The sequence below is a fragment of the Phaseolus vulgaris genome, chromosome 2 (genome assembly GCF_051622355.1).
Source record: "Phaseolus vulgaris cultivar YP4 chromosome 2, ASM5162235v1, whole genome shotgun sequence".
In the NCBI taxonomy this organism is placed as follows: domain Eukaryota; kingdom Viridiplantae; phylum Streptophyta; class Magnoliopsida; order Fabales; family Fabaceae; genus Phaseolus; species Phaseolus vulgaris.
The window spans coordinates 43,885,099-43,946,046 of NC_143499.1; the positions used below are offsets into that span (position 1 = coordinate 43,885,099).

General features: G+C 32.0%; 8 protein-coding genes across 12 annotated transcripts; 3 read left to right on the forward strand and 5 right to left on the reverse strand.

The window, feature by feature from the left end:
* Positions 1–6,332: 6,332 nt before the first annotated feature.
* LOC137809794 (UPSTREAM OF FLC protein (DUF966)) lies at positions 6,333–8,155 on the forward strand. The gene is made up of 5 exons (XM_068610871.1): positions 6,333–6,669; positions 6,749–6,818; positions 6,912–7,024; positions 7,132–7,819; positions 7,906–8,155. The coding sequence occupies exons 1-5, from the start codon at positions 6,471–6,473 to the stop codon at positions 8,048–8,050; spliced, it is 1,215 nt and encodes a 404-aa protein (XP_068466972.1). The 5' UTR covers positions 6,333–6,470; the 3' UTR covers positions 8,051–8,155.
* A 6,219-nt stretch (positions 8,156–14,374) lies between these two features.
* On the reverse strand, positions 14,375–15,993 carry LOC137809795 (Polynucleotidyl transferase, ribonuclease H-like superfamily protein). Its single transcript, XM_068610872.2, has 5 exons — positions 15,497–15,993; positions 15,359–15,405; positions 15,165–15,228; positions 14,882–15,055; positions 14,375–14,759 (listed from the first exon to the last, which is right to left on the reverse strand). Exons 1-5 carry the CDS (start codon positions 15,944–15,946, stop codon positions 14,667–14,669), a joined length of 828 nt encoding a protein of 275 aa, XP_068466973.1. The 5' UTR covers positions 15,947–15,993; the 3' UTR covers positions 14,375–14,666.
* Positions 15,994–17,593: 1,600 nt separating this feature from the next.
* On the reverse strand, positions 17,594–21,299 carry LOC137812385 (bifunctional aspartate aminotransferase and glutamate/aspartate-prephenate aminotransferase). Its single transcript, XM_068614335.2, has 10 exons — positions 20,976–21,299; positions 20,680–20,896; positions 20,514–20,607; positions 20,312–20,415; positions 19,159–19,407; positions 18,956–19,069; positions 18,710–18,793; positions 18,326–18,496; positions 18,102–18,215; positions 17,594–17,881 (listed from the first exon to the last, which is right to left on the reverse strand). The coding sequence occupies exons 1-10, from the start codon at positions 21,077–21,079 to the stop codon at positions 17,741–17,743; spliced, it is 1,392 nt and encodes a 463-aa protein (XP_068470436.2). The 5' UTR covers positions 21,080–21,299; the 3' UTR covers positions 17,594–17,740.
* Positions 21,300–24,077: 2,778 nt separating this feature from the next.
* On the forward strand, positions 24,078–26,626 carry LOC137812386 (Cupredoxin superfamily protein). The gene is made up of 5 exons (XM_068614336.2): positions 24,078–24,446; positions 24,577–24,669; positions 24,817–25,023; positions 25,130–25,306; positions 25,468–26,626. The coding sequence occupies exons 1-5, from the start codon at positions 24,159–24,161 to the stop codon at positions 26,422–26,424; spliced, it is 1,722 nt and encodes a 573-aa protein (XP_068470437.2). The 5' UTR covers positions 24,078–24,158; the 3' UTR covers positions 26,425–26,626.
* Positions 26,627–33,411: 6,785 nt separating this feature from the next.
* Positions 33,412–35,142, reverse strand: LOC137809796 (fasciclin-like arabinogalactan protein 21). The gene is made up of 2 exons (XM_068610873.2): positions 34,585–35,142; positions 33,412–34,482 (listed from the first exon to the last, which is right to left on the reverse strand). The coding sequence occupies exons 1-2, from the start codon at positions 35,098–35,100 to the stop codon at positions 33,673–33,675; spliced, it is 1,326 nt and encodes a 441-aa protein (XP_068466974.1). The 5' UTR covers positions 35,101–35,142; the 3' UTR covers positions 33,412–33,672.
* Positions 35,143–35,458: 316 nt separating this feature from the next.
* Positions 35,459–37,800, forward strand: PNSL4 (FK506-binding protein 16-2). Of its 5 annotated transcripts, none has more exons than XM_090298936.1 (7): positions 35,471–35,894; positions 35,990–36,082; positions 36,164–36,224; positions 36,307–36,375; positions 36,717–36,859; positions 37,340–37,446; positions 37,518–37,800. In XM_090298936.1, exons 1-5 carry the CDS (start codon positions 35,562–35,564, stop codon positions 36,797–36,799), a joined length of 639 nt encoding a protein of 212 aa, XP_090155062.1. In that variant the 5' UTR covers positions 35,471–35,561; the 3' UTR covers positions 36,800–36,859; positions 37,340–37,446; positions 37,518–37,800. The 5 variants fall into 5 exon arrangements, with proteins under 5 accessions (XP_068470438.1, XP_090155062.1, XP_068470441.1 ...); XM_068614340.2 differs by having other exon boundaries at positions 37,340–37,356; XM_068614337.2 differs by having other exon boundaries at positions 35,459–35,894; positions 37,340–37,800.
* Positions 37,801–40,753: 2,953 nt separating this feature from the next.
* LOC137812388 (Heavy metal transport/detoxification superfamily protein) lies at positions 40,754–41,781 on the reverse strand. Its single transcript, XM_068614342.2, has 3 exons — positions 41,700–41,781; positions 41,201–41,365; positions 40,754–41,120 (listed from the first exon to the last, which is right to left on the reverse strand). The coding sequence occupies exons 2-3, from the start codon at positions 41,361–41,363 to the stop codon at positions 40,822–40,824; spliced, it is 462 nt and encodes a 153-aa protein (XP_068470443.1). The 5' UTR covers positions 41,364–41,365; positions 41,700–41,781; the 3' UTR covers positions 40,754–40,821.
* Positions 41,782–47,684: 5,903 nt separating this feature from the next.
* LOC137812390 (protein CELLULOSE SYNTHASE INTERACTIVE 1) lies at positions 47,685–58,913 on the reverse strand. Its single transcript, XM_068614344.1, has 8 exons — positions 58,768–58,913; positions 58,411–58,493; positions 57,350–57,423; positions 54,031–57,088; positions 50,817–53,361; positions 49,518–49,972; positions 48,687–48,803; positions 47,685–48,480 (listed from the first exon to the last, which is right to left on the reverse strand). The coding sequence occupies exons 2-8, from the start codon at positions 58,459–58,461 to the stop codon at positions 48,340–48,342; spliced, it is 6,441 nt and encodes a 2,146-aa protein (XP_068470445.1). The 5' UTR covers positions 58,462–58,493; positions 58,768–58,913; the 3' UTR covers positions 47,685–48,339.
* Between the last annotated feature and the right edge of the window lie 2,035 nt (positions 58,914–60,948).

Below are 60,948 nucleotides of genomic sequence, written 5' to 3' on the forward strand. Positions count from 1 at the left end.
GGGTGACCTGATAAACCCAACAAATACTCACTAGGATAAGCTCGAAATGACTCTGATACCATATTACGAAGTGGACTTTAAGCCTAACTCAACCTCATAAAATCGGCTCAATGAGGTAAGGTTTGTACCCACTTATATACATCTGTCAATTTTCCTACATCCTTCTACCACCTAATAAAAGATAATATTTTAATTTTTCAGTTCATTCATCGGAAATTATTTTATATTTTAAGATAAAAAATTATTTTGTTGGTGTTGAATAGGTGTTGAGTAGAAAATGGGGTGTTTTGTCGGTATTTCTTTTCTTTAGATTGTTCCGTTCTTGTTTTACTAAATGCTAGTTATTGTTTGGGCCTTGGCGTATTCAAACTCCCGTCAAACAATACTACGTTGTCATACATTTGAGGCTAATACTTCCTGCACCTAATGAATTGTCACTTGCACTCTATACACTTTTAAATCTCTAAAATTATTTTTTGATCTAGAATTGAAAATTTAAAATATCAAAAAAATTTAGAATATATTTTTGTATTTTAAAAATGAAATTTTGAAATAGAATTGAAAAATCAAATTCTCATTCTGAAAAAGTTATATTCTGAAATATATTTTGAAAAAGAAATTATGAAAAACAAAATCTGAAAATATATTCTAGAAAAAAAATTCTAAAATTCAGAAAAGTGATTTTAAAATTCAAATCTAGAAACGTATTAAAGAAAAATATTCCGGAATGTATTTTGATCCGCACTCCCTTCTTGTTTAAGGAATTTTTTGTCAATTTATGTAATTAGTATCGGGTGCAGTTTACAACTCTTTGGGTGCAGAAAGTAATTGACCACATTTGGTGTTGCGGTGAATGGGCCAACCAGAAAAAAGAAACCCAAAAATGAAAAACACAAGGCCGACCATAGAGCATCACAAAACCTAACCAAAGCTAAGCCTAAGTAACAAAACACACCATTTGTTTGGAACTGCGTTTCAAAACCATTGACCTGCTTAAAGTATTACAAGCTTCTTAGTATTAGATGCCAAAATCGGTTTAAATGTGTGAACCAATAGACTTACTATATAAATTTAAGTTGAAAAAAATAATTTTTAATATATTAAATGATTTGACTGGTTCTCTATTTGAGTTGATTAAATCCATTTTCATAATTTTGAATCTTTAATTTTCAACTTAACAATATTTTTAAATGACAATAAATACGTGTTCGAACTCATGATAAATGAATTTTTATTGTACTGAAATAAGTAAACGGGTCAAAAAAATCTAACTAATAAAGCATGTTTAACTTAGTCAATTCACTCGTTAAGTTATGAGTTAAAGTGGATTAAAAACTGAGTAAAGTTACTTTGACACCTCACTTTTTCCCTTCCATTCACTTAACTACTTATATAATAATAAAATATTAAATTAAGTTATTTAATTAAAATATAAATTGAATTATTGAATAGAAGTACAAACTTACCCTGCATTGAATTGAAATATTTAAATGAATGACTCATTAGTTGAGTTAGTTGAATTTGACAATCCTAATTGATATCAGCAATAAGATGAATTTTGTTTTAGAAAATGTGGGTGATAGAAGCATATGTTATTTGAGTGAAGGAAATATATATAGTGATAGATGTAGAAATGTAGTTAGAATTTGAAAGTGGTGGGGGCAAGATCTACAGAGTAGACGAAGCAAAGAGGCAGAAAAGGGTTTTTTTCTTCTGACGAGAACTGTTTCACGTGCTGTAGCGGAAGCTGTGTATACATCATGCATGCATGGATCCAATGCAATCCAACAGAGTCACAGGAACAGCCATAGGAGCTTCCAAGATCCAACATGCAATACATATCAACTATCTCTTTCTACCTGACCCAACCTCTCTGAAACTCTCTGCATTATGTTTCACTTTTCATCGTCATCATCCATTTATTAATGCAACCAGACCATCCCAACCTCTCCACTGTACCACGCACGTAACACAAAACAATCATGCTATTAGTTCCTTGTCCTTTTCACCTTTTTTCTTTTTAGATCGGTCAACTCAAACATAACCTCATACACTACCTTATAAATTACTGTCTAATTCACATTTTATTAGGGTTTTCCATTTGAAAAAAATACGAAACATAGTTGTTTTTGGTTCTTTTTCCTTATCAATGTCACGAGATGCAAGGATGATTTTGGCAGTTGCTTCGTCTGCTTCGCCGTATTTTGGCTAAACTGTTTGCAACTGCGAAGCTGCAACTAGTCTCGAGGAACGAGAAGAATCTATGCAATAAGTAATCCCAATGTGTTGTAGATGTTAGTAGTGAATGTTGTAGGTCGATTCAATTTGTGTTTTTGCATTGTGTCCGTTTCATTTACAATCAAATAAGAATTTCCATTTTAAACTAACATGTTTTAAGATTTTTTTAACATTTTTCTAATTGTAGAACGTGTAATAAATATGTTCAACAATGTTGCAATGGAACACAAATGCCCATTTCACTAATTTGAAGTACCTCAAGTTAAACTTATTTTTATTAGTTATTCAATTAAAAAATCATCAAGATATTAAAGACTCCAATTTTTTTTTTCACTTTAAAAATCAAAATAATTAGTTGTTATTTGACTAAATTAAATACCATTTTATAAATTAAAAAATAGTTGATATCTATATTGGATTCATGGTGACATCATCATTAAATAAACTATATTAAGAAAGAAATATCTATATTATATGTACTCAAAAAGTAATGATATTAATTATCATTTCAAATAATAAATAATCCGTATCAGTATCATCATTGAAAAACCTAAAATAATAATAAAATATGAATTATGTCAATCTTATATAATATTGCACAATTTGTTTACTTTGGATTAGATTTATTTGTTGTCTTCAAGCTTTTTTAGTCAATTATATATTTAGTTTTGAAAATTAAATATATTTAATATTTACAAAATTTTCAAGTTAATAAATTAGTGAGCGTTTAAAAGAATTTGCTGAAAACATGTAATTAGGGTTTGAGAGAATTTAAGATTTTTTTTTAAAACAAAATATGTTTCCATTTGTAAGTTTTAAGTAAAAGAAATTTACAATAATTTAAATGATTCCATTAATGAAAATATATTTATTGGTTTTGAATTTGTGAAAATCTCTAATAACTGTTTATGTTGAATTTTTGAAAATTTTGAATAAAAATTTAGGGAAAGACTGACAATGAAACTAAATGTCAGGTACAAGACATTAAAATCCCATATATTTGCTTTATTTAAAAAGGAAAGTACGATCAAAGAAAAGAGAAGGAGAGAAAAATGGAAATATTTTGGATTATTTGGTTGGTAAGAAAATTAAAGAAAAATATTTGAAATGGGTAAAATATATACTTAAATGGTATAAACATCCTTAAAAAATAATTCAGATAGAAAGAGAGTGTCATTTTACTCATCATTTTATAATGATGTTGTTTACTTTTTTTTTCTAATTTGAAAGGAACCAAATTTATGATGGGTGCCACCAAAATGTTTCTTTCAACTGATTTACATGTGAACCAAACAAAAGGAAGGAATATAATATTAAATTATTTATCTTCTCTCCTTTTAGTTTAACTCAACTAAACAAAGTGTAAGTTTCAAACAAATAAACCATTAGAATATTTTTGTTGCATGAAGTGTTTAAATAAATGGTTATTTATTGCTTAATTTGAATTGACAAAGACACTTTTTTAAGCATGGTTTCCTCAAGCTTCTGACTTTATGTTGCATTAACATGAGACAATGAACTCCAAGAACACCAAAGAATTGAAACAAGCTAAGTCAAATAACTTACACCATTGAAGAACCTTCCTCTTATCAAAAGAGATTAACGTAAGAAAATAGTTGACACGTAAGAAAAATAATGGATAAGACATTTCTTTAGAGAAGGAAATACACAAGTAGAAAAAATTGAAGCTATGTATCATGCAATAATGGAGCAGAAAGAGAGAGAGAAAAAATAGGCATTCCCTATTCTAGTCATACACAATAAAAGATAAGATATTCATATTACATTTGCAGAAGTGTAGAAAACTTTTCACAATGAGTGGTCATCTATGAAAACTTTGAAGCTCAACGAGTTCAAAAAGTTGACAAGTCAAATCTATTGTTGTTATTTACTTTTAATCGATCATTTTAAAACATTCTTCGCAACAATATAAGTAATGCTCCAAATGTGCAAGACTGTCTCATTTAAGAAAGATATTATCAAATGTTGTCACAGAGATAAAAAAGTATTTTAATAATATCATCATAATCATTACTATAATAATGATAATTCAGCAAATTACGTACACCCTTTTATTTTTTACACTTCCTACAATATCTGTATCTTTAAAATTTTCACCTTAGTTCAGAATTGTTTTGAAATATTATTGTTTTGTGGTACTTAATTACTAAACACATTATACAGTATAGATTTAAACCTTTCTTTAATTCCTTAACTTCACGAAATTGTCATTTTCAGCCTTTAAAAAAATATTTATCTATTCTTTGTTTTAAAAGGTTTCAGAAATTAATTCTAAAAATTACGGCGTGAACCTTTTCTTTATCAACTTTATTATATTATTGTTTATGTGACACATAGAAGATATGTTCTCTATTGTCATGCTATATTATTGAATTCATGATAAAAACAACCATTTATTGATAGAGATGTTAGCTTTTTATATAATTTTTTATTAAATCACAAATATTGATGAAAAAAATACGATTTCTTTAAACAGTAAAATTGATTAGTGAGTATGCGAAAACTATATTATGAAATTCTCTTTGTCTAAAGGATCGTGGATTTTATTAATAGACTGACAATGGTGTTCTTAAAATAATTTTTTTATTTTTCTTCCAAAATCAAACAAAAAATTATTTTCTTTATTTTATTAGTTAAATAACTGATTTTTTTTAATATTTGAGTTTTGAATATCGATTGAAAATTTATTAAAATATTTTTTAACATTTAAATAAATATTTGAATGTAATTAATATTACGATAATTTAATTATTCTGAATACATGTTTTAATTAATATGTTTAAATTTAATTCTTTTGGACATGATTTGTGATCATTGGACCCCTAATAATAATAATAATAAAATGGGTATACTAATATAATTAAGTCTAATGATTATAGTATAAAGTTGTATTAGTTAAAAATCATTTCACGTACTCATCAGTTCCATGATTCCTTACTTTTTAATAATCATGAACCCAAAAATTGGAAAAGCGTCGAGACCATCATTCCCTAGCAAAAAGCTTTCTCCCAAAAATCGCATGTAAAGCTGTGCAAAGAGTTTATACGACTGGAAGCGTTGAAAGTACACAGGCAAGTCGAGCAGTTTTTCTTTTGTTTCGTTTTCGAAATCATGTTTTTATACACATTTTAACAAGAAGTGCAGAAAGTTTAGAGAATGGGACTTGTTAGGGATATTTTACTAGTATCAATTTAAAACTATACAATTATTTATAAAATAAAATTTATAGTGATTTATATATTATGAAACATATATGAGATATCTGTGAATGGTTATCCTAAAAAAGCAATGGTGTAAGAAAGTGATAGAATAAGAGAATTCATAATTTGTATAAGAATTGTGTTATGTGGATGTTTTGTTAGGTTAATGAGAAAGTAAAAAAGAGAGAAGATATTTAATTGTTAGAAATTGTGGTATTTTTGTTGTCTTACCTGTCCTGTCCCCTCCCTAGAGGAGGGTGAGGAATGGAAAGTGATAAAAGTAAAAATGCGTCAACGATGTGAAGTGAAAATGGGAAAAAGTTGTCCTTACTAAGCCATGTCTGGCAAAGGTGACTGTTGTCTCAAATCAGGAACAGAGAGAGAGAGAGAGAGGGTAAAGTCAAAATTAAATTCATTTATTATGGGAAGCTGATTGAGACCATCACCTTGTCCTTCACCTTTTCCCTTCTCTTCTCTTTTGCTTTCTTTTCACCCACTCCTCCTTCTCCCATTGTGTCTTTCTTTCTTTCCATTTAACGCTCCTTTTTTAAGGGAATCTTTCCCTGCAACCACATGTACCATCCTGATTTCACGCTTTTTTTAAGCTCTATGCACTATATACACTGCCTCATCCCTCATGCTTTCATATACATCTAAACTAATATTAAATAAATCCCATCCCTACCCTACCACTCCCATCCTAATATCATTTTTCTCTCTCATTTACAAACTACTTTTTCTTAAATGGTAATTCAAAATTTTGAGTGAATAAAAGAAATTGGAGGTGGCATTATAATTGTGGTATTATTAAAAAATGGTACGAACTTTGTAAACGGGTTTCTTATCCATGCAATGCAACATTAATTACGCACTCCGACTCACTCTCTTTCCCTGGTCCTTTTCTGGTGGAGTTTCGTTGTGGTGCGAGCATAAATACCATTCTGGGGCCTGCTCATTCCTCCGCTAGCCACCGTTATCAGAAGCAAGAAAAGAGGTTTATTTGGTTGGAGCATGGATGTGAATAGTGTTCGTTCACAAAGAGGAAACAGGGAGACGAGCCCAGACCGCGCCAAAATATGCAGGTTGAAGCATAAAGTGAAACCCTCTAGAAAAGTTCAAGTAGTGTACTATCTCTCCCGAAACGGCCTTTTGGAGCACCCTCATTTCATGGAGCTCACCCTTTTGCCCAATCAACCTCTCCGTTTAAAAGGTACGAGCATATATCAACACAAAAAAGGAAAGCTTCCTCCTTCACCTTTCTTTTTCTTATATGGTTTCATTTTCTAAAGATGTCTTCGACCGGCTCATGGCTCTCCGTGGGACTGGCATGCCTCTGCAATATTCATGGTCTAGTAAAAGGTAGTTAGCCCTGTGTATTAAATCGATTTCATTCATGTTCTACAAACACACGTTCCAATTTAACAAGGTTGTTTTTTAATTTGGCAAACTCAGAAACTACAAGAGCGGTTATGTGTGGTACGACTTGGGTCTGAAGGATGTAATACATCCCGCAGAAGGAGGCGAATACGTGCTCAAAGGATCTGAACTGGTGGAAGGATGCTCTGGTAGTTAATACTCTCTTTTTTTATTTTTCATTTTTTTTACTTTCGTTGTTTGGGTTGAAGATTAATTAATTATAACACTTTTGATTTTGGATTGATTCACGGTTCAGAGAGGTTTAATGTGAGCAACAAACAGGGAATCCATCAGCAGGGAGAGGGGAATTACAACTACAATTACGATTCAAGGAGCAAGGCGTTGGGTGTGTGCAACAAGCCGCCGCAGAAGGAGCGTGAGGAGTACGAGGATTACGAGGAGGGGGAGAAAACAAGCTACACGAGTTCCACCACTACCCCACACTCGCGTTGCTCCAGAGGCGTGTCCACGGAAGAACTGGTTTATGAAGAGGAGAATAACAACGGCAACGCGACGAAGGTAGCTGGTGCGACAACGGCGAGCGATAATAATGATAAGAATTTGGCAGGCGGTGAGGGTGACGCGCGGAGTGAGAAGGTGAAGCGGAGGGTGGAGGGGGATGGGTCGGTGTCGAGCCGTTACTCCGTTCTGCTGCAACTGATAGCGTGTGGGAGCGCGGGGACGGAGTTGAAGGGGAAGCAGGGGCCTCGGCTGAGCGATGTGGGGACCAAAGAGAGGGAGAGGGAGAAGAAGAGTTTGTTTTGGGAAGAGGGTGATAGCGAGATGGTGAATTGCGTGTCGGAGAATCCGAGGATGTTGGGGAATTTGCAGGCAGAAGAGAAGGAGTACTTCAGTGGGAGCTTGGTAGAGTCAATGAAAGCGAACAGGGTGGCGTTCCAGGGGGAGCCTGTGCTGAAGAAGTCCAATTCCTACAACGAAGAAAGGTTTGGTTTGGTTTGATTTTGAGTTTGGTTTGGTTTTGTTTAATTTTGATAAATTGATTAATTAGTTTGGTTGTTGTTATGTGCAGGAGGAGTAGGCTGGGGATGGAGGAGGTGAAGGAGGCGAAGGTGGTGGTGGAAGAGGAGAAGAGGGTGGTGAAGGGAGGAGGAGGAGTGAAAGAGAAATGCATCCCTCTGATGAAATCTCCGAAACAGAGTAGTGGTAGGAAGTGATGTGGTCACGTGAATGCCCAGGAATTTATGGGATTTTTAAGTACAGCATTTAATTAGGGGTTCAGGGCTCATTGCCTGCATCATTAATTTCTTTTCACTTTTTAATTCCCTCTAATAACTGCTTCTCTGCTACCGAATCTTGCTGCATATTTAAAATAATAATGTCGTAGAAAGTAGCAACCATAAATCTCTTTCACCTCGTATCACCCTGACATCAACTTTTATGCTTTCCTTCGATAAGGAAAGGGAAAGAAATAGGATTTTAAAAATGGAGGTTTGAAACACAAATTGCAAACTAAATAAATACAACTGCAGCCTCACATTAACTTAATAACTTGTAATTAATAAAAAGTATATTTATTATTATAATTAATGTTTATAATTTATTATATATAATATGATTAATTATGTTATTTTATAAGAATTAGTTTTTTATAATCTTTAATTATATTTTTTATATTTAAATTATAATTCTATTTTAAATAAAAATAAAAAGTAAAAGAATAAATTTTAATTAATTAATTAAATTTTTTATATATGTGTATATATATATATATATATATATATATATATATTCAACTTCACAACTCTTAAATAAAGTTTAGAGTGCAAAATTTTGTTGAGTTTCCGTATTTTAATGTTTTGATTTTCACACTTTAGTAAAATTGTTTTTTCTTGCCCAACAGTCTTAACTGTTATTGTTCATCTATTAAAGTGAGATAGAAATGTGTAATTTTTATGATTATGCATCTTTCATTACTTTACATGTAAATTTGAAATACACATAATCAAATTTAATCATGAGGATTTTTTTTTTTATAAATAATTTATTTCACGTCATATATGTAATAATGATTAAGAAATATATAAGATACCATTATAAAATGAAAATATAAATTTGTCTAATTACTTTGATTAATCGGTCTCATTTATTTATCCAATATTATTTGTGATATAATGATGATCTTATCATATTAATATTAATAATGATAGAAAAGTGTGGAGACTTTCCAAAATATTGTTATACGACACACATCATTTATGCATTTGACGACAAATTTAGATTAGTTTGTCAATTAAAACTTATGCATGCAATGGTAGATAAATGGAACCTATTGAATGACATACTACACTTGATCCAAGTTTTATGAAGTTAGAATATATTTACACATGTATGGAACTAGTTACCTCACCAAGAAATTTAATGTTATTAATACATATGGACTAAAAATAATATTTTTTATATTTATAAACTAAAAAAATATTTAATTTAGAGGAGTAAAAGTAGGAACAACATTGGGATGGGGCATGCGTACTTTGCATCCCACAACAATCAATTCTTGATAGAACTATATTTTTTTATAAAATAGTCAGGGAAACCCAACAAGAAAGAAGTGAAAATATATAAAAGATAATAATAAGGAGTATTGAAAAAAAAATGAGGAATATACCTATCTATCTAAGGAGTTAATAAAGAAGAAACAAGTTAATAATGTCTGTTGCAAAATAATAGTATTAGAGAGATCAGTTAGGATGATTGAGAATGGTTATCTAAAGGTATGAAAACTTAAAAGAGAAATAAAAAATTTGAAATAAATTACGAGGGATTGAAAAAGTGAAAAACATAAGAAAGGAAGAGAGAAGAAAATGATTTTTTTTTTAATAATATTTATTTTTATGTGATGACAAATGATTGTTGTTATCAGAGGAGGTGTGAACATAAAAATAACTAACATGAAAATATTTTCTAAAAAAAAATATTTGTAGTAAAAACTAAAGAGGGCAAGGAGATAAACAAAACAATATTTTAAGATTTAATACTAAATGACGAGTCAAAGTAATTACTATTTAATTTTAATGTTAAAAAATTATAAAAAAAATTGAATATGAAATTAATTTCTATCATACATGATTAATTGTTATCTATAATTAAAAAGAATATTGAAATTTTAAATTTTAAAAATATATTTAGGTCATTGAACTAAAAATTACAATACTTTTGAAAACTAATTAAAAAATATAATTATAAAAATAATATTATCTTTATTCATTTTTTATTTATTAAATATTTTAAAAAGGGTTCGTATTCAGTTATCAAGAACCGAATTTTGACCTGCTTTACAAACCGTTTCTGTAATTAAATTTTAAAAAGTTTTGTGTTTGTATGTTTTTAGCACAGTTTTTTAAGAAAAGTTTCCATTTTTCAGCTATAATTTATTTATCGATATATTAATTAAATAGTTGAATAGATTTATAATATTTTAATTCTTTTGACGAACAATCATTTTAACATAATAATTTTTTTTTATTACTCGCGTTATTTAAAGAATATAGTACTTCAGATGACAAATAATAATAAATTACATGTACGCTTTGGATTGGGTTTTTAATGTTGCTCGGTTGAGTGGCTGGGAATTTTGATGTATGTGGAGATGAGAGGAAAGTAAATAAATTAAAGTATATTTATTAATTTATTTTTTCAATAAATGTGTGTATTTTAAGTCATAGGTGAACGGAAAAAAAATTACCCAAAGACACATTGGCAATTTTTAATATAACATAATTTTTATATTTTTTTCAATTATTCCAATTTAATCTGTTACAATTTTTTATGATATTTTCTATTCAAATTTATTCACATGTTTTCTATTTAAATAATCTCACTTTAAATTATTTTTTCCTTTTATTTACATTGTCATCCCAATTCAAACATAATATTGAGCAAGAAAACATACGGAGCACTCAAATATGTTACATGATGGGTTTATCCTCTTACATAGAGTTTAGAAAGTATTTTTAAATTCAAAAAATTCATTATCAACTTTAAAATTTGAAATTAAAAATTGTATCTCAAATTTTACAATTTAAAAGGTATTTTCTGAATTCAAAAAGTATATTGTGAACCCTAAAATTCAAAATACACTAAAAAATAAATTTCAAACTCTAAAATTTGAAATGCAATTTTTAATTTCAAATTCTAAAGTTCAAAATGTATTTTTGAATCCAAAAAATAATTTTTAAATCTATAATTCATAATACAAAGTTGTATTCTGAATTTTAGAATTTTAAATTTTAGAATAAAAAAAGGAATAAAAATATCAATAAAAAAGATAAAATTATCATTTAACGTGTGTTTGAAGAAATTCAAACCAATTATTTTCTGCCTAAGTAAAGAAAATCCAACTTGCCCATTATCCGGGATAATCTACTATATTAAGAATGTTTCTTCTTGGACCTCCATGTGTTTTTCTACCATCCCTATACACAACATGAAAAATATTTTTTTATCTTTTTCGTGCCATCCTCATAGAGTAGTTTTTGGATTATGTAATTCAAAAACTAAAAAAGACTTTTGAATTACATAATCTAGAAACTAATCATGCATATGAAAAAAAACTTTTAAATTATGTAATTCGAAAACTAATTACAAATTTGAAAAAAAACTTTTAGGTTACATAATCTGAAATATTATAAAAAGGTATCTTTGGATATATGAAAATTTATGGAGGTGATAGAAGAATATATGGAAGTGGACGAAGAAACATTCCTCTATTAAGGAGGATATTGGGTACTAACGTTATATTTTTATGGCCCAATACAGTTGAGAAGCTCACAAGTATAATTTTAACCTATTCAGACTATAACAATCTCTCCAAGGTGAAAATAAAAAATGCTCTATTATTATTGATTATCCATAAAATGACCTAAATTTATAGTTTCTATATTTTTAAATGAAAATGGTTCCCTGCTCAAACCACGCTTCTTCATTAAATTTCATATAATCCAACAACCTAACCAACATTGACGTTGGAATATATATATATATATATATATATATATATATATATATATATATATATATATTCTCTATCACTCTTTATCCAGTTAAGAATTATTTATCCAATGAGGATAGAAGTAGAAAGGAAAAAAAAAAGGGAACTATTGTGTTTATTGTTTAGATGTAGGAAAATGGAGAGTCAACACATTTAAGTGAAAAGATTGTAAATGATATAATTGATGTGATTGAAAGGTAAAAAATTAATTGTTATTTTTTAATTTACCAATATACCATTGTCTTGAAATTTGGAAGGATTTTAAATAAAATAAAGATAATTATTAATTGATTGTTGAAAATATTTCGGACATAAAATTTTGAAAGATTTAAATTGAAATAAAAAATAATGTTTATAATTAAAAGTATTTATATTTATTTTATTATTATTGTCTGAAATTTGTTAATTCTCATCAAATTAAGAACACTGTGACCATTGATTATTGTAATTACAATATGATTTGATACAAAATAGAACTCTTGATCGAATCGATTATCTTCAAGCACAATTCATTAAGATCCACATGCTAATCAATTATAAGAAAACACATAACCAGTTATATTATGGGGTATCATGAAGTCAAATGTAAACAATTATACCCCTTAGTTTCATACCAACATTGTCTGGAGTGCTTCAAATCCATGCACCATGCAACACAAATACAACATTCAGTAACAAATATTAAACGTATTGTTTCAATGGAGTGAATACATTTTCAATTGTAAACTTAAAATATACATTTCTTATATCACGTACAATGGTAACATATGCTCTATTTTTATTCTTGGTAACCATAACCAATTATGATAATTGATTATGAAGAGGTCCATAATCGATTATGAAAGAAATATTAATTATGAATGAATGGTCTAATCATTCTCATGTTAGTGAAGATTTAGAGACATATTAGTAATTGATCTATTCATAACAAAGTTTTTATAAATTTTTTCAGGATTTAGGAGAGTCCATCTTTCACTCTCCTCTCATTTTCCCCCCTCCAAAACTAGTGTCAATCCATCAAACTAAGCATGAACAATACCATAAGGTTTTCGATCCTCAAATGCATACCAACATTAAATACACTTATTCAAACAAAGCATTAGTAACAATATCAACTTAAAATACTTCTAGAAAATTCAACGAGTGTGATCATATTGTTTACTTAAAAAAAGTCCAAAAGAAAAGAAAAGAAGTGCACTGCAAAAAAAATATACGTTTATGAAAAAAAAATATAAAAAAAAATATAAACATTTTATATAAATTGAAAAGACACAATTTAAAAGCTTCCTATTAGATTTCATAAATAAACTTGAAAACACTATTTAAATTTATAAAGCCTCCTCAATATTTATATCTGCAAAATATTTATAAATTTATTTTATTATTTTTTAAAAATAAATTACGAAAACGTATGCACTACACATATTTACAATATTTTTTATTAAATTTTAAAACTAAATATTTCGTCCTACGCGACATTTTTTTACTAAGCTTTAAAAGTAAATTTATGTGGATTTGTGACAAATTTCTAAAAATTTGCTTCGACGACACATCCCCCATCAATCACTGCAACATAAGCACATCAGCTACTGCGACACAAGCACACATCAACAACTGCTCGCGATTTCAACTATTCATTAACTTAGTTTTTTCTATAATCTTTTATTATTTTTTTATTATGATTGGGTTGTACTTTATGGAGATGACAAACACATGAATTAGCTCCACAGTGGGACAACCGCATTACATTCTGATTCTGCATCATTCAGCTACGACTCTGCTGTCAATCTTCTGTCACTTCGTCTTTAATCTTTCGCCACTCTGCTGCATTCTACAAGCTAATTCTCCACTGTAAACAATTGGTTTGATTATTATTTCTTATTCTAATTTCACTCTTTTCATTGCAGGTCTTAATAGGTGATGCTTTAACCTGTGATAATGCTAATGTGTGCACTGCAACTTGTATCTATTTAAAAAGTGGACTCGCGGATAACCAAAGTGCATAACTTGTGACTATTAACACTTTGTCTTTCATGTTATATAGAGCATAGATCTTATAAAATTCCATTCAAATTTAAGTGCAAGTTTTGAGGTACTTTTCTTTTATAACAATGGATCAAAAGACCACAAAGAATTCTGATGGAACTAAGTCATCAAATGGATAAATGTTTATCATGACACAAACTTAGGAACAATGAAACAGAATTTTTGTAAGATAGTCTTATTCATTGTTTCATTTTTTATAATAGTTTTGTTTGAATCATAAGTATAATTTTTATTTGTTTTTACTTTTAGTCAAAAGCTTGATAATGTCATTACTTCTCAAATTCAAAAAAAATAAAAAAAATCCAACTCTCCATTATGTATTTTACAAAAATTTGGAGACAATCGAACATATGACTATGGTTTACTTTCCTCCCAATAACAAACTTTTAATCAACGTGTACTTGCGATTCAATGGACCGGTTAAGCTTGAATCCGAAACTCATTGTTGGAAAATATTGATGTCAATATTCATTTTGATTTCATTTACAGATATTGTGTTGTTAATTATCATCTTTGAATTAAGAAATATGCTTTACATATGAATCAGAATAACTGAATTATACACAAATCAAACAATTAATTGAACTCTACACAAATGAATTAGTGATGCCACTTGGTTTGTTCAGAATCCTGAAAAACACTCTGGCATCTTGTTCATGCACAGCTTCCTTTCAATATATGCCAACTCAACTAAACCAAAACGTGAGGCCTTTTTGTCTTCCATGATGCCACTTTCTTCACCTTAGTAATGAATGAGAATGCTTGAGAAGTTGTTGAAGTGGTGGTTGCCCTTGTGCTTTATACAACAAGCCCTTCACTCTTTCGGTCACCTACGTTTAAAGAAATTCCACTGTCATTGTTAAAGGGTACAAATATCTGAGGTTATATATATACTAAAAACATGCACTTGAAAATCAAATAAGCACTATGCCAAGAATGTATAAAATAAAACCTTTCCCAAACTTCCCCTAGCATAGGGGACAGTCCTCTGATACCCTAATGTAGTAGGGGGAGACTTTCTACTAGTCTCTTCCTTGCAGGGTGATTTCCCATTGCTTCTGCTTCGCGTCATAATGCTGGGAGATTCATACCATTTGCTTTCAAATATGTTTGGTAGACTAGATTCCTAGCATCACCCATAAGCCATAACAAACGTGTGAGAATCATGCTAATAGCTCGAATATTTGCTTTCAAAGGTAACCAAGTAGAATTGAAAATGGAGATTAATTGCACACCAGAAACAACACCGTTGCACAGTGCTTAACCACCTCCAAGTTCATGCGAACATCATCTAGGCTCCTGCATACAAAAATTGTTAGCTTTGATAGTGATTCATCTAATTAGTTAATGTATTAAAATTGAAGTCTTGTATATGATGCTGAAGTTGGTACAAATAACCATTATCAGTACTAGAGTTAAAAATGTGTACCTGTGCTTTTGTTGGCCCAGACCAAAATAAGAAGCTAGTGATGCCATCTGCTCATAAATAATAGTGAATAAGAACTTGAAATAATTACGAGGATTGTGTTTGTTGTGTGAAGAATTAATCACTAGCTGCTATATATACCTTCATATTACCGGCTCTTCTTCCAAACTTCTCAGTTAGGACCCCCAAAGAATCAATGATTCCAACAGGTAAAGGTGCTGGCCTATTGATACCATCAAAGGCCTCTTTGATTCGGACACAGTCAAATCTCTGGATGTTATGCCCGGCCCACACCCTTCCATTTAAGATACTGAATATTCTGTCTGCAACATCCTCGAAAGATGGTGCATTTTCAACAGCTTTACGAGTTATTCCATCACTTCTGCTAGATTTCACTGAGACCACAGACAGATCTTTGGGTTTTATGAGGGTGGTGTAGCTCTCAACCTCGTTGAGTTTGTGAGGAGTAACTACAATAGCACCAAACTCCAGCACCCAGAAACGTTCTCCACCTCTTTTGGGCACTGTAGTTTCCAAATCAAAGAAAACAATCTCGGGGGCGTGCTCGTTGCATGAATAAGAGAAATCCATGATGAGAAGGCTTTTGTGTTATTTTTCCCTTTCCTATAGATTCTTTCATGTGTTTTACTATATATAGATGAAGCTAAGGTTTGAAAGGTGGTATTTTGGGACAGAAAAGTGCATGTAAAGGAAACCCAATTGTTGTGTGTGAAGGTTGATTGTCTCCAGGTTGAAGTCACTATGCAAGATTGCAGGAAGAGGAAGGAGCTCCTTAGCTTCTTGAGAATGTTTAACTTTGGTGTTGATGAGAATATTGAAGAGGTAGAGTTAAGATTGCCCTTTCTTCTAACCTTCCTTCTATTTTTGAATGTGTTGCATTGCCTTTCCAACAGGAAACTTCTAATCAGACCTTAACCTTACATATTACAAAACTTGTGGTTCTGGGGCAGGTCAAGCCGTTTCTTGGACTTCATTACCACCTTTGCTTTTCCAAATATATTATATGCTTGGGATCCTAAGTGTGGTCCCTCAGTACCCTTAAACAAAATTCAGTTTCTATTTCATCCAATATTCCTGGGCTTTAATATACGAGGCCCAACTCAAGGCTCTATTGCATTGTACAATTGCTTCCTACACCTAATCATTTTAAACTTGCACCCAATAACTTTCTAAAATTCTAGGACTGTCCTTGATTCCAAAACTGAAATTCCATAACTAAAAAATACATTTCGAAAAGGAAATTTGGAATAGATTTTTTGCGTTCTAAAAATGAAATCAAAAAACAAATTCTCATTTTAACAAGATAAATCTGAAATACAAATAATACATTTTAGGAGGTTGTCCAGTTTCATAATCACTAAGAAATGGGTTTAAATATTTTATTATTAGCTAATATATAAACATTTCCGTAAGTATTTTTGAAACATTGTATTTTCACTACTTTAATTATTTTCTTAGACTCATTTTACCTAAATTTTTTACTCAACCACGAAAAAATATGAAACATAACTTCATTTCTTTCTAAATTATCAAATTTCGATTAATGAGAATAATTCTTATATTATTCATTCACACGGTTTGACAATTCAATGCTAAAATTTAATGGGTCTCTTTAACTATTTTTATTGGGTGTCTATATATTATATTTTAAAAAATTTGTAAAAGAACTGATTTTGCATGTCAAGTTATCCTTTCCCCTGCAATAATTAACTAACGATTTTACTCAAAAAACTCAATGAAAAGGCCTGCTGTTAATATGCTAACCTTCCAGTATAACGTCAATGAAGAAAAGAAGTGGTAGCTTAAAATTTCCAACCAAATGAGCAATGCTTAATAAAATTATATATTTATCCAGAGTCTAAAAACTAGTTTATAACAGCACTGTTCATTTGGATCCTCTTCCCTGCTTTTAAGGTTATTGTTTATAGATTATCACAATAATCGATTATAATTTATTATTATTATAAAACAACTTATATATCATTATTATTATTATTATTATTATTATTATTATTATTATTATTATATATTTCATCTATTATCAAATAGATAACTGAAATTACAAACAATTTATTTATCTCAAAAACCAACTAAAATTTCTACATTAATTTCTACAATAATATATTGACAGTGCTGATACGAAGCCCATTTTTAATTCTGATCCGATTGATAAATTGAGAGATTCCTTTTATGTAACACAAATAAAAGGGCCAAAAATTTAGTGGTTATAACTTTAAACCATTAATAAGACAGTTGCTTATTTTATTAGTGGAAAACTAGCCAGAGCCGATTATTTTCAGACAGATTAGACATTGCCAGCATTAAAATAAAAATAAAATACAGCAGTTACACGAAACATCGATATTAAACAAGTGCAGCAGAGCTTAGAGGGATGAGTGCTTTCTTAATTCTTTCTACAGCTGCCTGTAGGGTAGTAAGGGATTCTGCATAAGAGATGCGGATGCAAGTATCATCTCCAAATGCACTCCCTGGAACCAAGGCTACCTGTAAGCCAAAATGCCAAAACACAAAGTTATTATACTTTTCACTCTCAGCACTTTTGTAATAATTAGAACAACAATTTCTGCCCTTTTGCTAAGAACACTTATTCTTTATTTCTTTCTCGACTATTTTACAGGTTATACAGTAAAATAAAATATTATTTGAAAATTTCCTACATATAAAATATCATTAAATCTTTAAAGCAGTTACATCATGAGAATACCTGGCCCACATCCAGTAGGTATCGACAGAGGGACTCAGAATCCTCAATTTTACCGAATCCTTCAGCTTCTCTTCCATAATAGAAGCTGAAATCAATGAATAGATAAAATGCTCCCTGCGAGTGAAAAAGAGAAGAATCTTGTTTAAGTAGAAAAGCAGACAAGGGTGATACAAAACAAAAAGAGGTGGATTATTAACAAAAAAATAAAATAGAAGAATTTGCACCTGAGGTTCGGATATCTTCACACCATCTATTTCTCTAAAACTTTTTACCAGGAAATCCCTTCGCTCTCTAAATGCTTTAACCATGGTAGAAACTGCCTCTCCACCAGCATAACCTAGTCCTAATGCAGCAACTGCAGCTTTCTGGGCAATACTACTGGCCCCTGAAGTGAACTAAATTCAATATGATGCATCAGTGCATGCCGCATATAATATGGTATAGAAACAATAGTCTAACAAATTCCAAATGAATTCTAAAATCTTAATCAAATGCTAAATCTCATTAAACCTAATGTATCGTAGGCTGTAGCAAAGGGAAATTCAAGACAGGTAGAAGTATAGAATTGGATGAGGCTGATGAAAATGACCAAAAATAATCAAGCATACCTGACTTTGGATCTTTCCACATGCAGCAACAAAATGTTTTGGACCAGCAATATATCCAAGCCGCCAACCCGTCATTGCAAAGGCCTATACGAAAACAGCTCAAAAACATCATAATCAAGCTTAAAGGCCTCCATGGCATATCATTAACTACAACCACACTGTGAAATAGACCATAAGCATTTGAATATAAAATAAGAATGAATGATTAACACACCATTCAACTCTAACAAAAAATTACATACTAACCTTAGAAAATCCATTTACAGTTAGAGTTCTGTCCCACATTCCCGGTAAAGATGCAAAGCTTGTGTGGGTTGTTGGGGCATAAATTATGTGTTCATAAATTTCATCCGAGAGGACCTGCATAAAACAACCATTAAGATCTTGAAAGAAAATATCATCTAGGTTGCACATTAAAGCACTAGTGATCTTCTCGTGGATGACAATACCAGAAGCCTTGGGTGCTTCGCAACAATCTGGGCTATCTTTTCAAGTAATTCCTTAGGGTAGACAGATCCTGTTGGGTTAGATGGCGAGCAAAGAATAAGAAGTCTCGATCTTTCAGTTATTTTGGATTCAAGAAGTTTGGGATCTAAGAGGAAATTATCAGATATTGATGTTGGAAGAATCACTGGTGTTGCATCAGCCAACCTTGCCATTTCAGGGTAACTAACCCAGAATGGAGCTGGAATAATGACCTGAAATATTTACAACACAGATGAAAGCCACCAAAGTGAGCAAAAGGAAAAATTACATATGAAGTATGTGATAAGCTGTCTAAAAACAAATCAGACATAAATATGCATATGAAATACGTTGTACATAGTGTAGTGCCTTTTTTATTTGTTTGATCCAAGAGCAAACATATTACTTGATTAGGGAAGCATTGCCCATTTATGTAAAACAGGGAAATTCTGATCTCTTTCTGTTAGTTGTATGAGTAGATTGATCCTAACTCTTGATTTTAATCCCTAAATTTATGGGATTGATTCCCTCAGTCTTGTATATAACAGACTACACAGCCAGAGACAATAAAACAAACACAGAGGAAAAAGGTGCAGAAGCTGAAAGGCCGTAGGATCTATTGGATAAGCAAATGCAAGTCAATAATTTCAGACTGGAGACAAATTGCAGTTATAGTACCCCCTTTATACTCGAATATAAGCAAAAAAATGGGTCATGTTCAGTGGACTTAAATATAACAAAAATTCAACTACTTTAGCTCTATTTAATGCTATTATTTAAAAACTATCCTTATCTTTTAAACCTAGGCCTCATATCCAATATATATGAATACGGATAATCTGGAAAACATACCTATGGAATGAAAAACCTTAAATTAACTTAACTATCATTCTTAATCAATATGAAATTAGTTAATTTTGCTTATATTTAAGTCCAAAGCCAGTAAAAGTGTGGCACCACCAATGTTATACATAGAAATTTCAAGCTTCTGCAACGAGCTGAATAGACAAAAAGGAATCATTCTAACAACAAAGTTCAAATCAACCATCCATTTTCAGACATAAACAAATGACTAGGCGGCATAAGTAGTTAGGTTCTCTAATGCTTACTGAGCATAAACCAAACCCCTTTACTTACCTCATCTCCAGGGGAGCAAACTGCCAGCACCGCCTGAGCAAGACTCTGTTTGGCTCCGTTACTAACCACAACCTGATCAGGAGTATAAGTAATCCCATTCTCCTCTGCAACACCGATTCAAAACTCAAAACTCAAAACACCTATTTCTTACAATAATCCAAATGAATCATAAGAAAAAAATCAAATTCAAATAAAAACCAACCTTTTAGCTTCCGACAAATCGCTTGACGCAGTTCCATGGTTCCGGCATTGGGCGTGTACCTCGTGTAACCTTCGCGAATTGCATTAATCCCAGCCTACGCACACAATTACACTATCAAAGGAAGAACGGATGGTTGCGAACGAAAAGGGAAATGCAGAGATGAAACCTCGGCGATGGGAGCGGGCGTATCGAAATCAGGCTCGCCGGCGGCGAGTCGAATGATGGGAACGCCGGCTTGGACGAGGGAGGTGGCGAGGTCGCTGATGGCGACGGTTTTGGAAGGCTTGACGGCATTGACACGTGGACTGATGGAAGGGTCAACGGGGAAGTCAGCTTGCGAAGCCTTGACGGCGAAGGTGTTTGATTGTTTTCCGGGACGTGTTCTGCGAAGGTGAGATCGGAAAACGGTGAGAAGGAAAAATTAGTGCGAAATGAAATTGGAGGGAAGAAGAGAGGACTCACTTGGGAAGGAAAGAGAGGGATCTAGAAACGTGACGAGATAAGGACAGGGATTGGTTCCGTAAAGGGATTCCGCAGTTGGCACCGTTATGTACAGTCTTCGCCATAGGCCAACAGAAAAGAACAGAAGAGAAGAGAATGGAGATGGAGAGGGTTAAACGGGAAAGTGGCAGTGGTTGTTGAAAAAGAGAAAGCTTTTGAAAGCAGAAGAGTGAAGGATGGTAGGTAGAGGGAGTTTGTTTGGTAGGATGGGTTTTGGGGTTGGAGAGTTGGTGACACTCTCCACTTTCATCAAAATTACATATTCACCAAATTATTTTTTATCATATTAATAACAACTCTATTTGAACTTATACAATAATATTTTTATCAAATATTATATTTCTCTCCTTTTTTTTATCATTATAAATGTGATTCATATATATATATATATATATATATATATATATATATATATATTAACTTGAATGTCTGAAACTTTTTCGCAAGTTCTAATCGGTGTTTAGATATTATTTTTTAGAACTTGATTCCATATAGTCAATAACTTGACAACAAGGTTTTACCACCCTTTTTAATAACTTATACTGTCATACTCAGTGTTGTAAAATATTTGTTTACGATGTGGAAAAAAAAATTCACTCTTTTCTAAATATTTATAGACCTAAGAATTTAAGTTTTATTATTGGAAGATATTTTTTTACAAATGTATCTCTTACATTGCCGTCTATTCTGTAAATAATTATTATTTGATTAGAACTTGAGAGTAATTTTGTAGGAAATCAATATTCTCTTATAAAGAATATTAATTATAACAATCACATAAATGCATATTTGCGTTAACATTTTAAATTTTTTAATTATTTAAAATATAAACAACTATAAGTTTTTTCACTAATGAGTTCTACATTATAATAAAATATTATTTATATATTTAGTATTTTTCAAAAATATTAAAACTAACTCTTTCATCCGTCATGAGAAAAAAAATTGTTATTATAGGAATAATAGACTCCATAAGAAACACATGAAACCCAATATTGTGATATTGATCATTCAAATAGTGAAGAAACTTTATAACTTGATTTCTTTTTAACAAAAAATGGAAGAAACACATAGCAAAATATTTTACTTGATAAGTACGAACAGATCGGGTTCAAAAAAAATTTAATTCATCCTAAATTATTCTTAATTTCGTAAAATACTTAGTGACTTACCAATCATCTTGACTTAAAGAGATGACTTTCAATTAAATCAGACATTTTAGAAAGATTTCTTAAAGTGTTTTATTTTTTTGTTATTCCAAATATCTATCAACATATCCATCCATATAAACGAAATATAGTTTATTACTTATCATTTAAAAAATATCAACAAACTAAAAAGACATAAACTTATCAATCACAAACTTTCAGTTTTTAAGGTGGTGTGAAATAATCTTTTGTATGAATTTGTTTATAAGGTAATTTATCTTCATGATGGACTCCTACGAGTATGTTATGTAATGATTATCGAAAGTTTAATTTTCAAGCAAGTGAAATGCTCAAAAGACCCAATATTTGAGAGACTTATTTTCTTTTTGTTAAATATTTTATGAAGTAATTATTTGCCTCTTGCTTTTCTTCAGCTGTTTTTAGCTCTGCCCAGAACAACTTCCACTCTGATCATCATGGTCACCCAATTTTCTCTTTTCACTGATATTTTTTCACACTCTGACTAAGTCAATTTGTGTAAAAATAATATTTTATATTGTTAAGATTTAGTTACAATTGAAATAATATTTATGGCATGACTCTAAGAAAAAAAAATTATTATTATTATAATTATTTATTTAGAAGTGTTTCGTTTTAATGAAAATAATTTTAAATAATATTAAATAATAATTTGCTGAATAATTAAAATGTTAAATTTATTTATTCTTTTAAACGTTGATATTTGTTTCAATATGTTAAATTTAAAAAATAATATTTTTTAAATACTTTTAATTAATTATTATTTTATAATAATTAATTATTTTATTATATTATGTATCCTTCTACAATATTAATTTTTTAATGTATTATTATTATTATTATTATTAATATTAGTCAAATTATATGTTTGATTTTATTAAAAACTTTCATATAGTATTAAATAAGAATTGACTGATATAATATTAAATGATAATTGACTGAGTAAGTTAGCATGTTAAATAATATAATTGACTAAATTAGATAAGGTCATACATATTCACTCTTTTTCACTTTTAGAAATGTGTTTCACTTCTTTGAAACCAAAACAATTTACATTTCCTGGGAATATATTTATTTATATCTATGCTTGTTTTACATTCATTTGTTTATATTTATGTTTGCTTGATATTTATTTATTTATACTTAAGCTTGGTTTATATTTATTTATTATACGCATTATAATTTTACTTCTATGTTATTAACACTATCCATATTATGTCAATTATTACTTTGTTGTTTGAAAAAAATGTTATAATTATTATTTTAAAATCATATAATAATAAATTTTGATATATATTATACATATTATTTGTTATTATTTTAAATCCTTTTATTTTTTAAAATTAAATTTGCATAATAAATATAACGGGTCACCATAATATATATATATATATATAGATAGATAGATATATAGCACTGAGACTTGCGATTTCTTCGAGGGCATTCGAATTATATATTACATGATTACGATTTCGTCTTTTGGAATGTACATTGTTAACGAAGTAAGGTTCGTTATGTCAGAAATTGAGGGTTATTAGTAAAATGAGTTAAGTGTATGACTATTCTTAAGAAGGCTTAAAGATACAAATAATATAATCAGGAGTAATAGAGTGGAAAAAACTATAATAGATAAAAAAATCTCTGTAACAAGTTATTCCAAAAATAAAAGATTGTGTGTATTTTTTGTACAGTGATGTTGAAGTTGTAACTTTGTAATCCGAAAAGAGAGCGTCAAAATCGCCAAATTGAATATCAAAGAAACTTCGGGGCAGGGTAAGCTAGCTGATGGTCAACACGGTGCGGGAAATCAAAATTTCACTGTAACACATTTCATCACTATATTATATTAATCTAATTCACTTCATCCATTATATAAACACCATTCTGGCTTTTAACATCTCTCAACTATATCTCAATTAGCTTTCTCTCTTTCTTACGCATATTTTACTTGCTAGCCATGGTTGAGCTTCCGTTCAGCTCAAGGGCTATTCCAACATTGTTCATTCTCTGTTTCGTCCTTATTTTTGGGAATTTCCGCAATGCAGAGGCCAGAAATAGACATTACAAATGGGAGGTGAAGTATGAGTATAGGTCCCCTGATTGCTTTAAGAAGCTTGTTATCACAGTCAATGGAATAACTCCAGGACCCACCATCCAGGCTCAGGAGGGTGACACAGTTGTTGTTCAAGTTAACAACACTTTGATCACAGAAAATCTTTCCATCCACTGGCATGGGATTAGACAGGTTTGGCTTCATTTTCTACCCCAAAATATTTTTTCAAAATATAAGCTTGAATGAAAGAGATTTAAATGATTAATTTAGACTTTTCATCTGTTCTTATTGATTATTCATGTGTATGGTTTGTATGTGGCAGATTGGAACTCCTTGGTTTGATGGATCAGAAGGGGTAACTCAATGTCCTATATTGCCTGGCGACACATTTATTTATCAGTTTGTTGTAGACAGGGTTAGTTCCAAAATTCTAACTTATATTAACCCACATGAATAATCATGTTAATTCCTTATCTTCTGTTTGCTGTTTGGTGTTCAATTCTTTCATACATAACACCAAAACAGTTCTTAGTGTCTTATTTGCTTGAATATTTTGTTACAGCCTGGTACATATCTTTACCATGCTCACTATGGAATGCAAAGGGAAGCGGGGTTATATGGACTAATTCGTGTGGCACCCCGTGACCCTGAACCCTTTAACTATGACTTTGACAGAAGCATTATTCTGAATGATTGGTACCACAAAAGCACTTATGAACAAGCTGCTGGACTGTCTTCAATTCCATTTCAATGGGTGGGAGAACCTCAGGTAAATTAATTGTTCAATGCAAAATCTACCATCTTTACTATTTCCTTTCTTCAATGTGTAACTGTTGGTTTTATTCTTATTCTTTGTATATATTTGTTTTCCCCAGTCACTTCTGATTCATGGAAAAGGAAGATTCAACTGTTCCAAATCTCCAAGCTTGAGCACTGATGTTTGTGACATATCAAAATGTTCTCCCTTTATACAAACTGTGATCCCAGGCAAAACATACCGACTCAGAATTTGCAGCTTGACTGCTTTATCCGCTCTTAGTTTCCAAATAGAGGTAATCAAAGGTTTTATATTCATACAAATTCTTTCAATTAGCTTAAATCGAAGTATAACTTAAACTGAAAGTTTAATTTATTTATTCTGTCATAATCTTCTTCCTTACATGTCATGCTATTCTTTTGCCACTTGATAATAACTTCTGACTTGTCAATGCAGGGCCATAATATGACGGTGGTTGAAGCAGATGGTCACTATGTTGAACCATTTGTGGTGAAAAACCTCTTCATATACTCTGGTGAGACCTATTCAGTTCTGGTGAAAACAGATCAAGACCCATCAAGAAACTATTGGATCACCTCAAACGTGGTAAGCAGAAACAGAACCACCCCACCAGGGTTGGCCATTTTCAACTACTACCCCAACCACCCAAAACGGTCCCCTCCAACGGTTCCACCTTCCCCTCCTGCATGGGACGACGTCGAGCCAAGGCTGGCACAAAGCCTCGCCATCAAGGCACGCCAAGGGTACATTCACAAGCCCCCAACAACCTCGGATAGAGTCATAATGCTCCTCAACACGCAGAACAACGTAAGCGAGCGCAGACACTGGTCTGTGAACAATGTCTCTTTCACACACCCTCACACCCCTTATCTCATTGCCCTCAAAGAGAACATAACCAACGCATTTGACCCCACTTCTCCCCCTGACGGCAGTGAATTTGCCAACTACGACATTTTCAGTGTGGCTGAAAACGCGAATGCCACTACTAGCAACGGCATTTATAGGCTGAAGTTCAACACAACGGTGGATGTTATACTTCAAAATGCCAACACCATGAACAAAAACAACAGCGAGACGCATCCGTGGCACCTTCACGGGCACGATTTTTGGGTTCTGGGTTATGGGAAAGGAAAGTTTGACGTGAAGAATGACACGAAACAATATAATTTGGAGAACCCCATTATGAAGAACACGGTTCCGGTGCACCCCTTTGGTTGGACAGCGGTGAGGTTTAGGTCGGATAACCCTGGCGTGTGGGCTTTCCATTGCCATATAGAGTCTCACTTCTACATGGGCATGGGAGTGGTTTTTGAAGAAGGAATAGAAAGGGTTGGGAAGCTACCTTCATCCATCATGGGCTGTGGTCAAGCCAAAGGTTTTCATAACCCATAATTATCATACACTTCCTTTCATTCTATTCTTTTTTACATGAACTTTCTTTCTCTTGCAATCGATGGCAAGAACTGATATATGTTAGATAGAGTTCTTAGTGACAGAATCACTGTAATACTCAATAACTATATATCTTATTGTTATGACCAAAAACGTGTCAGCAACTGCGTTTTGAAAAAAAATTGTCACTTACTATAGTTCAGATGAATTTTTCTTTAAGAGACTCACTATAATACTCTTATGATGATAACTATTACTTCAAATGTTTAGCAATAATAAATACACTCCACTTCTAAAAATTATAAACTTTTTTCAATACACAATTTTTGGTTTATAGTATTAAAGATTTAAATACTCGCTAATTATTTTATTAAAAAAATCAACTAGCTAGTGAACGAATATAAAGGTCGAAAGTTCAACAAAATTTGGTATTTTCTAATTTAACTTTTTATCATTTATATATCAAATACAAATTGCGTCATTTGATTAGAAAGAATGCTCATTTTTATTGGTAATATATTGAATAACCTTTTATTCTACTTTACTTTAAGTACGAGATTTTTAAATTATTTTCAAAACTTTTATTTCATTATAATTTTCTTATAAGCACTCATATTTTTATAATTTTTTTATTTACAATTTACCTTTGAATATCTTAAAAATAATTTAACTATCCTTTTTATTCCTATTTTTCTTGTAAAGCACATTTCAATTATTGCTGCCACTGAGATCAGATTGACCGTACTTTATAAAAAAATAACTAACTTTTGTTAAGGACCGAGTTAAGTAAATATAATATTATTATTTTGACTGTTGACTAAATAATAAACATATGCACCCACAAAAATTTAAACAGAAACCACAAGTAATAATGAAAAAGAAAAAACCTTTTAAATTAATAACCAGATGTTGAACAGATATTTTCACATATGTATGGGAGAAAATTTAATTTATTTTCTTGTAATCACAAAATGAAAGATTGAGATTAATAGTGATTCATTTTCATTATATATAATAATATTAATATAAGTAAGTATATATATATATATATATATATATATATATATATATATATATATATTTGAACGGGTGTTGGAACTAGAGAACGATTGTTTTTACTTCTACCTTCGGTTGTTATCACTCTAAACTTTCTGTTTCATCTTCCTCCTCTCGATCGTCTGGTCTCACAGGCAGAGATAGTACCTGTAGAAGATAGTCCAACGCTCAAGTCAGAGTGTCGGTCATCGAGTGTTAGAGTACTTTAAATAATGACATAGTTTTTAGGGTTTGTGCTATTTATATTTTCTTAATAGGTCTTTGTTGATGTGTCAAATTAGGAGGTTGATTCATGTTTAGGGTTGTGTTAAACAATCCTTAATTATAGATTAACTTTGCTTACTTGATCAACTCAAGATGAAATCTTATTATTGTAGTTATTGATCGTAGTTGATTGATTGAATGGTAAATATATATAATATATAATAAGAGTGAGTATGCTTATATATACTCTGGATCTATTTCCTATATATTTATTTGACTGAGAAGGCAATTGTATTTGAGTTTTATATCATCTTCAGTATATAATTTTGGCTTAAATACGTGCTGTTTCGTCAAACACGCTTCTCTGATAACTTCATCGATCATCACCAAACTAATAGTCGACTACTAGTTAGAAAAATAAAATAAAATATATATGACACTAAATATTTTTTCACGTTAACTAATAGTTTGGTAAATATTTTTTCTTAGAAACTAATAACATTATTACGACTACATTAAAGTATACTTTAAAAGACGTGTTGAGTTAATCATAAGACGTAGTGTCATGTGGAAAGCGCGTTCATCCCGAAAGGGAAATTTTAATAGTTTATATATAAATGTCGCATGCATTGTAACTCTTTTCAGCGTCTCCTAATCTACTTTTAATAGTTCTGAAGATAAGGATATACCAAAAATTGATACTAATTCAATATTAGTGAGTTTTAAGAATTTAATTTAATGATTAGTGAAGTTTTCTTTACAAGCTAAGTTGCATCAATGAAACGCTGAGTAGCTGATAATTTAGATTTTAAATTTTGCTGGGGTGGGAAAGGGAAGGGCTGTCTGTGGTCCGCTGAAAAAAACGTGGGATGGGTTATTTATTAAAAATCCGCTAGTTCATTTAGACCCGTCCCGCATAGTTCGTACGGGTCAAGTGTGGGACGAGGTGGGTTGATCCGCATAACTTTAAAATGTAGAATTTTTTTATACTTTCATATTTTCTTCATGTAACCTCATATTTCACATTCCGAAAAATTTAATAACATCGTAGTAAGCATCGTTTCATGAAAATAATATTATGAGATTATTTAACTAATGCATCTAGATAATAAAAATTCAATTTTTTTATTTAAAAAATATTTCTTATGCGGGTTCGGTCAACCATTATGGAGAGCCGGCTACAAAAATTAGCCCACAGATTCTATGTAGGATGGGTCAAGTGCGGGACAGGTCAAGTGCGGGACGGACCTATATGGAACGAGTCAACCCACATTGTCATCCTTATAATATAGAGAGGAAAGGAGATAAAAAAGAAAGAAAGTTTAAAGGAAATAAATTTCTTTTATAAAAAAAAAGAGTATAAAAATTATTTATTCAATTATGGAGAAACAGTCTTGAACATATAAACGTAAATATGAATCTTGAACATTAATTGATAATAATTTACAACATGTTCTTTTGTAGTTGGCATGTGCTATACCTAAGTCAAAACCATATATAAACTCAATAGTTAATCGCAACGGAAATTACGAGGCAACCCACAGAAGCTGTTGCTCATCAAGTTGAAGAAAAAAAAATATTGAAAATTTGAATTTTCTATCACGAACTTAGCGTCAAAAGTTAAATAGTTGTTTCCATCATTCTTTTTTCGCAATTTAAAATAAAATGACAGACAAAATAATTTTTTGAAAATTTAAAATAAGAATTGTTTTCTTAGACTAAATCCATTTCTAAAGTCCATGAATATCCCTTTCTTATTTTCATTTTTCTACCGTTTAGATATCTTCATTTGAGCTTATCTTCTACACATCACTTTCCGTGTGTATTAACATCATTTTTCAATAGCACATTGTGATTTCTTAATATAATATAAAAAAACGATGATACTCTCTTTTTTAAGTCCTATTTAAAAAAAATGGTTAAGTACTTCACAAATATAAAACTAAATTTAATATTTCAAAAAATTGATTAATCATTTTTTATTTTTATGTAAAAGAAATATCAAATTAGTTAGTCTGAGTACGTTGAGTAAGTTTATAAATCAGATAAATAAAATTTTCATAGTTGTATTTTTTTAACCACAACTTAACATCAAACTTAAATTTAACTAATTTTATTAATAAAATGAAATTTAAAAAATAATTATCAATTTGAGTGTAAAAATAATTTCAACTTAATTCAGTTTGTATCATAAATCATCAAATTAAAAAGCATAATTCAAGCTATCGTAATTTTTTTACTCAACTCATTCGTTACAAATTTGTTTGTTTGGTTTAATAAATAAATTTAAATTTGAGATTACGAGTAATTTTAAAATAAGTCAAACTCACGTTTTAAAATAACAATATTAAAGTATATATTTGGAAAAAAGTATATTCTTCTTCTACTAATTAAGTGTTTCTATTTTTCTACTAATAATATTCATAAAAAACTCTATTTAGTATCTAGTGTTTTTTCACTTAAAAATAAAAAGAAAAAAATGACAAATTTAAAAACTGTATTTATATTATGAATATGTTAAACTAGTCTTGATATTTTTAACAAATTAAATTTAAACTATTATTAGACTGGCTTGTATAAAGGAGCCAGTCTTAATTAAGATTGGTCTTAAGATAAATGAGTAAACTAAGACATTGCAAAATAGAAGGTATGTTCTCACTTTGAGGATGGACAATATATGGGGGTGTGTGAAGAAATTAAGGGGCGCAGGAAGAATTATCTTTAACCCCAAACCCTAAATCGAGAACTATTTCTTTACACATCTTCATATTTTCTTCTCTCACTTCCATAATTTTTTATATTTTCAAAAATATTCCTCTGTAATGTTTTGGATTATGTAATTTGTAAGTTTTTTTTTTTCAAATTCGTAATTAATTTATAGATTACATAATCTAAAAGTCTTTTTTCATATACATGATTAGTTTCTAAATTATATAATAAAGTCTTTTCTAATATGACATTAGCTTCTGGATTATGTAATCCTGAAACTTTTTTTCCAGATGGATATGTCTAAATTACATAATCCAAAAACTACTCTTAAATTTAGACTTTCAGATTGTATAATCCAGAATATCATTTTTTTTAAATATATTTCAAATTACATAATTCGTAAGCTATTTTCGAATCCAATATTAACTTCTAAATATGTAATCCAAAATATAAGAGTAATATAAAAATAATACAAATATATTTTCAGGTTTTGTTGTATGGAGTGAGAGAGAAAAACATAGTCCTGATCGAGATAATGAATCAAAACAATTGGACTTGGTTATGGAAAACTTTTTTTCATGCACCTCCGTACAATTTTATGACACCCATAACTTTTAAAATACCAGAAATATTTTTTTATATTTAGTGGGTGATTCATTAAAAACTCTAGATTATAGATCTAGAAGGTATTTCCAGTTTGAAAATATCTTAGAATTCTATAATCCAAAATAAGTTTCTTCAAAAAGTAGATATTTTTAGATAACAAAAATTATAAGATATTTTTAAATTGCAAAATCCAAATTTATTCACTAGTATCAAATAATTATACTCCATATTTCCATCTTATTTTCTATTCACTTTCTTAATTCAAAAAATCTCAATTTTTACTATTTTTCACTTTAATCTAAACAATTACCATTTCCTTAATCCAAACAAATTCAGTATGATTCTCTATTAATCAACCTTTATCTTAACTCATTGGATTTTTAGCTCAATTTACTCTGTATACAAATAAATTACTCTGCTCTTTAAAGAATTGATACATTAGGCATATGATCGATTCATATGTTATATGTTTGATAAATATGAGAGGTATAAGATAGATAATCATAAAGCAATGATTAAGCTTCAAAGTCATACAGTGCCTTGGCATGCAAGGTTTTTAATTTTTAAATCAAGTTGGACAAACGAATTAAGAGCTTATACATAGACCATGAGACCCTCATTTTAACGACACACATGCATAATACTCTAGTTAAAAATAGCTTTCTTCTTAAAAATTGTCTGCCTACAAAAATAATTATATGTATTTGAAAAATAAGTTTAAATGTTTATTGAAGTTTTTTTATTTATAAACTTATTACTTTATCTTTTAGTTAGTAGATCTTATGATAGTGAAATATAATCTGAATTACTGCGTTTTATTTTTAAATGATTATTAACTGATTTGTTACTATAATAACTAATACATAACATATTTAAATTAATTTCTAAATATAGTTATTCTATAATACCTGAGTAAATAAAATAAAAATATATATGTGATAATAAATTATATATATATATGTATTACTTAGGAATTTAAATATGCTAAATAGAATTTCACCGAATTAATCGTCAAAAGCACACCTTATAGTGTACTATTATTGTAAAAAAGAAATATTTTTAATAAATATTGGATTTTGTGTTCTAAATTATGTCTATTTTTTTAAGTTAATTTTTTCATTTTGATCACTCGATATATTACTTTTATCAGAATATTTTTAGGATAAAGACATGGTCAAATGAAAATTGATTTGTTGACTATCACTTTTTAAAAATAATTATCTAAGTTTTGTAATTTTAAAATATTGTATTCAATAATAATAAGCAATATAAAAATAAAGTTGAAATAAAGTAATATATTTAATTGCATAATGATATGGATGTGAAACTAGTATGGTGAAATATATCATAAATTAAAAGAACAATTGCAAATAAGAAGTTTAAGGAACACTTCCAGGAGGAGAATTACCCATACAAAAAGAGAAAAATAATAATTTGACATTTTTAAAAAATAAAACAGTCATGTACAACTCACTTTAATAATATAATAATATGTATTAGTATAATTTAAAAAATAAAAAAGTATAATCAATAAATTAATTCCAATGAGTGTTTTTTAAAAGAACAAAGCTTATTTGACAAGGTCTAATAGTAGAAACCAACTGTTCTACTGGTATTCTCCTATGTAACTCTTTTCAAAATAAAATATTATATTATATGAAATAATATTAAATAGAAAAATATACATCAACCTTCTTCTAATATAAAACTTTATTTTTTTCATCTAAAATTTCATTTTTTTTTTATAAAATAACAAAAATACTCTTTCTTTATATTATCAATGAGTTGGTTCTAAATATATCATTCCTCTATTAAATAATGATATCTTCACTTAACATCTAAAAAGTTATCATTTTATATTAATATAATATTAAAAAATTATTATTTTATATTAATATAATATTAAAAAATTATTATTTTTTATTAATATAATACTTTATTTAAAAAACTATTATTTTATATTAATATAATATTAAAAAATTATTATTTTTTATTAATATAATATTTTATTAAAAAATAGTTATTTGAGTTATTGTTTTTTAATATTAGATCTAAAAATACTCCACAACCAATAATATTATTATTTTAATATTTTTTATATATTATTTTATTACAAATTTATCCTTATATATATATATATATATATTAAAAGTATGGAATTTAGAGTTATATTGTGAAAGCATAATTTAGGTTTCTATTTCTTGTTTCTATCCTATCAATACTTTTTCGTGTAAAGATTGAAAAGTCATTTTAAACATGTATTTTAAGAGTGAGTGTAAAAGGATCACTTCCCTAAAAAAATGAAAAAGGTAGTTTAATATCCACTCAAAATAAATACACTTACTTGAGAACCTATTCTAGAAATATAATAATATATATTAGTATTTTAGATTAAAATGTAAACAAATCTGATTAAAATATGAATATTTGTACTATAAACCAAAATTTACCAAGAATGCTACATACTTAAAAAATTGTTAAGCTTTTACTGAAGAACAAAGTCAACAAGATTGACTGACTATGACTATACACAGCCGAGGCTCAAAGTAAAGGAACACTCACATTTCACAGGAATACACAAGCTAAAGAGAACTAACATCCATAATAGAGTCAACAAACTACAAGTTTCACTTCAACAGGGATCGATCATCGTGGAATTGAGGATGACATTATTCACAGGCCATGGTGGTCTTCAATCTCCACAATTGCCTTGACCTGATGTATTGGAGGCACCCCAGTGACGCAACTTCCACGTCCATCAAGAGCGGAACAAGTTCCCTGCGGCATCTGTTCTGCAGAATATCGAACATCACCCTCTCCTTCACCGCCTATGATAGTATCATAAGCAGCAGCCACAGGATTGATATGCGGAAACGGCAAATACACACTGTGCACCACGATCTTCACGTTGCGGATCAAATCTGCAACCTTAACCCTCACGTAGTTAATCCTCATCGGTGCCGACATCTCTCCTCCGCCGGAGGTCGTGATGAGCAGCGGCTGACCTCGTTCCAGCGTCGGCAGAGCAGTCCCGGCCGGAAGCTTCTCCAGATCCGCAATTGACAGGTATTGGTTCGGCACGACGTGGAACCTGACGTTACTGATGTACGCGTGCGAACCGGAGAAAATGGAGAGGTCGTCGACGGCGAACACGGTCATGTTGTTGAGAGTCACGAGCTCCGCATACTTCACCTTCATCGCCAGAGCGAGGATGCTGAAGCCGTTGTTGCGGAGCCTGAGCATCGCATCTCGGAGCATCAAGCGCATCATAGAAGGATGCGCAGCCGCATTGTTAGAGTGGAGATGATGCTGGCCGTGACCGGAACGGTGATCCGGATGGAACGGAAACGAGAGCGACGTCATCCTCTCCACCTCGCAAGAGAAAGGAGATAGTGGAGAGACGAAACCTTGGAGGCCGTGAACAACGACCATGCCGTTGTTGAAGAGATCCGGTTGCGTGATCTCCACACCGCCGACGAAAACCTTCACGAAAGAGGAAACAAATACATCTTAGTAATTAAACTGAACAGAAAATAAAACTGATTCCGACAAAAATTAATCTATAAGTTAACATGAGAGGAAGACCTTTGCGTCGGCTATGGTGTTGTTCCTCTTCGTGTTCCTGTTCTGATGAAGCGTCTCGGAGGTAACAGTGATGCAACGGCCTGCACTCAAGGTCTCAATCTTGGTGCCGAAAGCAAGTTTCTGGAGATAATCGATGGTGAAGAGGCCGGGAACGGTGTGTTCGCGGAGGAGGTTGGGGACGGAGCAAGAAAAGCAGGTGCGGAGAGAGGCATCGGAGGGAGCGAAGATTGTGGAAGGGCCGGTCCAGGCTGAGGAAGCGGTGGTTGCTGCGTCGGAGAGCGACGGCGCCGCCGTTGCCAGCTCGTGGAAACCCAGGTGAGATAAGATCGGAGGGAGAAGCGCGGTGTGAGAGAAGAACGAGTGTTCTTGGATATTGTGCGGAGTTGGCGGAGGATTGGAAGGCTGGAAGGGAGCTTCGAATCCTTCGTTGGAGGCGGTGACCTTGGTGCCGTAGAGTATGGCAGCGAAAGACGCGGTGCAGAGAAGCGCTAATCGCAGGGAGAAAGAATTTTCCATGGCGGAGAGAGTATTCAAGAAGCGGAGATTGGAGTTGGGAGTGAGTGCAAGCGGGAAATGTAGCAAGTGAGGTGCTTATATGAGCGCGCGCGAGTGAACGGTTTTGAAAAGTTCGTTAGGGGTACTTGTTAGTTAGGTGGCTGTTCGAGTGAGAACGTTCTCGAGTTTCTTTATCTTTTTTTATTAATTATTTGTGTTCAGACCTTGGTAATCTCTCGGTCCATCTGGTGGCCCAATTAAGTTTTGTAGGCCCAATAGGTATCTTTTTTTGTAGCCCAAAAAATAAAATGTAGAGTTTATTTTTGTTTTTTTTTCTTGAATAAAATCTTTAGACAGAAGATATTTAAATATTTTCTTTAAACAAAAAATGAAGAATAGGAATGAAAATGCTAACCGTTAATATTGGGAGTGAGGCACAGAAAGAGTTGAAGAGATATAGATAACGTGAAACAGAAAGGAAAATGGCACTCTCCCTGTGTTCCGGTGTTCGCGTTCCTTATTGCTCTCCTTCGTGTTCTTGGAAACCAAATGGTAAAAATTGCGAAGCGCCTACTAAGATGTCATGTACCGCAGTTCACAGTGATAAGAAGAATCCATTGGTTGGAATGGGTATTGGGTTGGTAACGGCTTGGGTGATGGGTTTAACGGCGTTAGATGCGGACGCCACAAGAATCGAATACTACGCTACCGTTGGAGAGCCTTTGTGTGAGTACAAGTATGTGAAGTCTGGCCTCGGTTACTGTGATATTGTCGAGGGCTTCGGTGTGGAAGCTCCAATCGGTGAGCTTATCAATGTTAGTTACTCACTCAATTTCTGCACGCAGGCAAACATTTTAGTTAGTTGGTTGTTGTTCTGATTATGAATATTAATGGTATATGCACAACACAGGTTCACTATACTGCGAGATTCGGTGATGGGATAGTGTTTGATAGCAGCTACAAACGTGGTAGATCTCTCACCATGCGCATTGGTGTTGGCAAGGTATACAATTTATTTTTTATCCTAAAGTATTTTGTAACAGTTTTTGCTGTGTTGTAACTTATGAGAGTGTATTGTGTCTAGGTAATCAAGGGACTGGATCAAGGTATTTTAGGGGGTGAAGGAGTACCTCCAATGCGGATAGGTATTAATTTCATTCTTAGATCATTACACGTGTCACTTGATACTCTCTTTACAGACTTGCTAATTTACCATTTTTAACCCAGGTGGGAAACGCAAACTGTATGTTCCTCCGCAGTTAGCATATGGCCCTGAACCTGCGGGGTGCTTCTCAGGTTACTTTTCATCGCATATGGAAAATTTCACTGCACCTGCAACACCAATACAGTAGTAGAATAACACTATAGAGAAGGGAAAATTATGTGTGTATGTATATATATATATATATATATATATATATATATATATATATATATATATATATATATATATATATATATATATATATATATATATATATATATATATATGCGAATTTGTTTCGGATTTTTTAACTATTACATGGAACATGCATTTTTTAGTTCATTACTTGAGTGTATGATTTATTATCAGAAGATGCCTTGATTATGAAAATTTGTTAGATTTTTTACATGTTTGTCACTGATTCAATAAATAGGTGACTGCAACATACCCGCCAATGCCACTCTTCTGTATGATGTTAATTTTGTTGAGCTTTATTCGGGGAACAGATCAAAGTGAACGAAGTCAAAGCTGATAAGATATATATATATATATGCATATGAACCACACATGGATTGGGTGAGTTTTCATATCTCCTTAGAATTTTTATGTTCTTAAAATACATTACTGAAATGGTAGCCAAACACTATTGTTGTGTTCAGATTACTTTCTGTATGCTTGGCAGCGGGCACCAAGCCTTGTTGGTCTTCTTTCCTTATTATCAAAATATAGTAATCAACAGCTTCGATTCTTGACCATGAAACAAGAAGATTCTATGCATTTTTATGTACGCATCTGCATGATAAAACATTGATTAGATGCTATAGTAGTTTAATCGGTTGGCATTGATTATATCTAATAAGCATCTGCACCATAAAACATTGATCACCTGCTTTAGAAGTTTATTCGGTTGGTATTTGATGAAACATTATATCTAATAAGCAACATTAAAATTTGATGACAGAAGTGATCATTAAAACATAGTCTGCTTAATATTTCTATTCTTGTGTGAAACACAGGGTTCTTTGTGAAATTTACATCATGTTGTTTAAATGGCAGGTAGAAGCAGACATGCGGTAAATAAATTTAATATATCTTCTTATAGTATAACGTGAAAAATTCTACTTAAAGCTATTAATGCTAAGAGATAATGATGTGATATACTGGTATGCTTTCTTTTCTTCTCTGGCCTAGTTTATCTAAAATAGGTACAATTCTAATTTCTTATTGCTTTTAGAGCAATAAAATAGTGGAGAATGTGGATCAACTTGTTTGGAAGAATCTCCTTCCCAATTCCAGCTACCTCAAGTTACTGTTCCTGGATAGTGGAGTGGTACATGATTGACCTGGATATCCCTTTTGTGAGTAATGACCAGTCCTTCCTCGGATATCTATTACATAATTCACGTGTATCTCTGCACAGGACATGCGAGCAACTTGTGTATCTTTAGTGTATATGTAATTTTCTGAATGATAAAAAATTATTAATTCTTGATATGATAAATGTCACCTCTTATACATGACATGCTTTACCCTTTTATCTTCCCGTCTGAAATAGGATTATATATGCTTAAGCAGTGAAATGCAATTGGAGAATTAATGTGACTAAAGATATCCTAAATTTTAATTTTCTCAAATGCAAGTTGTGCTTCTGTGTTTGGTTCAACTTATGAGGCAGATAAGCCCAGGAATACTAGCTAACTTTCTGAATGCTTTATATAAGCAGGACTCAGTTAAACTTTCTTGCTAATAGTTCACTGTGAACAGAATTTTAAATCTGAAATTTACCTACCCAATTTGGTACTCCTCTCCGATCTTCTTGTGCTCACCAGTTGGTGTGACTGACTAGTTTTGAGATTGGACAGCATATCTGAATTCCTTCAACCTTAACAAATGTTTATATCAGTATCCGTATTTTGCACCCCTAAATATTTTCTTACAACGTGATGACGTTAGGTGTGGTGATGATAATACTAATAATAATAATGAGTATAGTCATCTGCATAATTATGTTGAATCCCTCTATATTATCCCGAGGTTGCATGGGCCTTTACACTTTGCGAGGATCAGGTAAAGGGAGAGGGAAACAAAAAAAGCCAAAGCAGAAAAAATAAAGCTGATTCCTGCCTCTCACTTTGATTGAGAGGAAAAAGATACGCCTTCCTTGAACATTATTGTTCCTGTTTGCTTCAGCTTCTTCTGGGAACCAAGCGTATTGGAATTGGTTTAAATTTTGTATGCTTTTTCAAAAATAGCATCAATGCAGACTGTCAAATTTTCCTTTTTGGTGATAAGAGGGGCCAAGTGCTCCGTAACTAGGCAGCTAGCAACGCTCGGGGTCGGCAAAGCCAAAATGCAATGTTACTGTGAATGTGTATACTACAGCGAAAATAATCAATGCCTCTAATTAAGCAATTTGGAGTCCTTTCTAACTATATTCTACTTTGCTTGGTTAAGAATATTGACAAAAATACCAAATCTTATGTCATAAAGTGATAAGTAAAAGTTTTATCCACATATACTTGCTTGGGAAATTAAAGGATAGATTCTATGAGAATTTTAATGATAAAATAGTCAAATATAAAAAACAATTGCATATAAAATAAATTAAAAATAGTAAGATATTTTAATTTTTGCCACAAAATGAGTTTAATTTGAATGAGTAAAATATTTGGATTTAAGCTCAATAGACTTCTTAAAATGGTAGCATCAATCTTTCTAGGGTTACAACTTAATTATCTTGAATTATCTTGAATCCATGATTGTAGGAAGTGAACTTTAAATCTAACTCAACATTATAAGATCAATTTATAAGGTAAAGTTTGCATCTACTTATATATTATATAAATGTTCCCGTTTCTAATCAATGTTTCTAATCAATGTGAGATTTTTAATATACAAAGTTACAACATTAACATGCTTTTAGGTTCATGAATGTGTTTAAATAACTTAATTGTAAGCAATCATGAGTTAGTTAAGTGCATTCATGTATCTTTCTACTCCCATTCACATACTTTAAATTTTTATAAACTTTTAAAACATTTTAGAAACTTCTAAAAAATTTACAAATTAATTTTCTTCCTAATTTTTTCTTCATTCTTTCCTCTTGTTTTTTTTTTCGTCTTGTATTCCTTGATACTTGATGTGCTCTTAATTCAACAACAAATTCACATCTAACATACCTATAAAAGAAGTATAAATAACATTTAACCAAGCTCAAGGATGAAAGTCATAGTCAATTATAACTAAGTTACTTGGAATATCATGTCTATGTATGCTTGAGTTTCAAACATCTAGAAGTGACTTTGTCTATATATATGTATGTATATTTCTATGCATGTCCATATTAATCATTTAAGAATACACTAAGTCACATGATTCTTTATGTATGGAAAGTAAAGAATGTTCAAACGACAAAAATTTATTTTCTTGTAGAGAAAAGTTTTGTTGATCCTATGAACAGAAAATAACATATATTTAATATATTAGCACCCTTTCTTGAATAATATGTTGTTATTAAAGCTTCATTCCTTTCTTGCATTCACTGGGCCATAGAGATATTAAAGAGTCCATGAAATATTTTGATTCCTTTTTTAGTAATTTAATCTCCATTTCACGTGGCTAAACTTCATAACTAAGGAAGAAGGAATAATATGGAAGACAAATCTAATTTGTTAGAAACTTGCAAGTTCATAGATTGTGTTAAAAACCTTCTTAAGTAAGGTGGAACTTACTTTCTTTAGGAACAAATCACTTTATTTTTATTCTTTCTTTTCCTTTCTCTCTTTAATTTCATTGTTATTTTATTCTTTGTTTTCATAATGTCATAAGTTTGCTCTTTTATAGTAGTGAAACTTTCTTGTAATAGACTTTTATAAATAGAAACAGTTAAGTTGCCTAAAAATGGACTCTTTAAGAACACACATAATCTTTCATTACGTACAAAACACTTCAATCCTTCTTTTACTGTCTCATTTAAGCTATTTAAAAGAAAAAGGTTCTCACTTAGCTACTTAAAAATATATAGCTTCAAGCACTCACAAAATATTTCTGTTTTCTTTTCAACAAAGAAAACTTAAGCTACCAAACAAATTTGAGATAGTTTGAGTCAAAACAAAAATTTCCTCTCTGCATTTTAACCTTATGAAAACTCCTAATTTCTTCTAAATGTGGTCCTTCAACGAATGTTTTTAAAAACTAGACAAAATTAGATGCAAGATATACTAAAAGTTGAAAATAAACTTTAAGAAACAGTTAATAAAAATTAAACTGCCATTAAGGTTTAAAAACATGCATCAGCAAAGAAGTACAGTGCAGAATCTGGAACGCTGAGGCAAAAAAAGAGAGGAAAACAATGATGACAGCAACGTTGTTCCCATCTTTTTATGTAATTAATAAGCAAAAAAGAAGTGAACACTCGAGGAAAGCAAAAACTTGAAAATGGAGGAGATAAGAAAAAGAAAAAGAAAAATGTAAAAGACAAAAAGAGTGCATTAAAATTTGAAAATTTACAATGCTGTGCGAAAAGGCATATATTTTGTCTACATGATGGAGCAGGCATTTGGGTTGTCATCACTGAACATGGTGACATAAGGGTCTTCATATCTTGTGATTGTTCCAGTGTTGGCAGGGACCTCCACTCTCCTCACATAACCAGGAGGAGCCTTCTTATCATAAGCTGCCACTGCGTATGGATGAGCCACCAAATTGTAAGGTACATACGGCCAAATCTCAGCCTTCTTCCCCGTTGACTTCGCCTTCTTCAGCACCTTGTTTGCTTCAACATACCCACTCACTGTCACTTTCTGCTGTTTACGGTTTATCTCCACAGATTTCACTCCTGCACTCACCATTTCATTCAATCATCTTCATGTTAATATAGATGATGACGAAGACAAATTTATATATAACATAACTCACCACTTAATGAAGAGAGGGCGTTCTTGACCTTAAGCTCACAGCCATCACAATCCATCCTCACCTTTAGCTCCACCGTCTGGAACTGCTTCTTCTTTTTCTTCTTGTGTTGGTAGCCACTGCCCATCAGATCAGACAAGTACTCCAGTGTGCCTCCAACTCCCATTTCTGTGTGTTCAGACAAAAGGTGAAGAGGGCTTGGCAATGAATGTGTATATATAGCAACAAGATTACGTTGTGTGTGATTAAAATGATGGAAGCATACATATACACACATATATAGCACACACAACTACAACTCCATACAATGTTTTTTACGACATTACTTTTGTTTTTCTATGTTTCTGTCACTTTAATTATCTTATATTGTAAAGAACTTTTGATATTAGTACAAGAAATTGATTGATATTGAAAACAAAGGGAAGACAGGTGTGAAACAAAAGAAGATGCAATGCAATTAGGAAGCTTGTTTCTTAAAAAAACGGATTCCTTCCTTCCTTACCTTGAAATAATAAAAAATAAGAGTGATATCTGCTATGCGCTGTGAAGAAGTTGTATACTACGTTTGAGATCTCTCACTTACCGAGACAGAGTCTACTTATAGAGAGACGTTTAAACAGATTCAAACAGATTAAAGGTGGTGGTCCCAAAACACCACAAAACAATACCCTTTTTCTTACCTCCGTGTAAAACCAAAAAAATTGGATTAGGTTGACTAGAAAACATATTTTAGATGAGTGTGCTTAATTATTGTGTTTCTATTATAATCTTCATTTAAAAAACCTTTCTGTTTGTAATCAAATTATAATAAATAAAATAAAAATCTAATTAGTTGTTCGTGATGTAGATTGTAGATTGGTGACTAAACCACATTAAATGCTGTGTTATTTATTTTCTGTAATTGATTCGTGATTGTGTATTGCTTACGCATGTCTTTACCATCAAGATTTTTCCTTCCAAATGTTATATATTATTATCACTCTCAAGAAACTCTAGCTAACATAGATTTTTTAAAAGATTATTGATATCATGAGAAATGTATTAGTTTGTAGTTATTTTTAGTAGAGGTGTGATATTCAACTATCAAATTTATTAAAAAAAAAATATTTTAGATCATATATAATGAGTCTTTTAGTTTTTCTATTTAATCAATAATAATGAGTCTTTTATTACATTTATTTTAAATTTTTTTATAGCATTTTGGTCCGCGAAGCACAGATGCTGGACTGAGCTTAATAAAAAAAATTGAAAAAGAAAGACTTGCCTTGAAAAATGTATTGTTTGTATTTCTTTTATTATTTTTCTTGTGGGTAACAATATATTCCTTTTGACACTGAGAGGCTAATCTTTTAACGATATATGACTGAAATAAACTTAATAATACATTTTTAATTGATATGATTAGGACACTAAACTATTTACTAATTATGTACCAACATTGTTGGTTTATTAATTCACTTTATAAAATGGCTTCTCTTATTTTGTAACATCAAAAAATCTTAAAGGAGAAGAGAACATTGAGAGAAGGAAACACTCAATTATTGCTAAATGGTGGTTGGGTTACGTGTAAGTTTAAATTTAAATATATTACATGTCTATGTCAGTCTTATATTACATGCAAAAGCTTGATATTCATTAATTTATAACTATATAAACAAACAAAAAATCGTATTATATATATTATATCTTTACGAAGAGCATATCAAATAAAAGTATAAACGGAGTTTATTTTAATTATTTAATCATTGTTAAAATTATTTAAGATAATTGTAAATTTAACTTTGTGGGTTTATGACTGCAAAAACAGCTTTTGTTAATAGGTGGATTTCTTGTACTGTTATCCTCTTTCTTATATTTATATAAATCATTTTATTGGCTGATAAAAACAAGTCACAGTGCCCCTTTTCTAAAGAAAAATATTCTGTCACAAAAGTAAAACTGAACCTTCCACGGCCTTTCTTAAAAGCCTTCTAAAAGAATAAACTTAACTTCTTTCTTTATATTTTCTAAAATAAAACACCATTTATACTTACAAGTTAAAAATTATTAATTATTTTATAAATAAAAAATCGAAGTGATTCGACACCACTATAAGCATTTTATATAAAAAAATTAAAATAATACTAATAATCCAAAATTTTAAGAAACTAAATATATAAGTTTTCTTTCTGGTGAATTTCATGGTTGACGAAATGGTGAGAGATGCTGTTTTACGATTTAATTAGTATAATTAGCAATGAGGAGAAGAGTTATTAATTTTTTGATTACTTTGTTAGAGCTAAATGAAGTTTGAAATTAGTTTATGTAAGAAAGTGGTGAAATGACAGAAGCCAATAACGCGTTTGGTTGGGAACATTTCACACACCAGCTGTTGGGAGGAGTTGGTGCAGACGAATTCCAAAACCGGTTTTAGTTTAATACAACAATCTCAGCAACCCTAGTGTGGTGGAAGCTTCTTAAGTTTCTCCAATCAGACAAATAAATTATATGTAATTTAATTTCACAAAATTAATTTGTAAAATAAGAATTACATTCTATATAATAACTCAACTTTACAAAATAATTTTAAAAATATAATATTTTATTGTTAACTGATATAAAATATTTTATTTTGTGTACTTTAATTCAAAGCCATATTGCACAGGTGTCTGTCATGTTACGAGGTAGAGTTTTCTTATTTGCATGTAAGAGAGCAGAATATTTTACAATTTTTTTATGATTAAAATATAATTTATCTTTATATAAGGCTAATGGTTGGTGAAGCTACCTTTTGTAAAAGGAGCATTGGACTTATTATGAAGTAAGTTTTTAAAATAAAAAAAATATTTATTTTTTATATTGAAGATATAGAAACTATAATTGTAGTAAAAAAACTTTGAAATTTTTGTTTTTTATGAAAAGAAACAGAGATAAATTTAAAAAATGATATATCATTAAATCTTTTATTTATTTATTTATTCATTCATGTCGTTGTAACTCATAGCAAGTTCTTATGCCTGTCTCTTGAAACATTGGAACATATATATATATATATATATATATATATATATATATATATATATATATATATAATATGTGTGTGTATGCATGTCGTTTAATGAGTTTGGTTTTGTCCTCTTACAGCTATATGATGGCCTCTAAATATAGATGTCCATTTGAATGAATGCATGTGATTTAACAAATCCCTATTCTTTTGACCAACCTCATGAACATGCCTTTCTATTTGATCACACATACCCATGCATATATTATTTGATGGATCAATATACCTAAAATAACCATTTCTTAAAAAAATAAAATTATGAGCAAACAATTAAATACCATTTCTTCAAAACTATGAACTAATGAATTTGTTGCCTCCACTAGTGGCTGCATATGGACAAACTCATCAATTTCACCTCTTTGAGTTAATTTAGAGTTAGTACTAATTAAATGCTCTCTAATTAACGGTTAGTGTTAATTCTAGTTTTGTTTTAAACAAAAATTGGAGCATAGTGTTCCCTAATATTATTCTTTCTCCAATCTAAATGGTTCATAGTACCTGTTTCAATAAATTTATTCATAAACCTTTCTAACAAAGAAACATATTTTTTAAATTAATTTATATACATTTTTTTTAAAAAAATATGCAACTACAAATTAGCTTAAACATAAATTATTTTATTTTTGAAGAAATTTATTTTATTTATTCTTATTTTTATTTTTATCTCTTCAAAGTGTTTTTAAAAAAATTATCCAAATGAATGGAGAAATTTATGTATTTGTATCAATAAAGTTTCTTTTTATGTATGATAAAACTTTCATAATTATGGTATGCAAGGTAATTAATTGGGAGTTTATTCCTATTGAAAATGAAACAGTCGAAATCGAACGAGTCACATTATTTGGATTGATGATCGATCGACTGAATAATTAATTACAATAAAGAATAAATAAAACATATGCGACAAGTATGATAACATTTTACATATCAACATTCCTGTGAATTTGGACAACACTTCGATAAATCCGGAAACTAAGATAAATTAGCTAATAATGTTTTATTAAAGATACATGTCAAATATGGTGCATGAATAAAATAACCTACTACTGAATACTATAAATAAGTCTTTTACACAAGAGTAAGGTACGTTTTTATCAATTACATACACTCTTAATATACAATACTTACTTTATAATTGGAGAACCTTTTACAGGTTACCTCCCTTGATCGAGCATCAAAGAGTTGAAGAGTACGAGAGGGAGAATACAAGAAGGACAAAGGAGGAGCGACAAAGATATCAAAAACAAAATTATTACTATTAGCTCTAGTTCTAGGTACTATCTAAACCTCTTTAGTTTACACAAGTACAAAAACAAAAAATCATCATTTGATAAAATTCACATTTCTTGTTATAATTCATACACCCATAATTAGTGGATGGCAAAGAATTATAAACCTTAATTACGTTTTTTTTTATTTCTTTATTTGATAATAGATCAAATTATTTTTTAAAATCAAGAACACGCGTCAAATTATCTTTAAAATTACAAAGTGTTAGTGTAATCTTTCAAATTACTACTAAACAATAAATTACTTTAGTCTCTAAAAGTATAACAATATTTTAATAAGTTAAGAAACCAAAATAATATCTTAATAAAATTTCAAAAATTAAATTAACCAACATTAATAATCTCATGGTATTTCCTTTTCTTTTCTTTCGGTGCTAGACAATATATCCGTTGAACGAAATAGCATGATGATTTATTTTTAAAGTGCCTAAATGGAGCAATTAATCAAATAATTAAACCAAACTGCATGAAAAACCTTTTTCTCTTCAAAAGCAACACTCCACAGAAAGCTTCCACTTTTGGGAAAAGTTGGATGCAAAGAGAAAGGGAAACAAAAAAATAAAAAGTGAAGCAAATGTGGTAAAAGTATACGAGTGCAAAGCTTTTAGTGAAGGAAATAAAACAATGGCCACGTACCAGTGATCATGCATACGTATAAATGGCATATATGATTTTGAAATCATAATAACAATATATTATATATACTATGAAATATTTTTATTTTAGTCCTAAAATATTATAATAAAATAAAAAAATCAAACTAAACTTAACCTAAAATTATTATAATTATATAATTAAAACTAGTATTACTTATATTAAATATCATGCACCTATAAAGTGATAATCCACTGCACAGGAAAACTTGTCAAAACAAGAAATGTTACAGCATTTTGTAAACAAGATTAACTATAATGATTATGACTTCATTTAAAGTTAATAAAATCAGATATTTTAAGTTATTTTCAATACTTATATGAATTAGCAATTACTTGATCATATTCTGCTTTAGTTTAAGAAAAAATGTTTCTCCTCTCATGACATAACATTTTGATGCTCCTGTTTGAAGGAAAAGAGAACTAACATGGAAAGCTGCATCAAGCTTTCTGCGTTTTTTTTCTTTCCTTTTTGGATTCTGTATTCCTATTATAAGAAAAAGAAACCACTTTAGGAAATGGGGATGAAGGGTGCAGCTAAAGGCTGCATCAATCTTTCTGTTGTATCAATTGTTTTGAAAAATTACGTTTGTGGTCTTTTTTTTCATACCTTAGAAATTTAAATTAGGAAAAAACATTGAAATGTATGTGTTTTTTTTTCAGTAAACTACATTTTATTTTTCCTAACTTCTTAATTGAAATTCCACATGCACGTAATATACCACTAGATTATACAACCATTTAACATGGATAGTTATATTTAATAATATTTGTAATAATTTACGTATGAACATGGCTAGAATGAATTAGGCTTATAACTCTTACGTGAAAAATGGAATAACAGAAGTCAACATGTGACCTCGATGAATCTCAAGTCATCATCATATTGCGCAAGGAATTGAAGTTGGTTCAGTGGATTTTCTTTTTTCCTAAATCTTGTGAACCAGTTGTTGAATGAATCATTTTGTTACTGAAGAAACAAAATAAAATAGACGTAAACTTCAGCTGGCACGCAATATTAAACAGAATTAGGTGAGGGTATAACGCAATGCAATATTCATGGATTTGCCATTGGTCCACATGACTCAAATATTCTTTTCCTTCCTATGCTACCACCATAATGCCCTACTCACTTTCTCACATTTCATGCTTCTATTAAAACCAGAACATGCTCTTGAAAATTCAGAACTAATTTTTTCTTCTTTGTGTAGATATAAAATGGCTTATTGTTACTTTTGCATTAGTCTCAAGTGCATAGCTTCAAATATTGCCAAGTAGTTTCTGCTCAAAACGTCATGTCAGGAAGTCGACAAAGGCTTCTTAGCTTATGACAAAACATAAGAGGAAAAAGAAGATAAACCACTCTCGAAATCAATCCACACCCACCTGATTCTCATAGAATACGAATTCTGATGTTAAATCAAACTTAACTTTAGTCACACAATCAAAATACTATATACCATACAAATACATGTTAAAAAGAATAAATTTTGAGCGCACAATAAAAAATAAAATCATCCATATATAATTGTATACTCAAGATTAACTATTTTTTACCTCACTGAATACTGAACATGCTTACATGTACATGTATAAAACAAAAAGTAAAACCAAAACATGAAGCAGTAACAAATGTGAAGGTAAGCACAAGCTGCATTACGTGTAAAGTTCCACTTCAGTGCTAGAGTCTCCATTACTAGAGGGGTTCAGTTGGTAAGAAAAACACTGATGAGGTATGTGACACCCGTGTGTATGAGGATTCCACACACCCCATTAAGTTTTCTCTCTTCTACTAGATCCAACCAGAGAATGAAGAGACTCCTAACTCTTCCATTACGGATAAGTAACAAGCAGATCCACTCTCCAAGTACAACAATTTTTGTCATTCATATTTTACATTCAATTTACTGTCAAATAACTATACTAAGTCGTACTTATTACAATACAAGCCCCAATACAAAAAATGATATGATAAAACAGACTCGCTATAACTTTAAATTGACAACACTCAAAGAATCATACAAGAAACGCGAAGCTGGCCTGATCTTCGTGCCCCTAGTGTTTTATCCTAGGAATGAAAGATCAAGTTACAAAAGAATATTATGACAAAAGAGTCTGTTTTAACTATGTAATTTGAAATATGTAAGGTGGATGGTATCACTTGTTAGACCACTGAAATTCTATTTCTAGATTCCGTGGCGGCCCACTTTTACTTTGAGGCAACAAAGCGTACTCTCCTGCTACTGATCCAAGCATTACCACTCGATCAATTTGGATTGTTACTTTTCCAAATTTACTCTGTCAACAAATCACATCAGAGGGGTTAAACATGTACTGAGCAAACAAGTCTTAAAGACACTGGTTAAGGAACCATGACAAGAGGTATATAATTAAAAATGTTAATTATGTTAAAAATATAAAATTCATTTAATAATGAGACCTGGAAACAACACATTTAAAGATGAATACACTGCTGCGTTTACTACATGTTTTTGCACATTTACCTTTCCCACTTTGCTCTTATTTTTGCAAGAGATATGAAGCTTCTGGCCTTTGGGAGGACTCTCAAAGGTCCATGAAAAGCTCTCATCCCACTCCGGATTAGGTCCAGTTGAAACCACCTGTCACCCCATTATCAAGGATATTAGTAGTGCAGTATATTCATTTTTGCATTACAGAATACACTATGACGTTATAATAAGAAATCCACAGTTTTTATATACATTCAGCCAAAACCACAGTTTTTATATACAATGCTCTTTGCATTCAACAAGATTAAGCTCTTGCATGTACATCTTGAAACTCAAGAAGGTCAAAATAGTTTACAATTAGGAAGTGGCATTAGATAGAATGCCCAAAATCAAGGAACCAGTAAAATTGCAAAACCAACAATTAAGAAAAACCTACGCTAACAGGGCAGATTTTTTTTTTTGGCAAAAAGGGACATGCAAAAAGGGCCAGAAAAAAATTATTTTGATAGTGAATAAATTATTCTGCCAATGCAATATGTAGCAAAACCTCAGCAGAATAGGTAGATGATCAACAAATGTTCTTCTAGGAAACAGCTCAAAACATGTAAATCCTAATTGAGTATTTCTGGTATAGGCATGATTTGCAGTTAGAAAAGGCGGCTAAGATCAAGTGATTGCAGGGTTAAATTTGTAGATGACTGGCATGGAGAACAAAACCCAAATTTACTTTTACACCCAATCTCACTGGATTCTACTGCATACACAGACAAAACCAAGTAGCCCCCTCTTCTCCCCTAATAACAAAATACAAAAGATTCAAAGTTAATAGGAAAATAAGAAATCATAAATATAAAAAAAAATGACCTGGGTTTGCCTTGGGGGAGTGTTGCCAAGTGTAAGCTTGCAGTAAACACTTGGATTTCCAACAGATTGCTTCATGTTGTTACCACGTTTGATGATCACTACCAATGTTCCTGGCAAACACTGCAATAAAAATTCTGCTTTCTCCTGAAACCGAGGTGGCCCAGACTGGATCAAGTACTGCAGCAATGGAATAGCATCTGCAGCTGCAATTGACTGAGCTCTAGAAACTTCAGCTGGGCATGCTGACCAAGCTTGTCTGAGCAAGAAAAGTGCATCCAATGCTGCTTCCTGACAAGCTTCTGAACCTGTCTTTAAGGCTGTAACCAGATGGGGAATGCTAAGTGTCGCTGGTTCAGTTGCTCTAAGTCTTGGGAAGTTGCTAAATAGAGAATTTAAGGCTTTCAGATACTCGTCATTCACAGTTCCAGAAGCCCATAAATCTTTTTCAATAGCAGCTATAAGAACACAAAACCTTAGTTAGAAATAAAAAGTGGGGAGGGGGAGATGTGTTTCTGTTTAAATGAATCACCATTGTTCATCAATCAATTCTGTGGAAAAACTGAAATCTATAATTGTTAAAGTTACATTAATTGAATACTTAATAAAGCAACAAGTGCCTAATTTTGCTACAAGATTACATAAGCAAAGCTACAGTCATGTTTTTAAATTTAATGATAGGTTGAAGTTCAGAGGACACAGGTTCTATAATTTATATGTTTCCGACCATAAAATTAGGTGCACGGTCATAAAAATTAGATCTTCTATTACTCATAAGATTTATCCACTTCTTCATCTGTAATTTATTTGATGAACTTCACTTATTTTATTGAAAAGCTTTTAGAAACCAAGCTATGGCTTGGCTTGAGAGAGTGAGGCAGAAATAATTTACCATGTTCAATGTATCATAACGTAAAAAAAACACCATTTTTATGTCAATTTGTTTAACAAAGATAGCATTTCCTTTGGTGTATTTTTAACTTGCCCAAAATATTTAATATTATGTTTTAAATATAACTAAACCAACATAAAATTATCACCAGAGTTGCTCACAAAGACTCGTCACTTATATCCACTCCTACTTTTAAAGAACTTATTATTATTCTTGTTTAAAAATCAGTTTTGTTCAGTTTCTAAAACATTCATTATTCAAATTTACTCCAGCACCAAGGCTACCTCTTCTACAAAGTAAAATGAGGGCATGCTATCATGCAGCTTTTTTTAGAAATTCTGAAAGAAAAAGTAATAAATGTTTCAAACAGCCAGGTAGTAAACTTGCAAGATAAGCAAAGAAAAACGCACCAGTTATGGCTCTGACTGTTTCACTAGAAGCATACTCTTGAATAGTGTTATTTGAGAAGAGAAGTTTAACAAACATTGCAGCCTGAACTGATGTTTCTGGATTACTTGAACCTATCAGATCCAGTACAACCTGAACACCACCAGCCTCTGCAACTGCTCTCCTATTTGATCGACTGTACATCACAAGATTCTGCAAAGCACATATGGCTACAACTTTCATTTCTTCTGTTGGTTGGTCTTCAAGAACATTTACTAAAGCACGACAAGCTGAAACTGCATCACTTGTTCGAGCAAGACCCTCATTCTGAAACAGATCCCCAAGAGCCAAAGTTGCCAATAACCTTGCTTGCTGAGCTTGAGTTTGTGGGTCCAAAAGGTACTGCGATAATGGTACGATAGCTGATTTTGTTACTTTTGTTTCTCGAATCTTTACATTGTTCAGCAATACTTCTAAAAGCCTTGCAGCAGTTTCCTCACACTGATGAGATCGCAGGAGCTCCAAGAGAGCCTCTATAGCTCCACTTTCTGACATAGCTTCTGCACTAGTTCCATCATCATTTTCTAGCACCAGAAGAGCATTTAAAGCACCAACAACCGTGCTCTCTGAGCCAGATCGAAGTAACCTTACCAATACAGCAATAGGCACTTCCAAGTAGAATTCAGAGCTAAACTGCAGAATACTTGACAAAACAGAGGCAGCAGACTCCCATAAAGCATGAGGAAGAGAAGGATCAGCTTGCAATATCACTTTGGAAATTTCAATAACACCACCCTCCTTAGCAATTTCGTTTGGCCATGTTAGTGCAATACTAACAAGGGCTTTTACAGCTCTCTGTTGCAATATGTGTATACCAGAACCAAGAACTCGAATGAGAGGGCCAATTGCTTGCTGTGTCACGGGATCCTTCTGAAGGCGTTCTTCAAGAAGTAGATGTGAAAGAAGCTCAGCAGCCAATTGTTGCACTGCTGAAATTGGAGAATCAAGCAAAGGGATAAGTGGTTCAATAACTTGACGAGAAGTTAATGAATGGTCAGCACGACACTTTGGATGTTCTAAGATATTAACCAACACCTGCAATGCACTGTGCTGTCCATCTGGCCCAAATTCCTGCCTTGTCAGTAACAAAAACAATGGTTCAACCACTTTAGCAGCAGATGTACCTTTAGCTATGCTAGTATTATTAGTCAATATACGCAACAATTCTGCAAAAGTAGCACATAGATAATCAGGTGCTTCATGTAAGATGTCAAGTACGCTTTCAATAACTCCAGCTTTCACCATTTCCATTTTACAAGCAGGCCTGTCTTTTCCCAACTTGACTAGAGCTCTGGAAATGGCCTCATGTAGTATATAATTCGTACCAGACAGTAGGCCAACTAGAGGAACAACTGCACCATGTGCAGCAACTAATTCAGCCAGTTGCTCATCATCAACAAGCCTATCCAGTGCCCGGACAACTGAAATATGAGCTGGACTGAACTCAGATACCAGGAGAGAGACAAGAGGTTCAACACAACTTGCAGCAGCTGCTGTGGACCGAATCCTTGTATTTCCAAAGAGAGCACAACATAATTCAGCAGCATCCCCTTTCAGGTCCATTGAAGAATTTGATGAAAGGATCCTACAAAGAACTTCCACTGCATTTTTCTCAACATCTGCAACAGCAAGAGCTCTTGATGGATTTTCACTCAGCAACCCCACTAATGCAGCAATTGCAGCATGCTGCTCCTTTTCTGAACCAGTACTGAGAATCTCCACCAATGGTTGAACAGCCTGCCGAGCAATCTCTGCATTTCTGATGTGATCAGCAGAAAACAAACTTTCCAAGGCTTTTGCAGCACTATACCTTGCACCTCTTCCTCCTAAACGTAGCACAGCTACAAGTTGAGCAACAGCACCAAATGCTGATTCATGTCTTCGTATTTCAGCACTGCTAAACAGAATTCCTAGCAGATCTGTAGCAGCTTCTTCAGTTGCATCTTGTGGACTGAGTGAAAGATACTTCGTAAGTGCCTCTAAGGCCCCAGACTCCACCATTACACTCATATTTGAAGGACAATCTTTACTGAGCTGAGTCAAAAGTACAAGTGCCAAAAATGGTGCCCCAGGACGATCTGGAATTGGTTTGAGCAGATCAACTAAGGCAGGTATAGACTTCCGAGAAGTAGCTCCAACTCTTATGTCTTCAACTCGAAACAACCTCTCAAGAGCCACTTGATCAGGATAACGCACCAGAGAAAATTCCTCTGACAATTCCAGAAGATCCTGTATATCAGTATCAGCACAGCCAAGCAAAGAGATAAGTCCACCTGCTGCCCCAGAATTTGCCACAGACAGGAGTGTTCCCCTGCTACCATTACAGACAAGGCTAGCTATTGATTGTGCAGCAAAATATTTGTTTGCTGATTCCTCTGACTTCAATAAACTGGTAAGTGCAGGTATAGATTTCATAGTTGGATGGGCCCGAATGATATCTCTATTTTGAAATAATATTGCCAACAACAAAGCATGAATCCACATGATTCTATCTTCTTTGTAGTCCATCTGCATGTTCACCATATTGAGCTAACACGGTTTATATACAGAAATAAGTCTCATAACATTGTTTAAGTTTTACAGCAAAGGATGCTTTGAAGTAGAAAGTAAACATTTACAAGGGAAAATTACAGTTTATCTACATGAAATCTTGGTCTAAATCAAGTTTAAAAATATTAACCTCCCTATCTCCTCTTCCCTCTCTCCGTGGCCGGGAAATACTAGAAGAAACATAATGTTATAGTGGATAATGATTTAGTTAAAACTGGAAGCAGATAAATCATTAGCCAAACATGTGATAATATTTTTTTACACGGAGTCACCAAACTCAATACATAATCGTATCCTAACACTTTATTTTCTACTTTTTACCCAAAAAAATCATTTTGTCTTGAACAGCTTTTCATTCTATAAAGATTTCAGTGTTTCTCCAACCATTATGTTCAATTTCGTAGAAGTGAGAATCGAGAAAATTATCACAGGTAATGTTTCTATCAAAGGGATAAGGTGGGAGATTTCGAAAATTTGAATGAACTTTATAGGATTTTAATTAGCTTTTGGACAAAACTTAGAGGGAGCAGAGAGTTAAAGCATGATTTTCCATTTTAAGTATTACTTATGATCAGAATCACATGGACTATCTATTTCTTTGGATTGACGAAAAAGGCACTTAAATACCTGAGAATATTGCGAGAAACAATTTGAGATCCTGTCAATGAGAACATCAATTGCTCCAGCCTCCATTATTGCAATTTTATTTTTTTCATCATTACAAGCAAGAATAGACAATAGCCATAGCGCCAAGTCAACACCACAGATAATGCTAGTGCTAGTGTTGGATTCAGAACTGTTGGCCTCTTCTGTTGTGTGCCTGCATATGCTAATGAGTTCCTTGTTGTCATCATCCAGGTAACCCGAAGAAGGCAGTGCAGAAACAAGAATATCAACAAGAGATCGAATAAGATCAACACACAAGTTCGACGAACTCAGATCCTCCACCAGTCTCTGATGATTTGCTTTAGAAGTACAAATAAGAAGTGCTGCTCCGCCAATTTTGACCTTCACATTTGTGGAACTAATTATTCTTTTAGCTATTGAAGATATGCATCCAGGTGCTGACACAATAGTATCTCCCAAAACAACAGGCTGATCCTTACATAATCGAGATAAAATCTCAATAGTTTTATCCTGCAACATTGGCTCCGAATCAACAATACACAAGACTATTGGGCTTATGCTTTTAGGGAATTCAGCCAAAACAGCACAAGCAGATTTAATATTTGCACTGGTCTCTACCGACCTGGACAGGATGGCAAGTGCTTCTAGAGCCTCTGATGTAGCAACAGATCCATTAACAGCAGAATCTAAGAAAGAGACTAATGCAAGAACAGTTCCAGCACGATTCACACAATCAGTTACAGCATAATCAACATCCCGAGAATGTAGGAGGCGAGCAATTGCTGCTGCGGCATGAGTTTTTCCAGAAATTGTGCCTTCACATAATATTCTAGTAGCAGGTAAGATAACTTCTTCTGCAATAGCTTTCTCTGCAATTTCACCATCTAAAATAAGGTTCGCCAGAGCACATGTGGCCATCTCTGCAACTTCCAAAACTGAAGAGTTTGCTAGTGAAACTAGAGGGGATAATGTATCTCTAGCGATAGCAGCTACATCCCTGTTCTCTTTGATGGAAAGAAATATTGCAGCCATGCAGTGGGAGGACTCAATCAGGATACTTTCAGATTCAGCATTGAGCAATTTCTTGGCTGACAAAAGAGTTTTGACAGCAATGCTACTTTCACGCACATCTTTCCTTGTTTCAAAAATTCCTGCCAGAGCTGATGCAGACTTTGCCTGAGTTTCTTCTCTGGCAGAGCTCAATAATATTATCATAGTATCAAATGCATCGCTGGCAGCACTACCTTCACGTAAAATGTCGCTAAGGGGAGCAACAGAAAGCATACTTCTCAAAGCATCCAAAACATAAACCTTAGAATCAGGAAGATCACTAGTCAATAAAGCTGTAAGCTGACTAATGGTTGTAGTATCTGATTTATGAATTAAATGATTTAAAGTCTTTGCAGCAATATCTTTCCCATTTGGGCTTCCATTCTTCAATAGCCACAACAATGCAGGAACAGCATCAGCACTTTCAACACAAGCACGTATATCTTCGCTATGATTGCACAGGTTCTTAAGGATTGTTGCTGAATCTTCCTTTGCTTTTGCTGATCCTGTCTCCAAAATTTGAACAAGTGGAGGTATGCCACCAGCTGCAGTAATTGCCCATTTACTTTCATCATTTTCAAATGATAGAAGGCAAAGCAGGGCAACTGCACACTCTTGCTGCTGTTCTGATGAAAGCCCCAAAAGAGATATCAATAGCTGAACTCCTTCACGGCCCTGAAGTGCACGCCATAGACTGCCTTCACTTTTGCACACTGTCAACAGAGCTTTTATAAGTTCGTCTTGCACTTCATTTACAGCCATTGTTATCAAACCAACTAGCAGATGTTTTGCATCGGCATTTGCAAGTTTATTTGAAAGTACGGAATTTCCATACAAACTAGCAAGCGCTTCAATGGTTCGTTCCTTTACAAGGAAGGGCAAGCGAGGCTCAAATTGTTTGAGTAATGTCTGCTCGACAACCAAAGGATCTGATGCTCTGGTTGATTCTGCCTTGTTATCATATATCATGAGAGCTGATGCCAAAGCTCCTAATGTGTCAGCAATTTGGGTAGGTGAGGTGCATGATTCAAGACTTTGACCAAGGCTAGATATGACGTAAGACAAACCACCAGAGATGTTTGCTAGAGCACTCATAGCATTCTCCTGTAATGCTTGAGCACACTCACCCTGCATGAATTCTTTGGAAGGAGCTATGGTAGCATTGATCAGAGAAGGAATACCATTAGCATTGGCTATCTCTCGCCTTGCCTCTTTGCACTGGGCAGAAAGAGATTTAAGAGCACCAGCTGCTTCAGCTCTAACAGAGTCATCATTACCAGGGCCTAATAGTTTCAGAAGTTGTTTTGTCACCTCCGCTGTCAACACCTTTGAACAAACAGATGCATCCTCCATCATTACAGAAGCAAGTAAATTGCACACATTAGCTAAACTACTGGGCTGTCCTTTTGCCAGTAACTTCACTAATATGTCGACTCCTCCAGCTCGTATAGTTGCATTCCAGAATCCCTCAGTATTGCTGGAGAGATTTTTCAATGCACCAGTCAATAAACCTTCAACTACATTTCCTGCCTTCAGGCCAGTTTTCAGCTGCTCCCAGAGCACTGGTACAACTCCTTCAGTTGAAAATATTTTTGAACCAACATGATCCTTTACACCACCCTGAGAGACAGCATAAATAGTATTTGCAGCAGCAATTTGTCCTTCAGTAGAACTGGACTTTAATAGACTAAGCAATGGAGGAATGCATCCTCCAAGCAAGACCTTGACCCTTAGCTCATTTTCTTTACAAAGGGAGCCCAAGACGGTCGCTGCCTGTATCTTCACATTCAATGAACCAGACCTAAGAAGGGAAACAAGTACTGGAACTGCCTGAGAGTGAGATCCAACAGCACTAAAAGCATTTTCACGCATATCTATAAGCTCCAATAGCTGCCTTAAGGAATATTCTTTCTCCTGCACAGAATAAGAGCTCTGACGCAGCTGCTCAATGCATTGGGCAACACTAGCTAATGTTCCATCTGGATCCTCCATGCTGCTGTTCCGCTCTCTGCAATAGCAACCAGTTAAACATGTAAGAAGCCAAAATTTAGTGAGCACCAATTTGAATGTCCATAGTTCATAAACAGAGCAACCAATGCACATGGTTCTTAGTTCAGTCCCACAGGTTAGACTGTTAGCTTACTTGGCTGCAAGCCGAACAGATACTAACAAACAAATGTATTAAAAATAAGTGTTACAATCATTGACTCTAGCAGCTTTGCAAACAAATTAATCAATAATTTTAAGTATTCCTGTGTGACAAACCGACCTAAATCCCATCTTCAGAACAGAATGTGGTGTTGGGGGCTCTGAATCTTGAGTATTCCTATCACCATTTCTTTCCTGCAATCAAAAGAATAAAAATGAAGAATGTTATCTGCTAAGGTATGTTCCGCATCTCTGAAAACATAAAATAAAAGATGGAAAGTAATGAAAATAAACACAATAAAAGGAACCGCATAAAAATAATCAGACTATGAGCATTTCTTGTTCCTTTTCCCTTTTCACATGCATAAAGCCAGTAATGGATGGATAAGTAAGTAATTCAATCTAAAAGAAAGAGATGAAATGGGAAATCAAGCTCTGATGGAAGAGAGATGAATCAATACAGTTTGATTACATTCCTCACGAAGAAAATGAAAATTTCAGAGCACTAAACAAAGAAAAATTGCTGTTTTTTGTTTTCAACACAGATGATTTATTATCCTTTAGGATGGCATCTTATTGAGCAAACCCGAGGGAAACCTGAGGAAGTGAAAATCATTCTTCATCAATATAAGGCATCAGCAAAGAACCACGCATCTTAACAAACCCCTGGACAGTTAAGTAAAATACACAAACAATTTTATAACCGCCATTCACTTCTTTCCATTTTCTACTTCTGCCCTCCTCCCAGAAGATCTATTCCATAGTTAATTGTGCTACAAAAACCATTACTCACCAAATTCATAATATCCATGAAACTGGACGCACCATGAAGAACCGTAGAGACTGTATTCTAGTGTATCAATTAACATACTAATCACACATCAACAAAAAAAAAAGTAAACCCTCCACATCTGCACAATTAAATCACATAGTTCCTTTAAACGTCCATGAATGAATGATCCCCAATGACACTTCCCAGAATCGCGAAACGTCAAGCACAAAACTGCAAAACATTGACTGAGCAAAGCAATGGACAGAAAGTATCCAGATGCAACCAAACGTGAGAGAACAAGATCCATAAATAGACTTCCCCCCATGCAAAGACTGACCACGGCACAACACTGCTCACTCATACTGGCACAAGAAAAGAGAAAGATGAAATTGCTGTGAAGAAGAAGGTACCAGATCATTTGCATTGTTGGCAGCGTGTCGCCAAGCGAGTGTGGTGGCCATCGTGGCTTGCGGTTGCTTGAAGGAGTTCAGATCTGGAAGAGTGAAAGCATCAGTGAATTGATGGATTGAGATCGAAAGTAGGAAGTAGCAAACACATGATGGTATGAGAGGAAGCGGAAGATGGTTGAAGAAGTGAAGAATGGAATTGTGAATGGGAATAGGAGTGGGAAGGAATGAGAGGGAGTGAGTTTGGTAGAGGATAAGAAGACGAGAGAAGGAAGATGAGGAACAAATGTAGTTGGTTGCACCTTTTTTTTTATTTTATTAATTTTCACTTTGTGTCTCTATTGTTTGATTGTGTCTTACGTTTTCAACTTTTCGTTAGGAAGTGTCTGTAAGGTGTTTTTGACGATCTCGCCGTCGTCATCGGAGCACCGACAGTGGCAAGTTCAGTTCCAGCTCAAACCTCATTAGCTGACTCACCCACCCGTCGCAGTCAAAATTTGGAGACCAGAGGTTTCATTGTTTTATCCTATGGATATATATTCATTGTTTTATTTTTTTATACACGTTTTTATCAATAATTATAATAAATTTTAAAAATTAAAAAACACTTTTATATGTGTTCCTTCTAGGATATGGGATCTACAGAACTCTTTAGGTTGTTAGGATTTTGTTGTGATCCTTTCGATCTTCGCGTTACTCCTTCGACTTCTTCGACTCTCAGTCTTTGGATAGAAGGCACTCCGACGCGGTAAAGAGAACTTACCTTATTGAGTCTGATTAGTGAGATAAATCACACTTATAATTGTATTACCTAATTTTTAATTGTAAGTTAGCTTCACTAATTTTGATTTAAACGTTAATGATTATTTATGTCGATCGGTCGGTCAGGAAGACCGAATGGGTCATACCGCTACATGTAATACTTATTAGTATGATTTATAAACACCATTAAAGAGTTGTCTCAATTCTAAAGTATCTTCTTCCTTATGCATAGTTTACCATATCCAATTATATTTGAGATTTCATAAACATTAAGACACCCTCAACATGGTGAAAAGTGGGACAACGCCACAAAATACTTCAATGTTTGATTTTGGTGCCTACAATGACAGCATTTTAGGATAACATAAAACTATGTCATTATTAGCCACAGAAGACAGACACTGAAGTAGATTAAAAAAGAAGCAAATTATAAAAGCTTGAAAACTTTATTATCACTATTTGTAGAAGTTGAAAAATCAAGTAACAAGTAAACTATATAATATCATGTTAAGCATTTGTTGTTAACATTCCTAAATTAAATAATAGTATATTATAAATCTCAGAAGTTGAAATGTCAGCACTGGGCACCAGTGATTGGAATAGTGGAGTCATTACTGAATCTGCATTTGGAGATCACAAAATAATAAGAAATAAAACATTTGAGGGTTGTTCATTGACAAAATGATTGAAAACACAACCACACTTTCCATTTTATATGCAAAACAAACATGTTCGTTAGCTGGATGGTAAGTTTTGCCATGTGCAGTGTCTTTCTACATTAAAAAAATAACAATGAATTGATTTGCAGTTGTTTTTGTTCCTCCTTGTCATCATCTTCTTAAATATAACTTTTAATTTTTACCATTCTGAACAATTAATCTGCTTACAAATTGATATTTATTGAATAACATAATTTAAATTTGTCTGTCAAACAACCGAATATTGAAAATTAGTTTAAATAACTACATGGAAAAAAGATAGGGAACCTTAAAATCATCTTCACTAGGACTTGTACAAATAAAAAAAATGGTATTTTGCTAATGACAGAAACAGGCAGTATCCTGGTACTTCAACTAATTTGGTTGGTAATTAAAAAATAACGATTCTTAAGGAACTCGTTAAGAAATGAATTAAGAGTACAAAAGTTTAGTAGGATTAAATATATTTTTTTATCTATTGTAAAATTGGTTTTTATTTCTAAATTAAACTTTACATATTGTAGATATTTTAATAAAAAAATTATTAAAATAAATTAATATTTTTTGGTTGACATTAATGTTATAATATTATAATATAGCATGAAATATATAAATTCATTTTAATAATTTTTTTACTAAATATTTTTTTATTTCTTAACATAGGTTTTTGTCTAATTCTATATTCGTTTATAACATATTACTAATTTGCCTGCTAGCATAATAATATTAACTATGTTTATGTTTTTAAAGCATTACTTGTTTGTTTATTTAGATACTTTATTTATCAGATATTCAAAAATGGCAGAAAGGAGAATATAACGTTATTATCAAATTTTCTTCTTCTAAAATTGTGTTGAAGATAGTTGAGTTTAAAATCGTTTGAAACGAATTGAGTTTTTTGCTTTTCAACTTTTGACATATCCAAAATTATTTTCGTCTGTGCAATCTCAAATTAATAACGTAGTTCTGAAAGTTTACATGAAGTTTGTGCATAGAAATTAAGACACATCCAACAAAATGAAAGATTTGTGTAACATTTTTTGTGTGCTAATATTCTATTTCTATTATAGTGAAAATCAAA

Bases quoted from the DNA above. Each gene is read 5' to 3' on its own strand.
- LOC137809794 (XM_068610871.1), top strand. From the start codon at position 6,471: ATGGATGTGAATAGTGTTCGTTCACAAAGAGGAAACAGGGAGACGAGC. The intron at 6,819-6,911 runs GTAGTTAGCCCT...TGGCAAACTCAG, and splicing joins TATTCATGGTCTAGTAAAAG to AAACTACAAGAGCGGTTATG. The intron at 7,025-7,131 runs GTAGTTAATACT...TTCACGGTTCAG, and splicing joins ACTGGTGGAAGGATGCTCTG to AGAGGTTTAATGTGAGCAAC.
- PNSL4 (XM_068614337.2), top strand. From the start codon at position 35,562: ATGGCACTCTCCCTGTGTTCCGGTGTTCGCGTTCCTTATTGCTCTCCT. The intron at 36,225-36,306 runs GTATTAATTTCA...TTTTTAACCCAG, and splicing joins AGTACCTCCAATGCGGATAG to GTGGGAAACGCAAACTGTAT. The intron at 36,376-36,716 runs GTTACTTTTCAT...TTCAATAAATAG, and splicing joins ACCTGCGGGGTGCTTCTCAG to GTGACTGCAACATACCCGCC.
- LOC137812385 (XM_068614335.2), bottom strand. From the start codon at position 21,079: ATGGCGAAGACTGTACATAACGGTGCCAACTGCGGAATCCCTTTACGG. The intron at 18,794-18,955 runs GTTAGTATGTAA...GTTTTCGTATAG, and splicing joins CTGTAAATGGATTTTCTAAG to GCCTTTGCAATGACGGGTTG. The intron at 17,882-18,101 runs GTATTCTCATGA...TTTGGCTTACAG, and splicing joins ACCTACTGGATGTGGGCCAG to GTAGCCTTGGTTCCAGGGAG.
- LOC137809796 (XM_068610873.2), bottom strand. From the start codon at position 35,100: ATGGAAAATTCTTTCTCCCTGCGATTAGCGCTTCTCTGCACCGCGTCT. The intron at 34,483-34,584 runs GTCTTCCTCTCA...TCTTTCGTGAAG, and splicing joins ACACCATAGCCGACGCAAAG to GTTTTCGTCGGCGGTGTGGA.
- LOC137809795 (XM_068610872.2), bottom strand. From the start codon at position 15,946: ATGGATTTCTCTTATTCATGCAACGAGCACGCCCCCGAGATTGTTTTC. The intron at 15,229-15,358 runs GTACACATTTTT...TTTTGTATGCAG, and splicing joins CTGGGCCAACAAAAGCACAG to GAGCCTAGATGATGTTCGCA. The intron at 14,760-14,881 runs GTTTTATTTTAT...CTTTAAACGTAG, and splicing joins CTAGGGGAAGTTTGGGAAAG to GTGACCGAAAGAGTGAAGGG.
- LOC137812388 (XM_068614342.2), bottom strand. From the start codon at position 41,363: ATGGGAGTTGGAGGCACACTGGAGTACTTGTCTGATCTGATGGGCAGT. The intron at 41,121-41,200 runs GTGAGTTATGTT...TGGTGAGTGCAG, and splicing joins CGCCCTCTCTTCATTAAGTG to GAGTGAAATCTGTGGAGATA.
- LOC137812386 (XM_068614336.2), top strand. From the start codon at position 24,159: ATGGTTGAGCTTCCGTTCAGCTCAAGGGCTATTCCAACATTGTTCATT. The intron at 24,447-24,576 runs GTTTGGCTTCAT...TGTATGTGGCAG, and splicing joins ACTGGCATGGGATTAGACAG to ATTGGAACTCCTTGGTTTGA. The intron at 25,307-25,467 runs GTAATCAAAGGT...TTGTCAATGCAG, and splicing joins CTCTTAGTTTCCAAATAGAG to GGCCATAATATGACGGTGGT.
- LOC137812390 (XM_068614344.1), bottom strand. From the start codon at position 58,461: ATGGCCACCACACTCGCTTGGCGACACGCTGCCAACAATGCAAATGAT. The intron at 49,973-50,816 runs GTGCGTTTTTCT...GTGTTCTTATAG, and splicing joins AACAGTCAGAGCCATAACTG to CTGCTATTGAAAAAGATTTA. The intron at 48,804-49,517 runs GTCATTTTTTTT...ATGGGGTGACAG, and splicing joins CTCCCCCAAGGCAAACCCAG to GTGGTTTCAACTGGACCTAA.